We start from the raw sequence: 72089 nt of genomic DNA on the forward strand, positions 1-72089 counted from the left end.
AATGAGGCCATACAACAATGTCACCAAAGAAAACTTCACATTATAAAAAATTTGATATATTTCATTTACATTTAAAATTCTTACAACAACAGTAAATACACATACATAATCTTTGGTAGAGAGCAATTTATGCTGCTTATTTTGAAATAGTCCCGCCTTGTTGAAATGTGTTATTGAAACCTAAGATAACTCAAAAAGCAAACAAAATGCTAAACTTATTTGTATGTATGTTTTAAAGATTGTTGAAGTTATTCTTATTAATAAAAAAATGCATTTTTCTAATCTTAATTATTGTTTATACATACCTATAATAATAAATCATATTTGTTCAGATAAACAAGAATAAAAAAAATAATCATGTGAGTAGACACTGAGCCTGAAACTGACCCACCCTTGTTATGTCGATACACAAGTAGGTATACCTAACCTATTTACAAGATAAAATAATACTTAAACTAAAACTTTACTCCATACGTTTTTTCACTTAACTGTAAGACCACTTCGTGGCATTTTTTTCTCTTGTTTTCAATTTTTCTTACTACAAAGCTTGAGTTAATTAATATCATTTCCACAACAGAGTATTGTCGCATTTGGCATTCTACATTTGCCTTGTGGTTCTGAAAATAAATATTAGGGTAATTCCCAATTGGGTTCGTCGTTGTACTTCTCTTCTTCCTTTAGGGATCCAAACATCGGCAGTTTCACGATGAGACCTGAAAATATAATTAAGACTCATAAATAATTGGTTTCTTTAAAATCTTATAAAACCATTGACGTCGTTAAAGATGATATGCGTGCCAATGGTCCGAAGACTGAAGACGCCGAGATCGGAGAAAGTGGAAAGATAAATGTATGAAAGCAGACCCAGAAAGGGTGCAAATGGGAATGCGCAAAGATGAGAGAGAGATTGCTTTAAAATTCTGCTATTGGTGCACCTCTTTATATAAATATAAATATATAGGTACGGGACAAATTACACTGATTGAGTTAGCCTCGAAGTAAGTTCGGGACTTGTGTTACGAGATACTAACTCAACGATACTATATTTTATAATAAATACTTATATTGATAAACATCCAAGACCCAGGCCAATCGGAGAAAGTTTTCGTTTCTCATCATACCCTGGCCGGGATTTGAACCCGGAATCCCCGGTGTCACAGACAAGCGCACTACCGCTGCGCCACAGAGGCCGTCGTCTTTTAATTGATACCATTATTGAGGATCGAGTCATGACGAAATATGTAAGTAATCCGAAATATTTTGTCCATAGCCGTCTTGGACTGATTCGATTTCAAACAAAAATGTAAACAAAATCATTATTTATTCGGAAGTTATGACGACACATACAGACATAATCGTCTTATCCGACGGTTTGGGTTGTATGTCTGTCTATTATCAAAGTCAGTCAATCCATATTATACAAATAGACTAGATAGAAACGATTTTAAACTTTCTCATTGCATTATATCTACTATTTACAATACAGGTAATTAAAGCGAGCGACTCGCTGACCAAGGATCGTTGTAACATGATTCTAAACGTCTGAGATAAAATAAAGGTACGTTACTTGCGCATTTAATGCCTGTATTATTTATAAGTAAATAGAAACGTAAGTAATCTCTAAAGCATACAAACGACGTCGAAATAGCAAATCAGTGCAATATTATTGCATGTAATCCCTTGAATGCAGTGAAGCATGCACGCTAAGATGCCAGTAGAGTGCCTTGCATTGCAGGTCTGTGTGAATTCAAGCTTAATGAGGTTTTTATCAATGCAGTTTACAAAGACATTCACGATTTCTCTCATGATATATTCTGGGTTGCAAATATTATGTATTGCTTATGTATATATTTTATTGTATAATAATGAATACGGCTTATTTCTTTTCATGGAATTTATTCTATAGTTTATATATAGTAAACTATTTTTAAACGAGCAATATTTGTACACGCGTTCTCGAAAACGGCTCTAATGATTTCGGTGAAATTTGAAATATGGTATGCGCGGATAAAAAATCGATAGGTCCATTGTCTGAGAACATATATTTTTACTTTACTGGTTTTTTTCTACTATTGGTTTTGCTGACGTCCACCAAGCACAGCTCGGTCACTCAGGTGCTACTTACTATAATCGCCATACATTACATAAAAGACAAATTGAATTGTTGGTTTTTCTAATACGGCGTACCTTTCAACTATCCCTTAGAAAAATTCCGAGTACACACATTGACACTGAAAGCAGTTAACTCTAAGGTTATTCTCGTGGTCTAAGGGGACCGCCTTCTCACTAGAAGATGATGTTATTACCTCTTCTCTCCGTAATTGACTAAGTTTTTTTTAATTATAGGTAGGTATTTCCAATTACATACATACATACATAAAATCACGCTTCTTTCCCGGAGGGGTAGGCAGAGACTTGTTTCCACTTGCCACGATCTCTGCATACTTCCTTCGCTTCATCCACATTCATAACTCTCTTGATGCAAGCTCGGCGGTTTCGGTTTCGGGTATTTACAATTACCTGTAACAAATCCGCTAACAGAAGCTATCGCCACGGTTGCTATTAACGCATAGAACTGGTACAGCGCTTGACTGCTGGCGGTTCTTCCATCTTTCTGTTATTAAAAAAAAATATATAAATACTTTATAGTAATAGTTGTAAGCCGTGTGGCTCCCGGCACCAATACAAAAAATAATAGGACCCCTCCATCTCCTTCCCATGGATGTCGTAAAAGGCGACTAAGGGATAGGCATACAAACTTGGGATTCTTTTTTAGGCGATGGACTAGCAACCAAAGTCACTAGTTGAATCTCGTGGCCATTCGGTCTTTTCAAGTCTGTTGGCTCTGTCTACCCCGCAAGAGATATAGACGTGACCATATGTAATAGTTTGTAATAACCTTAGTTTCACGTTATTTTTGTTTCATTTCTAACTCGTTTTGGATAATGATTACGCATCTAGTGATGTTTTGGCACAGATAAAAGGAACCGAAATATACTTTGAGCATACTTTGAGTGCTAGTTTGCTACGAGTAATACCTTTTTAATTCAGATTTTTTTTGATGTACTTAGACAATTTGCATTCGTCCATGATTTAGATTTAAGACATTTATATTTGTAAATTGACGTCCGGTGGAAATGCTGCAGTGTAGTTTGATCCGTCGCTTCTTTTACACATGCTCTTCTTAAGCATTAGTATTAATTAGACTTAAGTTACGTTGACAAAAAGTATGTCAATAAGTGATACTTGTATATTTCAAACTGAATCGATACTTTTCTAGACATCTTTTAAAAATCCAGGGCTTCTATAATGGTCCTCAAACGTACACATGATAGAAATTAAAGAAATCATCATCATATATTGTATTGGTGCCGTGTGGTCCCCGGCACCAATACAAAAAAGAATTAGATAATGGACCACTCCATCTCTTTCCCATGGATGTCGTAAAAGGCGACTAAGGGATATGCTAACAAACTTGGGATTCTTTTTTAGGCGACGTGCTAGCAACCTGTCACTATTTGAATCTCAATTCTATCATTAAGCCATATAGCTGAACGTGGCCATTCAGTCTTTTCGAGACTGTTGGCTCTGTCTACCCCTCAAGGGATATAGACGTGACCATATGTATGTAGGTATGTATGTATCATCATATACGTACCATTGCTTCAAAAACGCTATGCAACTCAGTCTCTCCATAATCGTCTTTCGTAGCCAGGGATGCGAAGAGAATTGACAAGAGTCCAGAATATACTGCGGGCATGCCGTGAAGGTTGTTGACCCCGCATGTGTCCAGGATGCCGAAGCTGTTGAGTTTGGGCTGTAAATGAGAGAAATTACATCTTACAAACTCGGGATTCTTTTTTCAGGCGATGGGCTGTCACTATTTGAATATCAATTCTATCATTAAGCCAAATAGCTGAGCGAGGCGTATCAATCATTTTAAGATTGTTGGCTCTGTCTACCCCACAAGGGATATAGACGTGACCATATGTATGTAAGAATAAAATTCATCATTCAACTAAGTGTAATTGTCAACACTGTGAAGAATAAAGACATGATAAAATTAATGTATACGTGTGGTTCTCGGCACCAATAGAAAAAAGAATAGGACTACTCTATCTCTTCCCCATGGATGTCGTAAAAGGCGACTAAGGGATTGGTTTACAAACTTGGGATTCTTCTTTTAGATGATGGGCTAGCAACCTGTCACTATTTGAATATCAATTCTATCAAAAAGCCAAACAGCTGAACGTGGCCTTTCAGTCTTTTCAAGACTGTTGGCTCAATCTACCCCGTAAGGGATATAGACGTGATGATATGTATGTACACGAATGTATAATCATTTTTAAATTTTTTACTACTTACCGTCAAATACCTGTAACCGAAAACGCTTATAACGGCAGCGCCTATCCCCACAGCTATAGCACCTCCTGGGTTCACCATCATGTTGCAGACTGACCCAATGGCAACTCCTCCAGCCAGGGTGGAGTTCTGGATGTGGACCATGTCGAATTTCCCCCTTTGGTGGCTCACAGCAGCTGATAAAATGAACGTTACAACCTGTAAAAAAATATAAATTTTTTTTTTGCAACAAATGGGAAAGTGAGTATTACCTTAGTGATGAAAATGTAAAATTAGTTATCAATTATTTCATCACCTTTTGAGATAATAGCGAGGCTAATGATAAGTTTAAATATTTTACGTTTTGTACGTTTGGAAGTTTATCCTTCAATCCCCTTTTGGGGTGAAGAAAAAATTTTGATTATCAGAGTCATTCAAGAAAAGAGTTTTATTGTCTTAGAATACTTATTTTAATTTTATAGCCCAGTAGTTTAGAAAGAATTTAGGCAAATTACAGCCATCTTTGAATCACAAATCCATTATTTTATACCATCGAAAGTAGCTTCGTGTCTTTCGATTACTGGATCTGTCTTCCTCATACCAGGTAAATACCCCTGAAAGGCCACGTTCAGCTATTTGGCTTAATGATAGAATTGAGATTCAAATAGTGACAGGTTTCTAGCCCATCGCCTGAATAAAGAATCCCAAGTTTATAAGCCTATCCCTTAGTCGCTTTTTACGACATCCACGGGAAAGAAATGGAGTCATTCTATTCTTTTTATATTTGTGCCGGGAACCACACGGAAACTGAAACTTTTCAACCGATCGTGACATTCGTAACTATGTAGATATCAGAGATAAATAAATTAATAACGTTTATTTGCTCTTCACAAAAATGTTCTTATTAACAATATCAATTAAAGATCAATTAATAACGTGGACTAGGAAAAACTAACCGTTGCGGAGGCCAGTGACAGGTAGGTGTTGATGACAGCCCTCTGATTCTCCACGTCAGTGCCGGTCAAACCGGAGTTGAAGCTCGGCCAGTATATCCAGAGGAAAATAGAACCTGACAACAATTTGTACAAAAAAATATTATTCACTAGAGGCCGCCCGCGACTTCGTCCGCATGGAAACCCTATCAATCCCGCGGGAACTCTGGGATAAAAAGTAGCCTATGTGTTATTCTGGGTCTTCAGCTACCTACATACCAAATTTCATGGTAATCGGTTCAGTAGTTTTTGCGTGAAAGAGTAACAAACATCCATACAAACTTTCGCCTTTATAATAGTAGTAGGATTATTCTTTTGATATTTCTCCCAGTTCCCTCTCTTCTTAAGTTTCCTACCACCTTAAGGTTGACTGGAAGAGATTGCTTTAGCGATAAGTCCGCCTTTGTACCTCGTACCCTTTTTTGCCGTGTGGTTCCCGGCACCAATACAAAAAAGAATAGGACCACTCCATCTCTTTCCCATGGATGTCGTAAAAGCTGACTAAGGGGTAGGCTTATAAACTTGGGATTTTTCTTTTAGGCGATGGGCTAGCAACCTGTCACTATTTGAATCTCAATCGTATCTTAAAGCCAAATAGCTGAAAGTGGCTATAACTATCAGTATTTACAAGACTTGTAGGCTCTGTCTACCCCGCAAGGGATATAGAAGTGATTATTATGTATGTATGTACCCTTTTTTGTACTGATTTATTTTTCTTTTGGTGCAATAAAGAGTTTATCTATCTTTATATCTGGTTGCTTTCTTCGTGGTGCATGTTCCAAGTTCAAAGCCAAAACCAGGAATTAAAATCGTAGTACCAAAATGAAATCATGAAGTTAGTAATAGCAGAGCATCGGACAGATAAGGGTAATAGTGACTTTCTTCGATTTACGTACATTAGTTTGATTGATAACCGATGCTCTTAAAACATGGGTCAATTCATTCAGCCATAAACCATGGTCCGATAAAGGTTAGACTTCTACTGCAAAGGTTACGACGGTCGCTTAGTGAGAAACTTGTTTTATCAAATCCAGAATCGTAATTGTGATCATTGTAAAAACAGTATCAGTTGATAGACCAAGATAAAATAGGCATATGTCCACATAAAGATAAACAAATCTTTAATCTTATTTATAAAATTCTCGTATCACAATGTTCGTTCCCGTACTCCGCCTTAGCAGTTTGACTGATTCTCATGAAATTTTTTGAGCATATTGAGTAGGTCTGAGAATCGGCCAACATCTCATTTTCATACACCTTATTGATAAAGCTTGACATTTTTTTCAACTATAAATAACTTAAAAATTATTTATATGGCAAAGCAACGTTTGCCGTGACAGCTAGTAATCGCTATGAAAATCAAACAAGCATACGGCCCACACTCACCAATCATAGCCGTTACGTCAGACACGTAACTTGGCCCGTTCAGGTCGACCTGCCCAGCCGGCGCCACCTCCTGTTTCTTCCCAAGCTTCAAAGCTGAACTCACTCCAAGTCCAAAGTATGCACCATACGCGTGGATAGCTATCGAGCCGCCGACGTCAGCTGCCTGCAATATAATTTTTAATACATACATACATATGGTCACGTCTATATCCCTAGCGGGGTAGACAGAGCCACCAGTCTGAAAAGACTGAGAGGCCACGTTCAGCTGTTTGGCTTAGTGATAGAATTGAGATTCAAATAGTGACAGGTTGCTAGCCTATCGCCTACAAGAGGAATCCCAATTTTATAAGCCTATCCCTTAGTCGCCTATTACGACATCCATGGGAAAGAGGTGGAGTGGTCCTTTTCTTTTTTAATACTAAAATATTAAAACTTGAATAGAAACCGCCGAGCTTGCATGAAGCGAGTTATGAATGTGGATGAAGCGAAGGAAGTATGCAGAGATCGTGGCAAGTAAAAAGATGTAGTCTCTGCCTATCCATCCGGGAAAACGGCGTGATTTAATGTTATGTTATGTTTTACTAAAATAATGAATAAAAAAAAGGTTAAAAAAAATATACAGAGGACCACTCCACCTCGTTCCCATGGATGTCGTAAATGGCTTCTAAGGGATATGCTTATAAACTCGGGATTCTACTTTTAGGCGATGGGCTAGCGACCTGTCACTATTTGATTCTGAATTCTATCATCAGGCCAAAAATTTGCGCGTGGCCAATCAGTTTTTTCAATACTGTTGGCTCTGTCTACCCCGCAAGGGATATAGACATGAGTATATGTATGTATGTAAAATTATCAATGTGAAAGTGTTGTTAAAAAACATACATATAGTCACGTTTATATCCTTTGCGGTGTATACAGAGCCAACAGTTTTGAAAAGGCTGAAAGGCCTCGTTCAACTGCATGGCTAAATGATGGGATTGAGATAAAAATAATGAAAGGTCACTAGCCCATCGCCTGCAAGAAGATTTCGAATTTTATAAACCTTTCCCTTAGCCGCCTTGCACGACACTGATGGGAAATATATGCTCAAAATACTTATTAACCAGAAACTATGAGTTGTCTAAACATTAAGGCTTCATTTAAAATAGCACCCAAAAAGAATGAACTACCGATTCCGATCGCCTTGCCAATATTGCGACAACAACAATCACGTCTTTATGTCTTATTGGGTAGACAGAGCCAACAGTCTCTCAAATAATGAAAGGCCATATTCATCTGAAACGGATTTATAACTATACATACATACATACATATAATCACGTCTATATCCCTTACGGGTTAGACAGAGCCAACAGTCTTAAAAAGACTGAAAGGCCTCGTTCAGCTATTTGGCTAAATGATAGAATTGAGATTAAAATAGTGACAGGTTGTTAGCCCATCGTCTAAAATAAATAATCTCAAGTTTGCAAGCCTATCCCTTAGTCGCCTTTTACGACATCCATGGGAAAGAGATGGAGTGGTCCTATTTTTTTTTGTATTGGTGCCGGGAACCACACGGCAAACTATAACTATTACGACAATTTAAAAATATCTGTTCAGTATTAACTGTTATATTGTATTTTTGTTTTGTAATTTTATTGTAACAACAATGAAGTTGTTGTTAACTAAGTAGTTAGTTTACGAAATAATTCGTATATAAGTACCTACTTAAGAGCTGAAAATTTTAAGTGAAAATGAAATAGAGTCCCAGACTTAAATGTGTTCAGCTGACGGTCAGTAAACCTCAGTATAAGTTCAACATTCATAATGTCAATAACACTGTTAGTTCACATTTTTCTTGGAAATTTGTAACAGTAATTATATTGAAAGGTAAACAAGGTCTGTAGGACATTCCTGCAGGAATTTAATGTGGAAAGTCTGTATTTTTTTTATTGTTGCCGTGTGGTTACAGACACTAATAAAAAAAAGAATAGGACCACTCCATCTCTTTACCGTGTCGTAAAAGGCGATTAAGGGATAGGATTTTAAACTTGGGATTCTTCTTTTAGGCGATGGGCTAGAAACCTGTGACTATTTGAATCTCAATTTTATCATCAAGCCAAACAGCTGAGCGTGGCCTATAAGCCTTTTCTAGACTGTTGGCTCTGTCTACCCCTCTAGGGATATAGACGTGATTATATGCATGTATGTTAAAAATGTGCCTTACTTCGATTGTAGCCTATAAACGTGAACTACTTAAAAGTAAAATTCTTATCAAAATTAAAAATATTTGTCACCTTTATAGTCTTTCTTTCATACCTTAAACACATCTCCGACCAGATATATGTTGGCACACCCGATGGCTGTCTCTATGACAGCTATGACGAGGAGTTGGAAACCAGACGTGATGCCGAGGAGTGCACCGAACGTGATGAGTACAGTCGCGGCCATGATGTCAGCCTCTGTTGGGAAATGTGCCTACATAAAATCAAGTGTTATTTCTGTAAGGGTAGACAGAGACTGTTTTATTAAAATCTCGCCTTTTACTCGGAAGTGTAGGCAGAGACCACGTATTTCCTCTTGCCTTGATCCCAGAATACTTCTTCCGCTTCATCATCATCCATAACTCTCTTCATTGAAACTTGTCGGTTTAGGAAAATGTGAATAAGAGCAAAACATACATACATAAAATCACGTCTATAAGCTTTGCGGGGTAGACAGAGCCAACAGTCTTGAAAAGCCTGTAAGGCCACGTTCAGCTTTATGGCTTAATGATGGAATTGAGATGCAAAGTGACAGGTAGCTAGAGTAAAAATTGAGTCTAAAACTGTTCGCTTATAGTCGTTGGGTGTGTGAACGGTTTGGGGATATACAGGTTTGCTGAACACCAAAAACGAAAATAGCCGCCTAACTGTTTATAGTTTTAGACTCACATTTCAAAAGTAGTTTGAGGATAAGATAATAAATCGAGAGGTCACGCTCAGCAGTTTGGCTTAGTGATAGAATTGAGATTCAAATAGTGACAGGTTACTAGCCCATCGCCTAAAAGAGGAATCCCAAGTTTATAAGCCCACCCCTTAGTCGCTTTTTACGACATGCCGTGGGAAAAAGATGGAGTGGTCCTTCTTTTTTGTACTGATGCTGGGAAACACATGTGACACAAGGTTTGGCGTCCGGAATTTTAAACCATTATCGTTAAAGAGTGTACGTAAATTGAAACGTAAATCAGATAAATATCATTTTTAAGCAACATACCATACATACTGGTAGGCAGAGACTACATCCTCCATCCTACATTACTTGCCACGATCTCTGCATACTTCCTTCGCTTCATCCACATTCATAACTCTCTTCACGCAAGCTCTGCGGTTTCGGGTACTCTTGACCTGACCCTTTGCCATTGTCTTTTAAGCAACACATAGTAATAATAATAAGACCAATTTCCTTTTGCAACAAACAGTCGCTCGTGAGAAACGAATCTCCTTATTAAATTAGTGGCTTTTTGTTAGAAATACGCAGAAGATTGATATAGAGCCTAAGCTATATAAGAACAAGAGTTTTGTGAAATGGTGAATGAGTCTATATGGAATCACTCTTCACAAATTTCAAGGATTTTTTACATACAAACTTATAATCACGTCTTTATTCCCTACGGGGCAGACAGAGCCAACAGTCTTCCAAACCAATAAAAAACTTCTCTTCCCTCTCTTTTCCATGGATGTCGTAAAAGGCGACAAAGGGAAAGGCTAATAAACTTGGGATTATTACAATTTTATTTTAGGCGATGGACTAGCAACCTGTCACATATAACATACACAATTCCATCATTAGGCAAAAAGGTGAAAGTGGCCTATCAATATTTTCAAGACTGATGGCTCTGTCTATCCCGCAAGGGATATAGACGCGTCTATATGTATGTATGTATTGACATTCGCGTCACGTCTTAGTCTCCACTATTTATCTACTCTACTGTTAACAATATATTTTTAGCTATTAAGGATAGCCTTGTATTCTTTGAAGAAATCTTAATTAAATTTTCTTAATATTGAGATACATTATCCTCCATTAGTACGTCTTTATGTTCAGCAAAGTTATATTAGATTTCGCCGAGGAATCACTTGGGTAGTAGGTATCACAAAAGACTGTTAGTATGTATGTTACTGTGAATTTTCTTTTGTGTTTTCTAACTGAATTTGGTTCCATATTGAATATTGAAATTGAAATGAAATATTTTCTATTAATATACTAATTATTATCAACCGATAAGCGCAAAACTCTTGGAACCGCATACAAATATATATGATAACTATAGCCATTAGGACTCCTAAGATGAGAATGACATAAGGTTGCGATTGGTTTACGACAAACAACAATGTGCGTGAGTGAAGTCGCGGGCAATAGCTAGTATATGACAACTCCTTTTCGGAGGGATTAGCAAAGACTACATCTTTCCATTTGCTACGATTCCTGCATACTACTTTTTCTTCAGTCACGTACATCAATTTTTGCCATAAGGTAATACCAATTTTAGATTAGGTTAGATTTAGGTTCTTCTTCTTCGTCGCTACCTTTTCCCACTTTCTACGTGGGGTCGGCACAGTATGTTAGTTTTTTCCAATTACTTCTGTCAATTGCCATCTCACTGGTTACTCCCTTTCTCCTCATACTATCCTTTACGCCATCCATCTATCTCTTTTTCGGTCTTCCCCTATTTCTTAAACCTTTCACTTCTATATTTAAGGCTCTTTTAGTAACATGACCTTAGGTTAGATTTAGGTTATTCTGTGTAAATCGAGATTGGGCAGCTTAGCCGCACCCAAATACTGACTAAAAATCTGTATGTATAGTTATGAAATTAAAAGTCCAAAGGTCTATCAACGTGTCACTATTTTAAGATTAAAATAGTGACACGACTATTGGCTCAGTCTATCCCGCAAGCAAGGGATATAGCCGTGATTATATATATGTAAAAGTCCCATTCCTTAATTATTCCCAAATTTGATCTTACACTATCCTACTAACTATTTAATTTTAAGAAGAAAGTATAAATTGATGAAGAAACCTTACCTAGTAATACAGTTTTAGTTATAACAATTTTGCCTTCGTGCATGTGGAAGAAGTTCTGACACAGTAAAGCCCATTGTACGACTAGGGCAGCCAGGAACCAGTTGAAGCCCAGGGCGCTGTAGCAGTACTTCTTGAGGAAGGTCATGAGGAACCCAAAACCGATGAAGATCATGACGTGGGTGCCTTCGAAACCACCTGAAACAAATAATACAGTTACGGTTTGAGAATACTTACAAAAATAAAACCAAACCTTTTTCGTGTAGCGGTAAGCAGAGATTACAACTTTAAACTTGCCATTATGGATTGTTATTAGTGCCGTGTGGTTCCCGGCACCAACATAAAAAAGAATGGGACCACTCCATCTCATTAACCATGGATGTTGTAAGAGGCGACTGAGGGATGGGCTTGTGAACCTGGGATTCTCGTTCTAGGCGATGGGCTAGCAACCTGTCATTATTTGAATCTCAATTCTATCATAAAGCCAAACAGCTGAACGTGGCCTACCAGTCTCTTCAAGACTTTTGGCTCTGTCTACCCCGCAAGGGATATAGACATGACTATATGAATGAATGAATGAATGGATTATTATATCTGAAATACAAAAGTTTTTTCTTTAAAGTTTGACAACATTATCTTAATGGGCACTGCAAGTAATTCTTTCGCTTCATCTACATTCATTACTCTTTTCATGTCAACTTGCCGGTTTAGGTTACCTTCTTTTGACATGACCTTTTGCCTCGATATGATCTAGGTATGTACGTCTCGATCTTTCCGTTCCAAAGTTTCCATTAACACTCTCCTTAAATATTTGCTACGTCAACCTACTTTCATTATTCTCTTTTCTTTACCAACCAGTTTCAAAGTGTTGCCAATAAAACGACGCTGTAGACTTAGTGGAAAGATAGTTGTCGGAAAGCCGACCTCAAGTTCTGTGGCATAGTGGATAACAAAACACGCAAAGATGAGAGAGAGAAAGAGATTCACAGTGTCAATGAACGAGTGTTGAAGAAATTTTAATCGCACTAGATAGATCTCTATCAGGTGCCGGAAACCACACGGTAATTTTTAGGTACCAAAGGAGCTAATGGGTTGAAAAAACCCTTTGAACCACCGACAGAATAAGGAAACGTAAATGATTTTTGAGTCTAAAAATTCATCCTTTGAATAAACTTAATAATTTTTAACTTTTAATTTATTTTCGGTAGGCTATATCTGTATTATAAACTTTTCCCTTAATAAGTCCGAAACATTTATTGCAAAATAACATCAAGACTTAGTTAAAAAACTTTACATTTTCAGTCTTAGAGCTTATCTGAGAACTTTACCGCTGTTTAATGAAAAGAAAACTTTAGTAACAATTTGTTCAAGAACCGGTCAATTAGAAAACTTTCAAGTACTAAATACGTAACCCAATTAATTAATCTTCTTTTTCGTTAGATTTTTGATTATTTTATCTTATATAAATTGACTACTAAGAAGGGGTAGGTAGGTATTTTTGCAATAATAAAAAAAAAACACAAAATGAATGCCTTACCAATTTTAATGGAAGTCGGCATAGAGATACAATTAACCTGCAGGAGTTTAACATTTTAAAAATTGTTTAAAGACAGCATATGTTGTGAAAAATCTTAAAACTGAAGATGGGATAAATTGAAAGAATAAAGCTAACTCTAAATAAAACGAGTCTGCAACTGGGAATGCACAAAGATAAAGGGAGAGATGTGTGCTGTGAAAAGATTTGAAAATTTTATTTGAAACCTTTGCGTCTGGAGTCTTAAAGAAGAAACAGCAAAGGTGTCAGTTAATATAGAATATAGAAAATCCATAACCCCTTCTCAGAATCGTCGAGTATCAATCTACCCATTAATAATATTCGGTTGTGTTCTCAAAAGGGTTTCCAATAATATTTACGCTCGCTCCGAAAGCATTCTCCATTCCGCCTGTTTGTTATTTTAGGATGTCAAATGAAAAATTGCAAATGAAATTGCGCAATTCATTGCCTCCTAGCGAAAAGCGGTCCCTCGTGCGTAATTGAAATAAACATCGATGTACGTTAAATTTCGTTTCTACGCTTATTGTGTTTTCGTACGTTTTTTATTCGATTCCATGAGATTACCCTTTGTGAGCTGGCCAGCTCGGTGTGTGATTTTTGGTGCAAATTTTATTTTGCCGCAACATATTTTTTTTATTTCACTGTTTGTTCACTTAAAATAAATATACAAAACATGTTGGCTTCAAAGTGATGCTCGGATTTTGTGAAAATTCGACAGAAATATGTTTCAATTTTTAGTGAATAATATTCTAAACTGTTCTTATTTTTTGTCATATAATTGCGTCCTTGTATAGATCGCCTATGGCATGCCTATCACCACGATGTAGGAATGAATCAGATTTACATCCATATCCCGTCTGATCTTTGACACTTAAATGGCAATTAATCACGAATAATGTAATGTGCACTTAGTTAAAGTATCCTAGACGATATTTTTCTATCGGAATTTGATATAGAAAAACTAGTTTTAAAATTGCTAGGGCCAAACTCTATTTTATACCATTTCTTAAAATGTCGCCAAAATACACGATGTTAGTATAACGAAATATAGATTTATGTGTGTTCATAATATGAGCACATCAGGAAAGGGATAATCCCCAATAAGCTGCCTGTCGTCGCCTCACGATCCTCACCGAAGTTATGTGTTAATGTAGAAATATATTTTGTAAGCCTTCCCTGAAAATTATCCACAAAAGGGCGATATGGACTCTTGTATAAATTCCTTCCAATAACTGTATTTATATATGTTTGGAATAAGTGAAAATGGCGGCGATGTTCGAAGATTCGGTAGCCATTCCCAAGGCCCAGAAGTAGTATGCCTGCCTTTAAATCGAAGGTTCTAAGTTCAAACCTCGGTATGTCCTGATGCCTGAGCCAAGGCGACCATTCGGTGGTGGAAATCCTAACCCTGTCGTGGGTTAGGTAAGGAATAAGAAATCTTAACGTGCAAGGTCTCCCTGGAACAAGAGACGAGAGTATTTTGTAGGTAGTCAAGAAAGAGGGTGCTGTTAAAGATATTAAACGCGAAAGCAGCAAATCTTTGCCATGATTTATCAAAAATAACTGGATGGTTTGTAGACCACGGGTCATGTATAATAATCTAATGGTTTTTAAAAAGCATAGTTGGTTTCTCATAAAAAAGTCTAAAAGTTGTTATGAAACTAAGGAAATCTCCACTGCAATGCACGCTTAACAAAATCAAAATATATAATAAGGGCTAAACAAAACTTGTAAGTAACAATGATTTTGCTGATAAAGATTTATTATTATTAAAAAACGCACAAGAAATTCCTGTCGATCCCTAGTTACCGCGCTAGCAACAACTAACTCCAAATTTTATCACTCCCAAACCATTTGTTCGGATTTAGATTACCCTGACGTATAATCTCACATTTAATATGATTCTACTATCACGTCTAAAAATCACCATTGTGAACCTAACTGCCATACAAATTAAGATGGAAGATCTATAAATATTTTTAGACACGGACAGACATTCAGCAATTTATTTCGTTCCCTTTAATAACGTCTCGGCTGATGAAATTACTTTGTGCGCCTATCAGAAGAGATAGATCCATGTAATAAGGGATGATTGTTCTGAGTAAGCTCGGATATACTGACATCGATAAGAATCGAAATCACAATGAGGATATATTTGTTTGGAAATGGCAAAGGTCATGGAATTATTTTACACACTCATATACAGAATTAACTAGGTACTACTTGTATAAGTAATGTCGGCAACATTCGACGGCGCAGAATAGCGCCGAATGAAACTAAATAAAAGCTCAATAAAATAACGTACTTATTACAAATACATTAAACTTAAAATACAAAAACAAAATACATAATTCAGTTCACGGATTGAAATGGCTCTGATAGTTTTTGCAACAGTTCATCGGTGTAACATATAAAAATGTTTAAAATGTACATAGATCTGCGTCTGCGCCTTTTCGACCATTATCCTGGATTGGGTGAGTCAGGGTTTTCCACGAAGCGACTCCCGTCTCACCTCCGCAATCTTTACAGGGGAACATAACACATTGGTCACACATTCAGTTGCCTGAATGTGCCGATTTTCTCGCAACATCTTCCCTCAAACATCGGTGAGCACTCAAACTAATGTGCAAAACTCAGGAAAAGTTATGGCGACATGTCTACGCTACAAGTCACAAAAATAAACATAAAATCACGAGACGCTATCAGTCAAAAACAGCGAAAAACCTAAATCGCGCAAGCAAAGATTTCACGGATTGGAGCATATATACAACCTCCAACACAACATCGTCATAGCCGCGGTTCCTCTAACACCTAGCCTGGCGGAAGATCTTCCCTTTGGTGGCGGTCGAGCCGAAACATCTCTCCCGCTATAGAGTCATTGATACATGGCCGAGGTAGGATTATGGACATGTGTCCAACCCCATACGCATTTCTTGCGCATTTTAGCCGCACCGCCAACGCTCTTTCGCCTTCGTGGTTTTTCATACACTCTCATGCCTCAATACGAGTATAACTATAACAAGTAGCTTTTATTCCTAATTACATACGTATGTTGTCATGTTCGTGGGCTTGTGATATTTTTGGGGAAGTAGGTAATACAATATTCCTTTTGTATTCTTCAATAATAATTTTTGCTTCGCTTTGTGTATTCCAGACATCATATGCTAAAAGGAAATTTATTTTTGGAACACTCAATAAGGTATAAACAAATTAAGTACTTACTAACAGCGGAACAGCATTCAATAGCCATACAGCTGAACTTCTGAAAGTCTTTTTAAGTCTGTTGGAGGGATATAGACGTGAGTATATGTATGTATGTAGTAATATTTTGTGGATTTTTTTAGTTAAAATTATCATCCCGATATTTGTTTTATGTCAAGGTTTAATATGGCTCTACTCTATACCTATATTTTATTTGACTAACTAGCCTTTGTCCGCGTTTATGCTCGCGTTTTTGTAAGTAGTTTGTCGCAAGTCCAACGGAAAACATACTTTTGCATTTAAGTAGGTATGTATGGGATTTATAAACGATTTGTTAGTATCTAATTGATGCCAACAAAAATTATGATTAACGATATTATCTTTGAAAAGAGATGCGCCAGTAATTTTTCAAAGAGTTTGGTTTTGAAGGTGTATCGATTAGTTAGCAATTAATTGAACTGCGTTAAGTATCTCCGACATTGATTGATGAATACCCGAGTCCCGGGCTTATGTAAAAAATACGTAGTTGGTAATGTTTTATTGATTAGTTACTTAGAGAAATATGAAGATTCGAATCTGGCTATTAATAGAAAGATACATCTTCATATATTAGCTTTTCATCAGGGTTTCACTTTAGTGGGAATTTCAAGGAAAAGTAGCCAACTTTTACCAAATAATTGACCTTATCTAACGAATTTTTCAGAAATACAGAAGAATTAACAAACAGGACAACTAAGCGAATATTGTTTTTAGAGGTTTAATTAAATTACACAACCAAACATTTTTTCATTTTGGTGGCGGTAAAGATACGCACCAATTAGCAAAGTGAAAAGATGTAGCCTCTACCCGTCCTTCTGGGAAAGAGGCGCGATAATAAATATGTTACAAGAATATTTTAAATTATTTCGTAGTATTTCATAAAAAACAGGAAACCATTAGGTATACTTACTAAAACACTTCTTTTAAAGGATTACCACAATATTCTTAGCAAAGGTATTTCATCCTGTCAATTCCCGATAATCCACATGAAATACAATGAATCCCAGACACCACAACATCAAGCAAGCGGGGATCCCGGGTTCAGAAACACTTCTGTGGAGGGTGAATGAATGAATAACTCTTCATTGCACACAAAAAAGAACAATATTATGAAAATAGCAAATACACAGAAGTAGTGCAATAAGTCTTATCGCTTATAGCGATTTCTTCAAGGCAAACAGTGGATGTACCGATAGGAAAATAAACATAGTATGTGAGACATGTCAGTTCAAGCTTGCTCATAACTACCTAATGATAGCATATGATAGGAACTGGCGATGACAATAGCCAATCGGCATATTCTGTTTGAATACAAGACACAGCTTTGCTCATCATGGTTCTATGAGAACTAAACAGGACCATTACCCCAATGACTGGGTGAAAGGTGGCGTAACTAAACGGAAATTTGGATCGGGCAAGCTTAGGGGCGCGAGGTTATCGAGAGGCGTTTGTTCTGAGATTTTTATGCGCAATTTTGCTATTCAATTCATTTTGTGTTTAATACACACATACATATAAACACGTCTTTTCCCCTTGCAGGCTAGACAGAGCCAACAATCTTGAAAAGACTGATAGGCCACGTTCAGCTGTTAGGCTTAATGATAAAATTGAGATTCAAATAGTGAAAGGTTGCTAGCCCGTCGCCTAAAATATGAATCCCAAGTTTATAAACCTATCTCGTAGTCGCCTTTTACGACATCAATGGGAAAGAGATTTTTTTTTTTTCTTTTTTTTTCTTTAATTGACAAATTATACTGATTGAGTTAGCCTTGAAGTAAGTTCTTTGAGACTTGTGTTACGAGATACTAACTCAACGATACTATATTTTATAATAAATACTTAATATAGATAAACATCCAAGACCCAGGCCAATCAGAAAAAGTTCTGTTCTCGTTATGCCCTGGCCGGGATTCGAACCCGGGACCTCCGATGTCACAGACAAGCGTATTACCGCTGCGCCACAGAGGCCGTCTAAGTCTAAGATGGAGTGGTCCTATTCTTTTTTCTATTGATGCCGGGAACCACACGTCACTTTTAATCCTGGAAATTTATAAGGAAGCGAAACCCTGGGAAATAATATAGTCATATAACAATGTTATTAACCCTTTCCACGCCAAGAGTTTTCGTCAAAAACGTTCACCACACGCCACGGCAATAAACGTGGTTGTTTTACTAGTGTTGTTGTTATTAAGTATCGATTTTATTAATTTTTATTAAATAAATCATTATAAAAATATATCTATTGTATTTTTTTAGTTTCATGGAGTTTATTTAATTATTTTGTACTCCTTGAAACAGTTTAAACAAAATAATTAGAACAAAATGTATTGAAATCTTAGTGGCGTACAGTGAAAAAACGCACAAGTAATGATGATATTAATTCCATCACTACGTGTCTGATATATCAGACAGTGGCGTATGCTTATTATGAGTTTCTAACAAGTGTTAGTGATGTGCCAACTTCCGGTCATAAACTTCGATACCTTACAAAAGATTTACTTTTAACTTATTGATTTATTACTAAATTAATAAAATGATGGAGACAATATTCATTTTACTAGATCTGATGATCGTATTAATATCTAACAATCCTTAAATCAAGTTATATTTATTTTAAAGACAAAAAACGATTCCTTGTGTAAAAATTTACCCTACCCTACACTACATGACTTGCTTACCTACCTACATGACATGACTAACTTGAATCATCTGAAAGTGTAATTTTTCTTTTCGTCGTCTCAAGTTTTTTTACTTTCAATTGCCATGGCTAAAGGTAAGCTTTTACTGTATTTCAAAGAGTTATGATTTTCAATTACTTTTTGTAGTAAAATAATGTAAAGTACCGGTAACGGCAGAGAAATATTGTTTTCATGCAGCAATACAATCACTTTCTTTAATGATGACCTCGCTTAAAACATTATTTACACGAAATTAAAATCTCTGAAGGAAAGCATGCTAAATAAATAATAAGTAATTTCTTAATTCATGTAAAATTTTCCAGATAACAAACGAGTTAGGAAGGAGTTTTCAGACAGCGATGAAGATGCAACTCAAACTGTTTTCCTCAAATCTGTTTTACAAGAAAGGGTTAAAAAAAATTTGCCAAAAATGCTTCCTGAGCAAGTAAAAGAGGACCCACCGCAAGTGACTGTGAAATCATGTCCAGAATGTGCATCACTTAGTGCAACCGATAACAGGAATGAACATTTTTGTCGTTTACTCAACGAGGAATTAAAATATATCCAACCTTGTATGCGTACACGTTGTTACGTCAAAATTTTAAATTTTTTACGGACGCTTTTACATGAACATACTCACAACATAGAAGTATCCGAGACTGAAAAACAATAATTCAGTTTGATAAACGACTATACTCATAATAATAAGTAGCTCTACTTTTAGCTGTATATTTTATTATTGATTATTTTAATGTTTCTTTTGATATGTTTTTTTTTTTATTTGGCCTACTTACTCATATGGCGGTTTTGTATTAAAAACAGCAAAAGTCAAACTGACAACGATTTGACTTTTGCCCGCTTTATTTCAGGACAAATATACCTGCGCGCACGCACATTGAACACGGTGGGACGCGGTTTCAGTGTGTTGATAAGATAAATCTTTATTGTACAACAATGTTATTTGGCATCTGGCAGGTGACAATAAGTTATTCTAACTTATCATTGCAGTCAGTACAAATCTTAATATTCTATTTTTGATAAATAGGTATAAGGTTTGTTTAAAAATGATGATTTGGAATACATAATCTATTTACTTGAAATGTAAGTAATTATGATACTATTTTTTGATAAAATAGGAAACAGAATTACTTTTATTTTATTAAAGTTCAAGGGAATTTGATTTGTCGTGATAAAATAAAAAATATTATGAATCAAAAAACTTATTTTTATTTCTTCCGGTACTTAGGTATGTATAACAAAAAATGATAACATAATTAGGTGAGTAGGTATACATTATACGGAGTGTAAAAGTTTAGCTGATTAAATTTTAAGGGAATTAGCCATCAAATTTTTATACCCTTCAAGTAGGTATTTTCCAATTCCTGATAAGTATTACAAATCCTTCTTTTCATGATACACTCTACAACAGGGATCTACACATAAATAAACGTTGCATTCTGCACAGTAATACCGAGTCTGGGATCTGATTTTGTTTTTAGTGCAAACTTTGCACCGTTGACATTTCCTATCCGGAATGAGTTTTGGCATATGCTTTACAGCCGCGGCTGTAAGTAAACGTAAAGGGTTACTATCAAGACTTTGTCTTTGTGAAGTTCGCGGTATAATGGTCAATACATCAGCTGCCGGTTTGTGTTTGCTTATGAGTTGCCGTATCACATTCAACTGAAATTGCGCTAAATCAAGCTTTGTCATGCTCATGGCGTTGTAAATAAAAAAGGAATTTAATAAATGCATGTCGAAAATGTGGAAACCCAGCTTTTTGTGCCATTTTACAGTCTTTCTCATGATCGTTAATGAGCTTATCATCATATCTGTTCTATCAACTGATCCCATATTTTTACTGTAATCAATCACACACTCAGGCTTCATTTTCGGTAGACGGGTAACGCGATCGATTTTTTCAGATGGCACAAGTTTACTGTCGTGAACTGTACTTAACATTATAACATCTTTTTTGTCTTTCCATTTTAATGCCATTAGCGAGCCACAGTAATGGGAATCCACTTCGCCTTTCTTAATTTTTTTAAATTTTGGCATCCCACGCCTAGATACTTTAGCCGTGCCACATGCGTAAGTTTTCTTATTTTTTAAATACTTAAACAGCGAAGGACTACTGTACCAGTTGTCAACATATAAGCACCTGTTACAATCAAAATAGTCTTCAAGGAGTTTAACTACGACAGACCCACTTTTGCCCAAATCCGGAATATCTGCAACATCAGTGGTTGCACCACAATATACTATGAAGTCCACTATGCATCCAGTTTCAATATCACATAGTACAAAAAGCTTTATCCCAAATCTATTTCGTTTTCTAGGCATATATTGCTTGAAAACAAGGCGCCCTTTAAAAGGGACGATGCTTTCATCGATACACAAATTCTTGTAAGGAACCAATGATTCTTTATACAATCTACGTGCGTGTTGTATAATAAATTCTAGCTTAGTTAGTCTTAAATCAGACGTTGATGCTGGTGCTGCTGTCAGATCATGGAAACAGAGCATACCTAAAATCATACAATATCTGTTGCGAGTCATTAACTTCCCAAATATAGGAGCACATAATAGGGGATCCGTCGACCAATGTTCTTCAATAGACAAATGTGAATTTCTTGTCATTAACATGGTGACACTTAAAAATATATACATGTCTTGTACTGTGACGTCACTCCATCGGTGTAATCTTGAGTACGTTTTCAATGGAAGAGTTCTCACTAGACGTTGATGGTATTGATTAGTGCATTTAACCATATGTTCGATAAGTTCTAAATTAATAAAATGTTCAAAGATTTCCAGTTCAGACGAAGCCTTTGATATTAAACTTGGTGATATTCCTGACGTAAAATGATCGAACTCGTCGATAACTGGAGGCGGCGGTGCTCCTGCCAACCAATTAAATTCGTCATCTTGTCCCTGAAACAATCGTTGTAAATTACTCACAAAATTCTAATATTTTTAGTAACACGAAATAAAAAATATGAAAATAAATTTGATAGGAAGTTTTTTTTCTAAAGGTAACATCTTTATAGGTATTAATTTCAATATTCCTTTATAAAAAAAGAAAATTACAAACACTATATTGTATCAGAGCAGAGTAACTACACTAGATTGAGAACACTTTATTTTATTGTATTATAATTTTTAATAACTTACCTGTTGATTATGTAAGAACACTTCATCACTTTCAAATTCACCATCACTAGTTCCTTCTAAAATCCTAATCAACTCCTCTGTAGTGGTTATATTTCAATAAATATTAATTTACAATGATAATACATCAACACAGCAACGCAAACATGATAACCCAATAAATAACATGATTTTGCAGGGTACTTCCATAATTTATCGATATCTCCTACCCTCATTGTACAGCACAAAATAAATAGTTCTAGAAACATCTATCGCCTCTGACGTCACTTCCGTGTCTGATTTATCAGACGTTGGCGCACGAGACTGATGCATGATCGTGTCGCTATAGTGTTGTGACATACCATGAAATTTACTGGATTCGATTCAAAACATAATTTGAAAATAATTCCATTTTCTGTGGTAAAACTTGTAAAATAACATCACACTTAAAAATGTTTATGCCCAAAACAAAAATCTGTATAATTCTGACTTTTTTAGAAGTTTCTTTTTAGAGTACCTGATTTATTTTATTTATTTAGGCTTTGGTAGTTGCATTGTAATGTAACATCACTAATGTCTTATATATCAGACATTGGCGCTGAGGGTTCAAATAAAAAAAGAGTCGGATTTAATCAATAAACACGGTTTCTTTTTTAATAATTTATTATTAAAATAACGTTATAATACATTGTGAAATTGTTATTTTTGATTAACTAAAGTATAAACTGTCTGAAAATTTTATGCATATGTGATCAGGTACTATAACGATTAGAAAAAATAGAGTTAAATTGGTAAGATTTATTTGTCTGATATATCAGACTTTGGCGGCGAGGGCACGAAACTTTAACGTCTTATATATCAGACTTTGGCGCTGAAAAGGTTAATGGGGAGATGGCGAGCCGGCATCGACATCTTTCTTAGTAGATGACAATATGTTATGTTTCAAGTAGTAATGGAAGGAAAAAGGGGACCCTTTACCCAGCAGTGGGACACAAATATATGATTGAATGAATGATGATGATCGTATTGAAATACACTGAAGTGTACGTATCTGATTGTATAAGACATTTGATACAGTTTATTTATTCCAAATATGCTAGTTTGCGTAAACTCACATATATCTTCAATTGCTCCAATGTCTTATCAATAAAATATCTACAAATCAATTCTTTTATAACAAAATGGAAATTAACATATTTATTTCAATATTGTCACTTCAAAGCCCTTTTAAGTTAATCGAGCAATGAATAACATATAACAATTAAGTGCAATAATATGATCAAATGTCTCTTGAAGGGGCGCCGATGCGGCATTTACCCAGGGAGCCCTATGCGTTAGATACGCTCTGTGATCGCTGAATATTGTATCGCATGTCAGTGTATGTATCTGCTTTGCCGCTGTTTGCGCGTTGACGGACAAAGCGATGTCAACAGATGACGTCACGAGCCCATGTTGATTTACTGTTGTTTGAGTAATGAATTACATCGGGTTCTAAATGGGTGGTAGATTTAATTGAAATATATTTGTAGGCCGTGTAGTGTAATATGTTGCTATACTTCGTTTACTTTAAATTGATAATTTCAGACGGCAGAGATGAAGACAGAGAATTCTTTTAGCCTTAAGTTCATCTTCATCGTAATTATCCAATCAATAGTTTAACAATTCAACTTGTACAAAAAAAATTGTTATTTAAACCTTAAAACTACAACAGGTGAATTTTATGCTTAAAGAATTATCTTCAAGTTGACCTTTAGAAGTCTTGCCTGAACCTCGTGAAAGATATAAGTGCCGGAAAGCGAACCCCAGGCCCGGAAGCATTGTTGCGGAGGTTGTAACTGGGAACACGCAAAGATGAGAGAAAATGGGAAGCATACAAAATTATTACTATGTCAAAAAAAAAAAAATTTTTTTTTGTTTTTTTTTTTATATCCATCTGGGACTACGGCATTCCAGAGTAACATTACCCATGCATAAGGCTCGACTGGCAGAGAATGCTTTGTGGCATTAAGTCCACGTGTTGTACATTTTACTTGCATAATGTTTGAATAAGTGCCGTGTTGTTCCCGGCACCAATAAAAAAAAAAGAATAGGACCACTCCAACTCGTTCCCATGGATGTTATAAAAGGCGACTAAGGGAAAGGCTTATAAACTTGGGATTCTTCTTTTAGGCGACGGGCTAGCAACCAGTCACTATTTGAATCTCAATTCTATCATTAAGCCAAATAGCTCAATGTGGCCTATCAGTCTCTTTAAGACTGTTGGCTCTGTCTACCCCGCAAGGGATATAGACGTGATTATATGTATGTATGTTTGAATAATGAAATAAATTAGGTCCAAACATGACCCTACATAATATTTCGTATGTATATTTAGCTTGAAGGAGCCCAGCAATCATAGTAATCGGTGTCTGAGAGTTACATAGGATGTTTAGTCAGCTATTCACTCGGGAAATTGATTTGAGCACGGCATTCACCTGACCTCAATTGAAAGCAGATCCGATATCACCTTTGACTGGCGTCCGATGTGTATTGATCACTTTAATCCGGACAAATTAATACATACATAAAAACACGCCTCTTTCCCGGAGGGGTAGGCAGAGACTACCTCTTTCCACTTGCAACGATCTTTGCATACTTCCAAATATACAAATTAATAAATGTGGACAATGCGGAGGTAGAAATAATAGATTTATTGCTAAGAATACGGGTATCGTAAGCTGTTATGTTTAGGATATTTTTGTAAACCGTAATTGGACTTTGAATCGTAAGATTATAAAGCGTTTCCTAAAAGAGAATTAACTGGCCCAGACAATTATTTTTTTTGCTATCAGATCTATTTCCATTCATTTTCTCCACATAACCAAACCACATAAGCATTCGTGTCATCTTCTTTAACATCACTGGATACCCTTATCACGTTGTTAAGGTTAAATCTCTACCATATCTAGACACCAAAGTGTGCACTTACCTTAAGGAGCTTAGCGATCGTAGCATTAATCGGCGTGTGGGTACATAGCATGTTTAGTCAGCTATTCACTCGGGAAATTGATTTGAGCACGGCATTCACCTGACCTCAATTGAAAGCAGATCCGATATCACCTTTGACTGGCGTCCGATGTGTGTTGATCACTTTAATCCGGACAAATTAATACATACATAAAAACACGCCTCTTTCCCGGAGGGGTAGGCAGAGACTACCTCTTTCCACTTGCAACGATCTTTGCATACTTCCAAATATACAAATTAATAAATGTGGACAATGCGGAGGTAGAAATAATAGATAAAATGCTAAGAATACGGGTATTGTAAGCTGTTATGTTTAGGATTCCTTTGTAAACCATAAACGGCCTTTGAATCGTAAGATTATAAAGCGTTTCCTAAAAGAGAATTAACTGGCCCGGACCATTATTTTTTTGATTTCAGATCTATTTCCATTCATTCTCTTTACATAACCAAACCACATAAGCATTCGTGTCATCTTCTTTCACATCACTGGATACCTTTATCACGTTGTTAAGGCTAAATCTCTACCATACCTAGACACCAAAGTGTGCACTTACCTTAAGGAGCTTAGTGATCGTAGCATTAATCGGCGTGTGGGTACATAGCATGTTTAGTCAGCTATTCACTCGGGAAATTGATTTGAGCACGGCATTCACCTGACCTCAATTGAAAGCAGATCCGATATCACCTTTGACTGGCGTCCGATGTGTATTGATCACTTTAATCCGGACAAATTAATAAATGTGAATAATGTGGGAATAGAAATTACAGGTATATGAATTGTTTGCAAAATTAAGAATTGAATAAACTGAAATAGATACGAAAGAAGGGAGTCTACTGGTACAACTATATAACTTAAAAGTAGGCTTCAATACTACCTTAACTTTCTAATGGATTTCGTAAAAGGCGACAAAGGGATAAGCTTATAAACTTGGGATTAGCGTAGTAGGAAATTAGCGTGAATTTTCGTGCCACGCGGGCAGAGCTTGGACATAATCAAGCAAAAGATGAGCTTTATTAAAAAAAAGTTGCTAAATTTAAAATTTTCCATTTGCAACTGTTTACGTAAAAAGGAACGTTTAATTGGTTCAAACCCGCGATTTTTTTCTAGGGAAAACAACTTCGCTCCCGGGAGATTAATAGGCGTGATTGATAAAAAAAGTTATTTACATGTTACCTCAAAGGGTTCGGCCTTGGGCGAGCAATCCCTAAGGAAGACCAGGGATATATATCAAGCGAGATGTGGCATTCGTACTGACATACATATATTTATAGGGAAAACTATATTTCGGCTGCGACTTTATACACCTAATCTCTGTCTTTTCAATACTTCACACTGACTCACTCTCACTTTAAATATAACTCTGTTAAAAATGCGATAGTTCGTAAGCATTTACGTATGTTTGTACCTTTTTCACGCAAACACTTCTGAACGGGTTAATATGAAACTTATACATCAGAATAACGCATATTACAACTTACTCGAGACAAAGCCAAGAGAGGTCATAAGATTCGGCATATTTGTTTGAAGTATCGAGAAATTATTTACATACACATATAATCACTATATCCCTTGCGGGGTAGACGGAGCCAACAGTCTTGTAAAGACTAATAGGCCATGTTCAGCTGTTTGGCTTTAAGATGGAATTGAGATTCAAATAGTGACAGGTTGCTAGCCCATCGCCTAAAATAAGAATCCCAAGTTTATAAGCCTACCCCTTAGTCGCCTTTTACGACATCTATGGGAAAGAGATGGAGTGGTCCTATTCTTTTTTCTATTGGTGCCGGGAACCACACGGCATTTGCGGTATCTAGTAAAATATATGTCTGTGGTGCTAACCTTCCCACTGACCTCTTTGGCTCAGTGATTTTTCAACGGTTCACCTATCTTTAATGAGTAACCCATCCGGGATTCTATGTTTAGCAATACCTCGAGATTTGTGGTTAGAAATTGCAAGGAAGGCTGTCCCAACCCCAACTCTCCAATTTATATTTATCTCCATACATAACATACATACATATAATCACGTCTATATCCCTTGCGGGGTAGGCAGAGCCAGCAGTTTTGAAAGACTGAGAGGCCACGGTCAACGACTAAGGGATAGGCTTATAAACTTGGTATTCTTTTTTTTAGGCGATGTGCTAGTAACCTGTCACTATTTGAATGTCAATTCTATCAGTAAGTCTTTTATTTGTTTTCGAAGGGGAAATCCTTCGGACTGCTAGCCTAGCGGCTGAACGTGGCCTATCAGTCATTCAAGACTGCTGGCTCTGTTTACTCCGCAAGGGATAAAGACGTGATTACATATGATATGAGGTTTTTACTTACACACGAAGCGACTCCTATCTGACATCCATAACTATTGCAGGGGTAACCTTAAATATTTGGATCATGGTTGCACATTCAGTCGCATGAATATGTAAGTTTCCTCACCATGATCACCGTTAAGCATCAAACTACTTATTTTTTTTTTTTTTGTATTCATTGTTCATTATTATAGGATACTTCATATCGCTTAATAATTGTCATAACTTTTTGTTTCACAACAATGGTTGACGTCAAATAAATTATTTAAAACTAAGTTTACTGCCGCTTCCAAGACGTCATTGCAGAAGAAGCGGTAACAAACTGCACTGCAGCATTTTCTTCAACAACGTCAACTTCACGTAATTTAAACTGTAAGACGTAATTATCACTGTAATTTTGATAAGAGTGATTGGTACATTTCCGAAGTAGGATTTAAAGCTGTGCCTTCATGAACTAGACTTAAGATTACAAATCATTTGTTTGAATTGTGTCCACGACAGGATATCTAATATCAACGAAATAAAGACAATATCGCGTTACAACTCTTGCCAATTGCCGTAATCGGTGGCAATTAATTAAACGTCACTTGAAATGCTTGCAAGATGTTAATTTACTTGAGATTCTTCATTAATCCAGATATGTGTGGCAAGGTCGGAATATTTAGCTATGTTTTGCAATAATAAACTGCCTTTTGCTTATTTAATTGCCAGTTAGCATTCAAGCTTTTGTACCTATTAGCATACATACAATAGTCACGTTTATATCCCTTGCGGGGTAGGCATAACCAACAGTCTTGCAAAGACTAAATGTCACGATCAGTTGTGTGACCTAATGACAGCATTGAGATTTAAATTGTGACAGGTTGCTCAGCCTTTCCCTTAGTCGCCTTAACGCAATCTATGGGAACGAGATGGAGTGGTCTTATTTTAAAGTTCCCGAAACCACGGCATGTAATAGTAATAAAGATAGATATAAAGACTCTTATTTGCACCATAAGAAAAAGAAAAAACAAAGGTAATGAGGTACAAAGGCGGACTTATTGCTAAAGCAATCTCTTCCAGTCAATATATACCACACATTTCCATTAAAAAGTTGCCAAGACCAGGCCCTTATAACTCGCACTGACAAAAAATAATCACATCTCATGTAATATCAACTTTCTAACGCTACGTATCAAGCCTAATCCTTCATATCAGTAAAATATTAGCGAATTGGTTTGAATTGTATCAAATGGCAAACAAACTAGAAGGCTAAAGAAAAACTTAAAACATAAGTGACAGAATAAATCAAAAGCTAAAATAAATAAAAATCATAAAAAAATCCTACATATCCAGTCTTTAAGCTCTAAAAGGTGCCCACGGCACGGATATTGTTATAAATTTAACATAATATTTCGTTGACATATTATTTCGAAGCTCCCGAACCACAACAGACTAGAAGGATGATCATGACTTTGATAAACTTAATCATTAGATAATAATAATAAATTCATTTATTTCAGACCAGGTCTATAAAACAGATCACAAAGGAAATTACATTAAATTATAAGTTAAATTAAATAAATAAAAATAAAATTCAAAACATACAAAAAAATACAGGAATTGCTACAAACGTGCTTCTTATAGTAGCTCCCTTTTGGAACAAAAATCGTATGAAAATATCATGAAATACGTGATAATTTTTTGCAAACACCTATGAAATGACACCGTTAGTCGCGAAAAACTTGGCAATTTCGTTTGGAAACTGATAAGATAATATGAAGTCTGTGATAGTCTTGAGGAAATTTGTAATAAAGCAGCGTATAGAATGTCGTATGGTTTCCTATTAAAAAGAAAAGGGCAACTTTTCAGATAAATTAAGGAGGTAACTAAAGGTCTTTATAGATGAGTGCATGAACTGCTCAATATTAAAACCATGACAGATCTGTTTACATTATCGTGTTGAATGATATCCTACTACTATTATAAAGGCGAAAGTTTGTATGGATGTATGTTTGTTACTCTTTCACGCAAAAACTAGTTCCCGCGGGAACTCTGGGATAAAAAGTAGCCTATGTGTTATTCTGGGTCTTCAGCTACCTACATACCAAATTTCATGGTAATCGGTTCAGTAGTTTTTGCGTGAAAGAGTAACAAACATCCATACATCCATACAAACTTTCGCCTTTATAATAGTAGTAGGATGGAACCAGCGTTTTTAAAGCTAACAGCTTACTTAACAAATAACCTAAGAGAGAGATTAACTTGGCGTTAGTTGAGGCTTCTCTCTGGAGAGGAGCCCGTGGTGCGCATTTGACTACGATTCTGACCCAGTAAGTCAGGTTTTTACACGAAGCGATGACATGTTACATCCGAAACCTTTGCAGAGGAATCTAGCTCGCATCGGATCCATTATTACGCCTCCAAATGCCTAGATATTTTTCCTCACTATCAGAGAAACGTTGTTACATACATACATACCAATCACGTCTATACCTATCCCTTGCGGGGTAGACAGACCGAACAGTCTTGAAAATACTGTTAGGCCACATTCAGCTTGGCTTAATGATAGAATTGAGATAGTGATTCGCCTAAAAGAACAATCCCAAGTTTAAAAGCATATCCCTTAGTCGCCTTTTACGACATCCATGGGAATGAGACGGAGTGGTCCTATTGGTACCAGGAATCACACGACACGTTGTTTACTTATTATAATTTCATTGTTATTGCTATCCTATAACTATATCTGACAAACGCGCCGTTTCTTATAGTTCATCATCATACCTCCAGTCCATAAACATTACTCCAGATTAGCCAAGTAATGCGTTCGTCAATACATACCCTAAGATCGGATTCCGTACACGCCTCAGGTTGGCACGTGAGCTGATAAATCCCAAAGGTGCCTGATAACTGTTCAGTATGAATTACGAGGTTAACGGCGATTGTACATGACTTTGGTATATGAATTCTGATGTAGGTAGGTTCTTTTTACATACATACATATAATCACGTCTATATTCCTTGCGGGGTAGACAGAGCCAGCAGTCTTAAAAAGACTGATAGGCCACGTTCAGCTGGTTGGTTTAATGATAGATTGAGATTCAAATAGTGACAGGTTGCTAGCCCATCGCCTCAAGTTCATCCCAAGTTTATAAGCCTATCTCTTAGTCGCTTTTTGCGACATCAAGAGATGGAGTGGTCCTATTCTTTTTTGTTTTAGTGCTGGGAACCACACGGCACATAGAGTATAATAATAATTCCAATAATTGGCTTAACATTCTTAAATTAAAAATAAAAACGGATGACTCAGATTGAGTTAGCCTGAGCTGCCCTCGCTCACATTCTCAATGACACTATATAAGAAGGAGAAATTTACCTCGATCCTCGGAACCCTTGGTGCCGTAGGTGGTGAAGATGAAGAACAAAGCCATGAGTACCAGCTGGAACCCCAGCAGCGGCAGGTACTTCATCGCTGACCCTTTGAGCACCATCTGACGAATCAGAAAATGTCATTTTAGTAAGATGTACATAAGAAATGATAGCATAAATGGATAGAAGTAGTCTCTGCCTACCCTTCTTCTTCGGAATTCTTTTTTAAGGTAATGGTCGTGCAACCTGTAACTTTTTGAATCTCAATTCCATCATAAAGCTATACAGCTGAACGTGGCCTTTCATTTCAAGACTGTTGGCTCTGTCAATTCCGTAAGGGATAAAGACGTAATAATATATATGCATGATTTGTGGGTGTGTCCTACTTACAGGATATATACTTATAAACATGGGATTATTTTTAGGCGATGAACTAGCAACCTGTTTCTATTTGAATCTCAATTCTTTCATAGCTGAACGTGGCTTATCAGTCTTTTCAAGACTGTTGGCTCTGTCTACCCCGCAAGGGATATGTAGTGGTTCTATTCTACTATATGTATATATGTTTTTTACCTACGTTTAGGCTCATGTATCATGGGCGAAGTCGTAAAATTATTTAAAGAGAAATAAAATTCTTTTGCCGAAAAACGTTGTCAATATAAGTGATAGTTCCCACGCTAATGTCTAAACAAGGTCAACTGCACACATATCCCACAGGATACTTTCATTGTTCATAATTAGTGATGCGCGTAGCCCAATTAGTTGGGCGTTTGAAGATTTTAATTGTCTCACTGTTTCAGTACCAGCTAAACATTTGACTAGTATTATAATATAGATACTTGCTAGTTATAATAAAAATGATAGAAAATAAAAATTAAGATTGTATTTTTTTTGTACGAGTAACATTGTAGAGGAAATATGAAATTCAGAATTATGCATAGGATTTTTTCAGCAACATTTTTTTAGTTGTCCGGGTCAGTAGTTATTTAACAAATAATAATAGACACATCAAACCATTTAAGCGTACAAATAAAATCAATACTTTCTACAAGTTTTATAAATTCCTAGTTTGTGCCCATTTAGCATGGAGATTGCATTGGTTTTTTTATATAGTAGCTGTTATTTTATGGAGTAAAAGGTGACTGAGGGAAAGGCTGAGCAACCTGTCACTATTAGAATACATCATAAGGCCATACAGCTGAACGTGCCCTTCGTCTTCGCGAGACTGTTGTCTCTGTCTACCCCGCAAGCGATGTAAATGTGATGATATTTATTTGTAATATATGTGTTTGTATGTACCAAAAATCTAAGATTAATAGAAATATATTTCTCGGATTGCCAGTAAGAGTAATTTACTCAAACAAAACTCTGATAAGAGATAGTAGTAGTAATGGTCTTCTAAAGAACAATAGAACAACTGGAATGCGATAAAGAAGTAATTTGAACTCCCAATAACGGAATAATTAGTCCTATTAGGTAGGTTTACATTGCGCGAGTATAATGGCAAGTAACAAAAGAGTTTTAACAGTTAACATAAATGCAGTTCAGAAGCAACTCAATGTGAAAGTACCGCACCGAATTGTAATATAAAAAAAAATATTCAGAGTAATCAAACTGGGTATTCTATTTCAAAAAGAGATTATCTTTTTATTATTTTTCGTAGGTGAATACAAAAAGGCGTACGACAGTTCTGATGGTAAGCGGTAACCAACCAACAAATAAATGTGGCAATACGAATTTTGAGGTGAAGTATAAAAAGTAGAAATTATTAAAAAAAACAGTGTGGTGTGTGCATTTAAAATGTATATTACGAAATACTATTACTATAAATAACAGGAAAGTATTTTTTTTTAGATATTGAATGGGACGAGGGTCTAGTGGGTCAGTCAGAATAAAAAAAAAAAAAAATCCGGATGTTCAAGGCGTTTTGTCTCGTCGTCGTCTTAGTCAAAATTCGAATGTCATTTTTTTCATTTATATGGAAGTCAGTTTTGTTCATCTAAAAATCAAGTCAAAGTGTCTGTCCGTCCATAGAGGATGAACGGCCGCTTTAGATATTTTGTATAATCTTGTATGAACTTGAAGTTAGATAATGTGTTGTTGTTAAAATAGGTCTGCGTTATCAACTTTACGTAATCTTAAGTCATAGTATGGCAGATCTTGTTAAGAGTGTCTTTAAATATATTACAGATACTATCAAACTCTTTTTTGAGTTACAAACGGAAAAATAAATACCTACTCGTATAATAAATTTCGAAGAATTCCTTGAAGTAATTTCGCACCTTGTGTTACGAGATCTCAACGATACTATATTTTATAAAAAATACTTATATATAGATAAACATACAATACTCAGGCCAATCAGACAAAGTTCTTTTCCTATCATACCCTGGCCGGGATTCGAACCCGAGCCCTCCGGTATCACAGTCGATCGTACTACCGCTGCGCCACAGAAGCCGTCTCTAAAAAAACGTAACCCTTTAGGATTTCTCCATATATACGTAGGTACTGCAAGAGTTTTACATTTGAAAGAATAGTTTTATCTTTTTTTAATTAGTTACTACGTAGAACGCATAGTAACCTCAACGTCTGAATATTATTTGCCACAACATATAAATGAAATCGTGATAAAACCGCACCTGTACGCAATAAAAGTCTAGGAACATTAAACTTTTTTTTGTAAAATCAATAGGTCTCTCGCTAATATTTTCGTGTTCCATCATAACTTATATCAGAAACTAAATTATGCAGTAAAATGATTCTCCATCATCGGCCAATTTCTAAACCAAATTTTTAAAATAGTTTGAGTAAATTCCAAGATGTAAGATTTGCAAAGGTCCCTTTAGCCACATAGAGCATAATATGTGCGAAGACGATAATTATAATGATAAGAGAATAATATCCTATTATGGCGATTTTTCATATATTACATGGTCTGGTATTTGGCATCTATAATTTTCTGCCGTGTGGTTCCCGGCAACTAAAGAAAAAAGAATAGGGCCTCTATTTCTTTAACATAAATGTCGTAAAAGGCGACTAAGGGCAATGCTTATAAACTAAGGATCTTTTAGGCGATGGACTAGCAACCTGTCACTATTTAATCTCAATTCTGTCATAAAGCTGAATGTGGCCTATCAGTCTTTCCAAGACTGTTGGTTCCTTCTACCCCGCAAGAAATATAAACGTGATTATATGTCTATTGGATGGCAAATAATCATATTGATAACACTATACGATGGACTGATATATATTTTATTCAAGATAATCTATCACCTTCCTAGACTATACGCGTTGCATCCTTTGCAAAATATTTCGTTACATTTACAAATGTTATCCTTAAATTTACACCTTTTGCGTGATGTAAATGTGTTTTATGTATGGGATTAAGGAGATATAGGGTAACAGGCGCGGATGAGGCGGGTTTCTTGCGAGGAACGTGATCCTCATGTTTAGGGTTACAGTGTGGCGGGGTGAATGTGCTGGGAAATGAGGTGTATAATCAATTTGATTTTGTAGAGCATCAGCGGTCTAGCGGTTAAGTTATCAGACTTAAAAAGCGTAATGCACAGGTTCGAATCCGACGCATATCCGTCTCTATGTAAGTTCTGTATATAGGTTTGATTGTCTAATTTTGCATTTACGACTCAAAACGGCGTTTCAAAACGGGATAACGCCATCTATTATTATAAAAGTAAACTAAACTTATACACATATTTAAAACAAAATTAGACATATAGTACGAAGCAAGCACGCGGTTTGAGAAACTCAATGCTCTGGTAAATTATACACTTTGTTGTCTAAACATTGTCTTTGTTTGGCTGAAATGCTCCGGCATAGGTTTCTAGGAAACATTTCAGCTGAGTGGAAGTGGAGCTCTGAAGGAAACAATTCCTTTTTCACTGAATATCCTTTTAGTTTTCACTCACTAAGGAATAGAAATTTTAAATAATTCAACAACCATAAAGTCGGATAAAAGCCTGCCTTAAAACTATATTTGTCTCGTTTCACGTCATTAAAAAAAAGCGAAACAGCGATAGTTATATGTATATATATATATATATATGCTGAACGAAATGATAGGCTTATTTAGTTGGCTAGCAACCTGTCACTATTTAAATCTCAATTCTATCATTAAACCGAACAGCTGAACGTGGCCTATCTGTCTTTTCATGATTGTTGACTCTGTCTACCCCGTATGGGATATAGACGTGATTATATGTTATGTCAAAATTATGAAATGACAGAATCATAAATACCAGTTCACTAACGTCAACACATATAGACAGTCGAATTGAAAATTTCCTATTTTTTTTTTTCGCCAATTAAAAACGCTGTCCCGTAACGAATTGAGAAAATTCCCTCCGGAAAAGTCTCATGAAATTCTCATAGTGGCGTGCAGTGAATGGCGTAATGACCGTTCGGTAACACGCAAATTGTCCGATTCCAAATTAAATTTGCTACCAAAAGGCTAATTCTCGTTTCGTTCAACTTATTGGAGGTTTTTCATCCATTCTTTTTATGTGAATGGAATTTAACGTCACTTTTTATTAAAACACGGATTTAAAAATCAGAAATAAATTTTGTAAGTTAAAAAAAAGATTCGAATTTGAATCGCTTGGGTGAGCAATATGAATTTAGGCGATGCAATTTTTGGCGAATGATTATATTTATGCGAAAAGACGTGGTTAAAATATATTTTAAGTTGTATAAGTACTTTAATATTGCTAAATGATTACAAGTTTCATGTTTTAATAAAAATAATTGTATATATATATGAAGAAATTTCAAATTATTTTAAACAACTTATCTATACTTTTCAAGTATTATTATTAATTCTTTGCTATCACGAAAACATGTTTAAAATTTAAACCAAAGCAATAAAGCACTAAATTTAATTTCACAAATTATAATTCGCTAGTTCCTCTGTTGATCATATCTCCTCCTCTCAAACTTTCGAACGACATCGTGAAAGCTTTTAAATTAATTAATTAATTTAATACCGACATATTGTGACATCAAACAGTTGCTCATAATAAAGCTGAAAGGTTTGCCTTTGAACATTCACAAAGTAAACTGTGTTGTTCCTTTTCAGTCTCCATTTTAGGAGAACAAATATAGTAATCGGAATAAATTAATAAATAGAATAGAACAGATTTATTTTCAAAATTGAATACAAGGTATCACTTATTGACGTCACATCACTTAAATCTAATTATAACTACTACCGCTTCCAAAGCGCATGTGTAGAAGAAGCGGCAGGACAAATTACATTGTAGTGAATAAATCTGTACGGGTCAAATTAGGTAGTAAGTTCGAGACTTTTATTACGGAGAACCAACGTTACTTTAAATACTTAATTAGTAACAAATTTTACGTATCAAACTTTGTAAAAACATAATTACTACAGTTTGATACGTTACCAAATAGAGCGTCATCATCTTTGATGAGATTAAAAAATCTATTAAAATTAATATCACATCAGAACAGATAATATAGTAGTCAAGCTCGCTCATTACGGGTTCGACACTGCTGCCGTTGAACTAATTAAATCATATCTTAGTGATAGATTACAGACGGTAGATTTAAATAACACAAAATCGAAAGGAGCGACGGTAAAAATTGGGGTACCGCAAGTTTCCATTTTGGGACCTTTTCTCTTTCTGGTATATATCAACGACCTGCCTTGCATGATTGAGAAACAGACTGGCATCGTGTTGTTTGCAGATGATACGTCACTAATTTTTAAAATGAACCGCCCGCCGTAGCGAAATATGTGATGATGTGAATAGCACTTTAGCCGCCATTTCTAACTGGTTTACAATCAACAACTTACTGTTAAATGCAAATAAGACCCAATGCAATAAGTTTACACTTCCCAATGTGCGGCAGGCAAATGTAGATATTAGTATAAGTAATAAAAGATTAGATTTTGTTGATAGTACTACTTTCTTAGGAATAACATTAGATTCAAATTTAAAATGGAATGCTCACTTTTTAAAACTTTCTAAAAGGCTTAGTTCTGCAGCCTACGCTATTCGTCGTATTAGGCATTTGACAGATGTGGCAACTGCTAAGTTAGTATATTTTAGTTATTTTCATAGTTTAATGTCATATGGTCTACTGCTTTGGGGAGCAGCAGCAGACATACAAACTATTTTCATTCTACAAAAAAGGGCAATTCGAGCCATCTATGGCTTAAAACAAAGAGATTCACTTAGAGATTTTTTCAAAACCCTTAATATTTTAACATTGCCCTCACAATACATTTTCGATAACATTATGCATGTTAGGAAAAACTTAGACGCTTTCAAAAAAGTAGGTGAATGTACTAGTAGATCACTGCGGAACAATTACAAGTTGTCGATCCCAGCGCATCGGCTGGCTAAGGTAGGGAAATCATTTCTGATTAATTGTATAAGATTTTATAATAAATTACCAAAAAGTGTTCTTGAAATGAATGATGGAAAATTAAAAAAGTACATTAAAGATGAGCTTTGTAGGAAAGCCTATTACAGCACGGAGGATTATATTAATGATAAACATGTGTGGCCCGAGCTTGACATAATGGCCTCTTAAATGCTTGTGCATTTTTGACATGATGTTGACATAATTTGTACAGTGTGTACATATTTTATTTTATCTTTATTTATTTGACGAAATATCGAATTCGTATTGAAATAACTAGTTCTACATTCATTCATGTTTTTTAATGTAGACAATGTGTATTTGTCCATGATTTAGATTTAAGAGATCTATATTTGTACATTGACGTCCGATGAAAATGCTGCAGTGTAGTTTGTTCCGCCGCTTCTTCTACACATGCGCTTTGGAAGCGGTAGTAGTTATAATTAGATTTAAGTGATGTGACGTCAATAAGTGATACCTTGTATCCAATTTTGAAAATAAATCTATTCTATTCTATTCTATTCTAGTGAGTAGAGGTTATCATCGTATAAATATACTACGTAGGTAAATTTGGTGTTTAATTTTTTTTTATTTTTTTTGTATCGACTTGCTTTGAAACGATTTAATATATTTAGGTATTAAAATATCGATTATAAATGTTGTAAGTCTTTCCCGCTTTCATTCATTATTTTTGTAATGTATTCCACACTAATACTATAAACGTGAACGTGTGTTTGTTTGTTCGTCTTTCACGTTAAAACCACTAAATCGTTCATCAATCAAAATGAAATTTAGCACACATAACATATAGAGAAAACGGTGAAAAACCCTAATAGTCTTTTGAATTTAGTTAATTTGCTAGCAATATTTTACTAAAATTCTCAATATTATGAACCTAAACATTGTTTTATTATAAATATCAATTTAAATAATACGTAACTTTTAATATATTAATTTTTTCGATATTATTTTAATTACAAAATAAAAATAAGATTAGAAAATTTAATACTCAAATGTCAAGAGAATCCTCAATCAAGACATCTTAAAAAAAAAACAGCAGTCCCATAAATAACAAATATAAACAAAACAATACCTCGTTCAGTTTTGTCCCACGCACAACAGACTCAGCTCTCACGGTGTCACTGAGAGCTGACGAGCCCCTACTACCCGAGTGATGCATGTCACAGCTCATATTTAGAAGCTGACATCCTGGGTAATGTCTCTTTTAGGGTTCCCCACCCAAAGGGTATAAATGGGACCCTTTAACTGAGACTGTCACTATGTCTGTTATTAGACAGTTGAAATTTTTACGTATGATTTCTGTTGCCGCTACAAATTTTGCATCATTCTTCCAATGTTATGCTTTATGCATTTGTAGATATATAAACTGTGTCTCATATTAATAAAAATATCGTTCATTTTAAAAGTTAAAATATTTAATGAAATCCACCCGTCTTTGTTTCGTTTGAAAGCGCTTTGTTGTTTGATAATAAAGTTATCTTTTGTTAAAAAATATTACAATTTTGTATAGCACGATCCAGCATTTTTACGTCGGTTACAAAGTGGACTATCAAAATTTTAATCAAGTCTTATTAGCCTTTACCATTTAATTCGAAGCTATACTCATGGGATAAGTAACATTTTTCATATTTTTAATAGGATTTTATAAAACTGTGCGGGTTTTACTGTTTTCATTGAAATATTAATTCGCATTCGCAGCATTATTTCGCTGAATCTGCCAATTGCCGTGGGGCAGAAATATTAAAATATTCATGTAAAAAGCTAATTGATGTATTTTCAACCACATTGTCAAAAGAAGGGTTATGTTATGTCTGTTCTGTGTATTCATAAAAATCTTGATAATTTTCTGTTTGTATTTATGTTGTAGTTGTCTTATACTCGTATTACCTGCTCCAGTAATTTGATGGATTCCAAATGTAAATAATTATATCTAAGTTTATATTTTTAAGTTAGTTACAGTTATCTAAATTAACTTTTTGGAGAACGAAAAGTAACTCCTGTAAGATACAGTCCTTTCAGTCTTCATGAAACTCTTTACACAGTCTTCCTCGCCGAGATATATACGTCATTATATATATAATGTATATAAAATAAAGTTACTTTCATACATTCTTAAAATTACGCTTCTTCCCCGTAGAAGTGCGTACTACAAGACTACATCAGTTAACTAACCACGATCCTTACATACTTCTTTATTCACATTTATCGTATGTTTTATCTACCGTATTAACCGGCACAGTTAATTAACAGACTTTATTCATTCATTCGGAATTGTCACAACAGACATAACCCGGCTAATTTAAAATGCTCCTGGAATTGAACAAGTTGCTGCGACACGAGTAAATGATGTTTACGGACGTCACCGTGGGGACTGACTCCACTTATCGGTCAGTTAGCAAATCGTATGCCCTTGCACTTGTAATTGTCATTATTTATGTAAGAGAACGACGAAAGTGGTTCGTTCTTGAAACACGTGAATCTGCATATCGAATGCACTGATGAGGATTGGGTTTTTGCGCCTTTACTATATATGAGACTAGAAAGTGCACGCGGCTTCGACCGCGTAATAAGGATAATCCCGATCTACTGTTTCGGTGTAAAATTTCCAAAAATCCTTTCTTACCGAATGTCGCCCAGTTGCAATCGATCTTCTTTTTCATCCTTATTGATTCCATCCAAATTTCATCCTTATTGGCTCAGTAGTTTTGAGATTTCGTGATCAGTAAGTGAGTGAATGAATGAGTGAGTGTTTTTCGTTTTTATAAATATAGATAGCGCCCGCTCCCGCTTAAAACTAACAATGCTGCTAATTTCAGTTCCTGCACAACTTTCGGGAAATCTATATTGTAACGGATTAGGCCAGGGAACCCATTTGCCAAATTATCAAATCTCATGACCCAGCTTGGTTTGGCTATACGTTGTTAAGTCAGTCAGTCCATCAGTTTCCTCTTTTATAATGTATAAGCTTTTACCCGCAGCTTCGCCCGCGTGAAATAAGCACCAACTACAAAAACCGTAGAATTTAGCGTCACCTACAAAAATGTACAGCATTTTCGTTAATCCCACTGATATAGTTTTTACAGGCATGAAAGGTACCCTATGTCCTTCTCCAGACTCTATTAAAAACAAACTTGATATTTCAAGAAGATGAATTCAGTAGATAACCCGTGAAAAGGTAACTAACAAACAATACATACATACATAAAATCACGCCTCTTTCCCGGAGGGGTAGGCAGAGACTACCTCTTTCCACTTGCCGCGATCTCTGCATACTTTCTTCGCTTCATCCACATTCATAACTCTCTTCATGCAAGCTCAGCGGTTTCGGGTACTTTTGACCTGACCCTTTACAAACAAACAAATAAACTCACTTTCGTATTTTTAATGTTAGTCGGGATAGTGAGAGTATGTGTAACCACAGATTGTAAAAGTTCTCTGTTGTTTTTTCAACTGTATTATTTGTTTTTGGTTTTTGTTCACGGAAATACGCATCAGGAAATTGGGAGAGTTGGCCGTCCTCTGACCCAGATATCTCCCCTATTTAGAGACCATGAGGTCAAGTCTGTTGGATAGTGTGATTTAACGTATGTGACAGGAACTAAGGTTCTGGGTCCATAGGATCTGGGTTGTATGCACTCTGGTTTTAAACTGTAATTTTATTTGTAACTAGCGGCCCGCCCCGGCTTCGCACGGGTGGACATATTTTTGTGTTTTTTTTTTTAAATTAACAAAGAGTAAAAACAAATTTATGCCTATGTCACTTTTGAAGGTCTATTCTATATCTGTGCCAAATTTTATCAAAATCGGACCAGTAGTTTTTGAGTTAATTCCACACAAACATACAAAAATACAAATCTTTCCTCTTTATTATTAGTGTGGATGTAATTTTATAATTTAAATCGTCTTTAAATTTAATAGTTTAAAAGTTTATTATACATACCTTGGGCGACTCGATCGCTAATATCTTCATTTTCTGTAAAGAAAATTACTATTGTAAATACATATACCATACATACATATCAATATGTATATCTAGTGCCGTGTGGTTCCCGGCACCAATACAAAAAAGAATAGGACCATCTCTTTCCCATGGATGTTGTAAAAGCGACTAAGGGATATGCTTACAAACTTGGGATTCTATTTTTAGGCGATGGGCTAGCAACCTGCCAATATTTGAATCTCAATTCTATCATTAAGCCAAATAGCTGAACGTGGCCATTCAGTCTATTCAAGACTATTGGCTTTGCCTACCCCGCAAGGGATGTAGACGTGACCATATGTATGTAATGTATGTATGTATATCTACATATAGACAGAGAAATCAGCCTTGAAAAACTGAACTAATGGCGGTTCAACTGAATGGCTTAGGAATTGAGATTCAAATAGACAGGTCTTAAGCCCATCGCCTTACAAAAGAATCCCAAGCTTATTAGACTTTTCTCTTGTGGCCTTATACGACATCCATTTTGCGTATTAATATATATAAAAAAAAGATTGATTGCGAAACCCGTTTTCTTATAAAAAAAAAGCTTAATTGAGTATAAGTTTGAGCCATGCGATTTCCAACCGATCAGAATACGAGTAGTATCATTATCTTAGAAAATACGAACAACAACAGTTCTGCTAAAGCCTTTTAGCGATGTGTATGGTATAACTGTATAGCTCTTTGATTAAGTAAAGGAGCCTGGGCTCTGAAGTAACACAGATAAATTATTATGAAAAAAGGATTACACACAGATAAATATTATTTGACTCAGAAATGAAAAACAAAATGCTGTGCAAATACTTGATATAAAACATTTCACAGCTACTCGTACTAAGTCATCGAAAACAAGTGCTCATAATAGTAAAACTAAATCACATTTAAATTCAGTTTTGTCGTAAACTTTATTAATTTATTAGCTCGCAAACGTTATGATGATCCACACAGATAAAACATCGGTTGTAAACATAGAAATTATTATGTTTACATACCGTCCACATTTCTATTCTAAGTTTGGATAATTGTGAAGTTGAAGTTCAAGAATCAATACTCGTTACAGATAGAGGATACATTAAGAGGCCGTCGGTGGTCGATTAAGTAGGTGCCAGAGAGACACAGGTTCAAATCCCAATTAGGCCATGAACCTATGACTATTTTCGAAGTTATGCACAAAATGGTGAGGGTAAACATCGTGAGTAAACCTGCACATTCAGGCAACTGGATGCGTAACCATGATCGACCCAATACGGGTTAGTAGGTTCCCTGCAAATGTTGCAGAGGTCAGATGGGAGTCGCTTCGTGTAAAAACTTGACTCACCCAATGCAAGATCCGTGGTCAAAGGCATACCCCGAGCTCCTCTCCAGAGTGGTGAGGATGCAACCAGGATTAAAGCCAGGAGGAAAAAGATGATTAAAAGTACATATATACATACATAAAATCACGCCTCTTTCCCGGAGGGGTAGGCAGAGACTACCTCTTTCCACTTGCCACTATCTCTGCATACTGCCTAAAGTATTAAGCGAAAACTCATCTACCTTTAAGAATATTTCCTTCTCACTTGCACTATTCTTATAGTTTATGAGAGACTGTCTATCTCAAGCGTATATGTATAACTGATGTCTAATTATGCAATGGTGTGACTTTTAATATATATTTTGTCACAATATTTACATATGTTTTAGCATATGACGAGCCCCCTGTAAGAGGAATCGTGATCTTGCGTTCAATATTCTATTAGCAAAAGTATTAATAAATGTATTTACGACATTCACAGTTTGATCGGAGCTTCGTTCCCGTGGGAATTCCCTATAAAATCTTAGCGGATGGCGTTCGTTATGTTAATCTATAAGAATAATACTAATTAGGTAAAGATATAATTTATCTTTACATACATACATAATAATCAAGTCTATATCCCTTTCAGGGTAGTCAGAGCCAACAGTCTTGTAAAGAAGTTCAAATAGTGACAGGTTGTTAGCCCATCGTCTGAAAGAAGAATCCCAAGTTTATAAGCCTATTCCTTATTAGCCTATCCCTGTTATTTATCTTTACCGAGACAAAAAGCGTCATGCACATTTTAAAATCCGGCCATGTATCGACGAGTCTTTTCTGAGTAATGTACATTAGGTAATATAGGTATTCAGGGAACTGGATGGGTTACCATATTCCATAATGTATGGGTAATGTGGTTTACCTGTAAAAGTTACGGAGGTCAGACGGGAACCGTTTCGTGAATTATTTTTATACATGCGTATAATATAATCACGTATTTATCCATTACAGGGTAGACAGAGCTAACAGTCCTGAAGACTGAAGGGCAACGTTCCACTGCATGATGATTGATGGAATTGAGATTCAGATAATGCCTCTGCCGTGTGGTTCCCGGCATCAGAACAAAAAAGAATAGGACCACCCCATGGATGTCGTAAAAGGCGACTAAGGGATAGGCTTCCAAACTTAGAATTTTTTTTAGGCGGTGGGCTAGCAACCTATCACTATTTGAATCTCAATTCTATCATTAAACCAAATAGCTGAGCGTGGCCTATCAGTCTTTTCAAGACTGTTGGCTCTGTCTACCCCGCAAGGGATATAGACGTGTCCATATGTATGTATGTATATTGCCTGGTTGTTAGGCGGTCACCTAAAAAGACTAATAATAAAATAAATATTTTGTTTATTAGCCTCTATTATTTAAATTAGCGATTAGGTACCGACCACAGAGCAAAGTATATCGCGCCTTGACAATGGTACCGCAGTGCTCTGTGGTATTAACTAAATCCAAAGGCGTCACTCGCGCCCAACTTGCGAACTAGAATTATGAACAAGCTGAAATACAAGGGATTAATGTAATTTATGTATTTGTAAGGGCAAGTAAGTTAATTTGTCAAAGTTTGGTCCATGTTCTCCTCTAAGGTTAGAAGTTCACAAGTTCGCTCAACAAATTTGGTGCACATATAGTTAACTTACTTAAGCCGGCGGCATCGCCCGCTTGAGGTACCATTATAATACATGTACATATAATCACGTCCATATCCCTTGCGGGGTAGACAGAGCCAACAGTCTTAAAAAGACTGATAGGCCACGTTCAGCTGTATGGCTTAATGATAGGAATTGAGATTCAAATAGTGACAGGTTGCTAGCCTGTGCGAGGTAGCAACCTGTCACTATTTGGATCTCAATCTCTCATTAAGCCATACAGCTGAACGTGGCCTTTGAGTCTTTTCGAGAATGTTGTTTAAGATGAGACGTGATTAAGTTTGAATCTATCGTACTTATATACACGAGATTTTATATTTTACACTGGCTTCATCTATATGTAACTACATAATAGTTATTCTGAAATATATAGAAAATATAAATGTCATAATATAAATGTGTAGAAAATAAAAAAAAAACTAAAAAAACTGTTGTTATTAACATGGTTTGACATACATATGTATTTGTCGGATAGGTCAAACGCTGGCTCAGTTGCGGTCATAATCTTTATATTATTTATTTTAATTAATTTATTTGCCGTGTAGTTCCCGGCACCAATTGAAAAAAGAATAGGACCACTCCATTTCTTTCCCATGGATGTCGTAAAAGGAGAGTAAGGGATAGGTTTACTTACTTGGGATTCCTCTTTTAGGCGATTGGCTAGCAACCTGTCACTATTTGAATCTGAATTCTCTCATTAAACCAAACAGATGAACGTGGCCTTTCAGTCTTGATGACTGTTAGCTCTGCTTACCCCGCAAGGGATATAGACGTGATTATATGTTATGTAATTTATTTATGTACAAAAACATATAGAAATTGTATTAAAAGAAATCACTTCCAGTATAACCGAGTTATATAATTCAATTCATCAAGGAAAAATAAATACAAATAACATTAAAAATTTACACCAATACCTCCCTGGGCTTATAATTGACTCATGCAAGTGAAATCTGGAAGTTTCCCGAAGGTTCCCGACCCTAAAATCAGCGTAAAAAGACGTAAAAAATTAAACTTGTGGAGCGGCGTGGCCGTGAATAATGATTAAGGGAAAGGTCGAGCAAACAGTGAATACTGATCCGCGAACAATTCTCTCTTATATTTGTTAGTGTTTTTTATTTATTTATTTGTGCGTTTTTTAAATATTTATATCGGCACAAATATAAAAAAAGGCTATGACCATTCCATCTCTATCTTACATACATACTTACATATGGTCATATAGTCACGTCTATATCCTTTGCGGGGTAGACAGAGGAAACAGTCTTGAATAGACTGAATGGCCACGTTCAGCTATTTGGCTTAATGATAGAATTGAGATTCAAATAGTGACAGGTTGCTAGCCCATCGCTTAGAAAATAATCCCAAGTTTGTAAGCCTATCCCTTAGTCGCCTTTTACGACATCCATGGGAAAGAGATGGAGTCTGTCTTCCAACGGAAAAAAATATAATATAAACGTACACACAAATATCATGGCTTTATCTCTTACGGGGTAGACAGACTCAACAGTCTTTACAAAACTGTAACTTTCAGCTGTAAGATTTGATGCATATTAGATTCAAATAGTGGCAGGTAGCTAACTCATCTTAGAGTTTCGGTGGTCGAATCGGTTGTCGTGTTCCCTTAGTCGCCTTCACAATATCCATGGGAAACAGATGGAGTGGTCCGATTCTAAAGAGACAGAAAACAGAGATAGATTTCATTTTTTTTTATTTAATACATACATAAAATCACGCCTCTTTCGCGGAAGGGTAGGCAGAGACTACCTCTTTCCACTTGCCACGATCTCTGCATACTTCCTTCGCTTCAGTGGTCAACTTGATCAAGATACGTTCGCCTAGCTCTTCCCATTCCGACCTTTGACTCCACACTATCCTTGTTTTATTTAATCAACTTGGAATTTTCTCCGTATTTTCTTGTATCGTGTATTTTTTTCAAAGTAATTAAACGTGCCGTGTGGTTCCCGGCACCAACACAAAAAAGAATAGGACCACTCCATCTCTTTCCCATGGATGTCGTAAAAGGCGACTAAAGGATAGGCTAATAAAATTGCGATCCTGTTTTTTAGGCGATGGGCTAGCAACCTGTCACTATTTGGATCTCAATACCATCATCAAGCCGAGCAGCTGAACGTGGTCATTCAGTCTTTTCAGGACTGTTTGCTCTGTCTACCCCGTGAGGGATATAGACGTGACTATATGTATGTATGTGTGTAATTAAACGTGATGGTTGAATTTATTAAACACACAAAATGACGGACACACCTACGTTGTCACAAGACCAGCCTCTAATTATTATTTCATGTCTACTGTTCACGAATACAACGCTAGTTTGTGCCCGCTAGTTCGTTCGCGTGGCCTGTTAATTTTCTACAAGAATACTTCTTTTTAGAACCAAGATATATTAGAAATAATTTTTTATTGATAATGTATAAATTGAAATATAATAATTATATTTCTGATAGCCGAGTGGTTTCCAGCACTATAGAATAGAACCACTCCATATATAATTGTAATCTCTCTTTAAGGCTAGCAGTTATGGGCTAGCAGGCTGTCACCATTTGGATCTCAATTACAAACTAAACACATCTGAACGTGTGGCCTTTCAGTCATTGCAAGAATGTTGGCTCTGTCTACCCCGTAAGGGTTAAAGACATGACTACATGTATGTTAGATAGATAGATAGATAGATAATTCATTTATTTGATTTGCTACACACAATTTACAATGAACATACGGAATACAAATTAATTAGGGTGTGAGTTGCAGCAATACAAAAAGGTCACAACTCAACGAATTTATTGCTATAGAGCAATACGCTGATTTTCAGTTATGACCTAGGTGCTAGTGCAGGTCAATCTGAGTACGTAATAAAAAATAAACAAAGACTCGTGTCGTGATCGTGACTTAAAAGTTTCATTTGTATAAGTGTGATAAATGTAGCGACATAATAACCAAAAGAGTATCCAAAATATTTGAAAATTCAACACATGCCCCGGCATCGCTTGTGTAACGTTATAAACCTTTTTCTTGAAACATTTATTTAAATATATAATGGGAATGGAATAAAAGAGTACATGAGATATGAGATATGTTATATGTATGCTTTTCAGTCTTTTCGGCTCTGATCATGTCGGTAGAGATAAAGGAGCGATATATTTAAGCATTTTTGTTTTGTAAAATCTTTAGGGATTTAAAAAGTGGCACTTCATTTTTTTTTATATAATCAAAAACAAAACACATAAATATTAAAGAAAAATAATTTATTTTCATCACTAAATTAATACGAAGATATTTTTTCTTTAATTATTTACTTTTTAAAATTACTTACAATTATAATTATAATTTCTACTCATTATTTTGGTAAACGGAGTTCATTAGAGAAAAATATGACCAAGTCGTACTCATTACCTGAAAGAAAATAAATATTTTAATTATATATACCTACCTATAATTACATAATAAGAATATTTTATAAAATTACTTATTTATTTATTTGTCTATTCACTTAATTCAATAGGGAAATTACTTATTATAAATGTAAGTACCTAACTATAACACAATTCGAACTTCATTGCCCCCGTTATTTCAATCAATATACAGCAAAATAAGTCTTAAATTATAAGCTTAGTCTATATAAAAATTTTATTAAAATAAATGTGCCGTGTGGTTCTCGGCACCAATACAAAAAAAGAATAGAATGTTGGAGAATTTAAGGAAGCCTATTGTAAGCCTATCCCTTAGTCGCTACTTAAGGACAGGCTTATAAATTTGGTTCTTCTGTTACGCGACGGGCTATCAATCTCAATTCTATTATTAATCCAAACAGCTAAACGTGACCTATCGCTCTTTCCAAGACTGTTTGTTGGCTCTGTCCACCACGCAAGGGATATAAACGTTTTAATATGTAGGTATGTATGTACATACCAAGAAAATCATATTCATTTCAAAAAAAATTCTCATGCATCATGACAACATCAAACATCATCCGTGTGGTTCCAGGGACCAGTACAAAAAAGAACAGGATCACTCCATCTCTTTCCCATGGACGTCGTAAAAGGCGACTAAGGGATAGGCTTACAAACTTGGGATTCTTTTTTTGGGCGATGGGCTAGCAACCTGTCACTATTTGAATGAGCGTGGCCTATAATTTTTTCAAGACTGTTGGCTCTGTCTACCCCACAAGGAATATTGACGTGACCATATGTATGTATGTAAGTATTTAAGTTTAACGCGGTCTGAGCTGCGGGAAAAAATCTCCAGGGTGACCAAAATAATAATTTGACATTTAAACATTAAACCTACATATTAGTTACCTTTGTGAACGTTTGCAGAGTGATTGGAACGTGTAAAAACTTTATATAGCACGGCTTCTGCGATCTGAAATCGATGTACATACATCAAAATAAATTGTTTTGTTAACACATTTATTAAGTTTATTTTTATATATTTGGTGTTAAAGGAATGTTTTTATTAATACTTTCTTAGTGATAGTTTATTTTCTAACTTTTAGTTGACTATGTTGAAATAGGTTTTTCTAAGGATATTAAACACTAATGTGTAAAACTTGTAGTTACCTTCCGGCCATATCATATGACCATCCATCACTAGACATCTTGTTATTATCTTCTTTATATAATCAATATATTTTTTATTAATTTTACAAATCATTTATTAAAACTAGTACAAAGATGTATGTGAAAACACATATTTTTAAAATTTTTATAAATTATTTTTACTTTCCTTTTTTGGATTAAGTCTAATTATTATTAGGATTAGGTTATTTAAATTAATTTTTATTGTTTGTTTATATTGTTAGTATAAAAAATATATGCACATATCAGTTTCAACTTTGAAAACGTTATTGTCAGTTAAATTAATGAGTGTTTATACATACATACATACATTAAAACACGCCTCTTTCCCGGAGGGGTAGGCAGAGACTACCTCTTTCCACTTGCCACGATCCCAATGAGGGTTTATATAGGAAACTAAGAGTTTTTAATCAGTTCTACTTACCTCACCATGATCAGATGTATAATTCTTTGATATTCTACATTTCCTTCATACCACTGGTTCTCACACGATGCACGGAATACTTCTTCACTCTGAAAAAAATGTTTAACATATAAATTAAAAAAAAATACCAGTATTTTTAAAGATCTTAATTTTTTTTAAAGCAACTGTGTTTTTTCTTCCGATCCGCAATTGGTTCATAAAGTTTAAAATGTTATTGACAAGTATTTCAATATCAATTCCATCATTCAGCTATACAGCTGAACGTGGCCTCTCAGTCGTTCTGTGTCTATCGACTCTGTCTTCCCCGTAAGGAATAATGAAATATTTGTCATTATCAGAAAATATCTTCGATTCACTTTTAACTTGAAAGACCTATAACTGAATCTAGCTGTGACTATGTTCCGAAGTCACGTAAATACGAGTATTAATTAAAACGCAAAAAATGCATCAAATGAGAAAAGAACTCATTGGTCCAAAACTTTTTTTATTAAAACAATTATTATTTATTAAGGACAACTTTGCATGGTCCAACATTGTTAGTAATACTCGTATGGCAGTCCGTCCAGCAGTACGAATAACGTGACATTTCCTACTAATATTATAAATGCGAAAGTTTGTAAGTATGTCAGGTAGTTTGTTACTCTTTCAAGCAGAAGCTACTGAACCGATTACGATGAAATTTAGTGTGTAGGTAGCTGAATACCCAGAATAACATATAGGCTGCTTTTTATTCCGGAGTTCCCGCGGGATTATCAATCGGGGTTTCCATGCGGACAAAGTCGCGGGCGGCCTCTAGTGTAAAATAATTAGGCAAAGTTATACCTAGTTAGTCGGCTAGTTAAACGTTTTTACGCTTGCCACACACCAAACTTTCACGGTATTTTTATGCATATTTTGACATATTAGTAATTTCTTTGATCCTCTTTCAAATTTAAAACGAGGAGGAAAATATTCGTGTCACGCAATTCACTCCTTGTGATACGAGAGATTCCAGCATCTAAAGAAATTCTTGTCGCATGCCTCCGCCGAATTACCTCGGTTTTAAAATCACCAGCCGTGTCTAAACGAGACGTTTATCTATATTTTTCATCTTCAAAGAAGAAAATTACAGAGCCCAGTTATGTGTCTCTATACTGGTATTTTATAGAAAAAATGTTTTTTTTTTTTAATATGTTGCGGTAGCTTCTTTTATCATTAACAACATAAGAGTACTTATACTTATCATACGCCATCATTAGGTGACGCCATTGTATAATTATAGGTGTTACAAAGCATATCCATTTCGCGCATTTAACCAGTCATGGCATGCAAAAATACAGAAAATTTAAATTAAATGAAATTTAAAATGTCATTAAATGTTCTTGTCAAAATTTATTTTTTATCGAAATATTCGTCAACAGTATTTCACTATTGTACAATAATTATAGCTAAAATTAGTCAAATTTCCGATAAAAAATGGATTATTTACATTTTGCGTACTACTAATTTTGTGGTGACAAAACACAGGTAATAGCTGATGCTAGTCCTTTTGGGCTAGGAGCTGTTTTGGTGCAAACAGACAAAAATGGTCCAAGAATTATTGCGTATGGAAACAGGACCCTCAATGAATGTGAGCGGAAATATAGCCAAACGGAAAAAGAAGCCTTAGGTTTGGTTTGGGCGGTAGAACATTTCAGTACGTATTTATTTGGCAAAACATTTGAAGTAATAATCGACCACAAACCCCTGGAGTTTTTATTTGGACCAAAATCAAAACCTTGCGCTCGCGTAGAAAGATGGGTTCTCAGATTGCAAGCGTACCATTACGTAATAAAGTACAGGCCGGGTCACACTAATATTGCAGATCCGCTTTCGCGATTATGTCACATCACGCCTAGTCATCAGGATAAGTATGACTATGTCCACCATATTGTGGAAATGGCAAGACCTCGTGCTATTTCTCTGAAGGAAATAATAAATGAAGTGGAAAAGGACTTAGAAATTATTAAAGTCAAAGAAGGAATTTCCAATAGTAAGTGGGATGAAACGGTTAAAAACTATAAACTTTTTGAAGACGAATTATGTTTTTATGAAGACATACTCCTAAGAGGAAATAGAATAGTTATCCCTAGTAGCCTCAGGAAACGTGTATTAAATGCAGCTCACGAGGGCCACCCTGGAGTCGTAGCTATGAAAGGAAGGCTCAGGAGCAAGGTCTGGTGGCCGCGAATTGATAAAGACGTGGAAAAGTTAGTAAAAAGTTGCAAAGGATGTACCCTAGTGAGTTTGCCAAATAATCCAGTCGGTATGAAACGCCGTGACCTACCTGAAGAGCCATGGGTGGATGTTGCAATGGATCTATTAGGACCATCACCTAGTAACGATTATTTATTGGTAAATATTGATTACTATAGCCGTTACAAAGAAATTAAAATTATTCGTACAATTACGGGCACACAAATTATTAACCAGTTAAAGGAAATTTTTAGCCGTTTAGGATTTCCGCTCTCCATAACCGCAGATAATGGGCGGCAGTTTACTAGTCAAGAATTTAAGGAATATTGCGAAGAATCGGGCATTAAACTCTTTAATACTATCCCCTACTGGCTTCAAATGAACGGAGAAGTAGAACGACAAAACAGAGACATCTTAAAGCGGTTGAGAATTGTCTATACGGAAAAGAAAGATATCAAAGAGACTCTGTATGAATATTTGATGATGTATAACTCAACCCCTCATGCTGTAACTGGTAAATCTCCATCAGAGTTGTTTTTCAAACGCCAAAATAGAGACAAAATTCCAATGTTGAAAGATATTAATGGAAGAGGGGATGACTCTGAAGTTAGGGATAGAGAGAAACTACAAAAAGAAAGAGGGAAAGAGTATGCTGATCGGAAACGAAGAGCTACAGATAATGTGATAGAAGAAGGTGATAAAGTTTTCATTAAAGAAATTGAAAAGGCAAACAAATTATCGACTAACTTTAATCCTACACCACATGTAGTAGAAGAGACCTGTGGTGGAGATATTATTGTTAGAAACGAAGTAACTGGTCAGAAATTACGTAGGAACGTAGTTCATTTAAAGAAAATAGAGGGGGTTTGGAAACCAGTCCAAAAACCTGCAGTTACAGGTGAATTGAATATGAATAAAGATGATTGTGAAAGTGATACGAGTGGTTATAATAATTGATTGCTGATTTATGTCTATGAATTGAAACTTATTCTTGTATGTTGATTTTATTAGTAAAAATGTAGAACAATATATTTGTCTTATATTTATTGAAAAAAATATTAATAAGGAAGGGATGTAGTGTTTGTATCGAGTAATGGATACAAGACGCTGTCTCACACACACAAGTCGGTATTATAAATGTCAAGTTGACAGTTGCGTGCGAACGGCAATCGCAGACAGACGTGTACTGGTACTTGGTGTGGTAGTGAGCCGGTGACTACGTAGTATAAATATCACGTATTTTACACATATGATCCTTGTCACAACGTTTATAAATAGTACAATGCTACGCGATAACAAACAAATTAGTAATTAATGTTATGGATGAGATCGGGAACCTCAATATAGTTGCGCACATGATCATCATGATTTTTTTATTATCTTTCAGGTGATAATCTTCAGTTCAGTCTAAAGGCCCGACTGGCAGAGAATGCTTTAAGGCACAAGACCACAGAACATTATTCTTGGTGCAATAAAGTTTAAATAAATTAAAAAATCTTTTTCTACCTGTGCTTTTGACCATTTTTCGGGAAAGGCAAGATCAAGACATCAACATGCTGGAGTTACTCCCAATAACGCTCTCACCTTCCTGGAGAGGAACCAGGGATCCTTTAACCATGATCCTAGATTTGGTCAGGATTTTATATGAAGTGATACCTGTTTCACGTCCGCAAACTTTACAATGGAACCTTACTTATTGTTGCAAGAGTTTGTAGGATCCAAAATGATTTACCTCACTGCAAGAGCATTTGTTAATAAACTGATCTAGATAGAAGATCAAGGACTGTAAAGCAATTGAAATGTGATATCCATGATCAACCAGACTAAAGTTAAACCGTTAACATTGTTACTATGCGGTGTTATAACTGAAATTTATCGTACTAACAAACCTTGTTTCACTGATAGAATAATTTACCGTACAACCGACATCGGTTTCGATGTTCTAATTTGCCCTTTGAAGGTTCCCTGTTGGTCGAAATGGTCAGCAGTACTAACGATTTGTCAACTGCGAAGTCTGTAACCAGTATCCCATAAATATTCAATTGGCCACGGAACTAAACCGTTCCGTTATTCACAAAGAGACTTATACGTTTCGTAGTACATAAATAATGTATAAATTATAGTATTATATACCGAGATTAAAGGCCCTCGACGGTTTTCGGTTGTTATTTCACTCGATCATTTTAAGGGTTCGGTTCAGTGTGATTTTTATAGATTTTAAACTTTTAAAATTTGACGGCCTCTATGGCGCAGCGGTAGAACGCTTGTCTGTGAACCCGGAGGTCCCAAGTTCGAATCCCGGCCAGAGCGTGATGAGAAAAGAACTTTTTCTGATTGGCCTGGGTCTTGGATGTTTATCTATATAAGTATTTATTATAAACTATATTATCGTTGAGAACTTATTGAGAACTTACTTCGAGGCTAACTCAATTTGTTTAATTTGTTCCGTATATATTTTATTGTTATTATCAATTTTTATGCATGCAATGCATAAAAAAGGTCTCTATCTATGTGTCCTACATTGAATGAAAATGATGACTTTCAGATGAATGTGAAATATTTTTTAAGTTAAAAAAAAATACAAGTAATATATAATGAATATAATAAATATATAATTAAATTTATAAGAATGTTAACAAAAAATCGTAAAAAAGAAAACACATGGAAATTAAAGAATAATAATTTTATATATTTATTTTCCTATATTAAATTATTTTTAACTAGTTGTGCCCGCGACTCCGTCCGCGTGGAATAGTTATTTTGGGCATCATTGAAGCCCTCAACGGTGAATAATTTTTCCTGTTTTTTTTCACATTTTCCATTATTCCTTCGCTTCTAATAGTTACAGCATAATGTAATATAGCCTAAAGCCTTCCTCGATAAATGGTATTATTCAACACAAAAATTTTTTTTCAATTCGAACCGCTCTTGAAATTCGCGCATTCAAACAAAAAAACTCTTCAGCTTTATAATATTAGTATAGATAAGCAACTACCACTATATAACATTACTAGAATAATTTCTACTCATTATTTTGGTAAACGGTGTTCATTAGAGAAAAATATGACCAAGTTGTGCTCATTACCTGAAAACAACGAAATATGTTTGTTTTAGATAAATGAGTGGGTTATTTTAAACATCATTTATATTATTATATACATATAGTCACGTCTTTATCCCTTGCGTTGTAGACAGAGCCAGCAGTCTTGGAAAGACTGACAGGCTACGTTCAGTTTTTTGGCTCGAGCCCGCCGCCCTAAAGAAGAATCCGCAACAACATGACTGGCTCTGACTACCCTGCAAGGGATATAGACGTGGCTATACATACATATAAACACGTCTATATCCCTTGTGTTGTAGACAGAGCCAACAGTTTTGCAATGATTGATAGGCCACGTTCAGCTGTTTGGCTTAATGAAATAATTGAGATTCAAATAGGGATAGGTCGCTAGCCCATCGCTTAAAAGAAGAATCCAAAGTTTATAAGCCTATCCATTAGTTGCCTTTTACGACATCCATCGGAATGAGACGGAGTGGTCCTATTCTTTTTTATTGGGGCCGAGAAACACACGGCACGTGGCTATACATTGGTATATTTTACTTTATTTATACAGGATGACATTTAAACAACTGCATCCTTTTAAACATAGACTATACCTACTATATTCTGAGCCGTTTGAGCCTTTTTTTATTTAAATTAAACGTCATCATTTTCACATTTAAAAAACCCTCAAAAACTACGTCACACGCTTTAATACAGACCAATGGTACAAAAATAAATTAAAACTAAACATGTAAATAAATGTCTGAAAAATAATTTTTTTTTCTAGTATCAAGATCAAGTAAAGTACAGAGTTGTCGAGATCGCTCAGCTAAATGAATTGTGTCGTTGACCTCTGAATCTTACGCGTCGCTTTTGGTATTTGTCGATGGGTGATATGACGTATTTAGGATCGTGGATTTTGATATTTTATTTTTTTTCGTACTTTCTGAAATATGAACCGATAATTTTCTTTTAACGTTTTTAAATATCCTATAGATGAGTACACTTAACAGTTAAATTTATGCAGTTGAATTAAAAGTCACCCTGTATATGTACGTATATAAGTATATAATTGTCTGTCTTAAGCATCATATATCGTAAATGAACTGTTGCTCACCCTTGCTTCAATTTGTTGTTGGCTGGAAGTGATTCCACTTAGGGATAAGCCCGCCTTAGTACTGTGCTACTGTATTATATTTGTTATGTACTATTTTAATGAACAAGAAAACTTATAAGTTTATTTATTACTTACTTTTGTAAACGTGCGAAGAGTTATTGGAGAATGTAGAGACTTTATGTAGCACGGCTTCTGTGATCTGTAAAAATATAAGTTACCTATATATTCTTTCCATTAGTGCCGTGTGGTTCCCGGTACTAATAGAAGTAAGAATAGGGACACTTCATCTCTTTCCTATAGATGCCGTAAAAGGCGACTAAAGGATAGGCTCGTAAACTTAGTATTTCTCTTGTAGGCGATGGGCTAGCAACCTGTCACTATTTAAATCTCAATACCATCATCATTCAGCTGAACTTGGCCTCTTAGTCTTTTAAAGGCTGTTGGCTCTGACTACTTCGCAAGGGATATAGACGTGATTATATATATGTATGGACAAAAAATATGGGAATAAACTAAATTACCAAATTGTGCAGTCCTTGCATAGCATCAGTCTGCGGGAGTGTGTCCAGAAAGCCGGCAGCATTTACCATGTTGGAAAAGCTGATAAGTAGAAGGGCCACATGGTCTTAGGTTTTCGAATTACCATTATCCACATTGGATCATGGTAAAAGTTGCGATTTTCAGGGCACCAATGAGTCCCGTTTAAAAATGTCGGGTACCAAACTACTAATAAATATTAACTTTTGTCTATAAGCTGTTAAGGAATTTAATTAATAAATAATCACTCTACCTCACCATAATCAGATGTATAATATTTTGATATTCCAAATTTCCTTCATACCACGGGTTCTCGCACGCCGCGCAAAATATTTCTTCACTCTGGAAAATTTATGTGTATATTATTATCAGAGATCGGAATAGGTAGATTGATTTTATGTCCTTGCATCATGAATAACCATAGAAAGCATAACATGGATAAGCCTCTTTTCCGGGATTCCATTTCAGTAGGTACTTACACTTACAGTAAACTACATTGTCCGCGGGTAACATAGGACTACAATTTACGTTCGTTCACGTAACGTCACGTCGCCGGGGCAAAACAGCTACCACTAATATATTCTTCATCACACTTGTAAAAATTCCGGAAATAATCTTAATAATTTACCAATCCCGCAATCCCGGACGGAGGCATGTCCATATTAATATATACGTTTCAGTTCATTGACCCCAATTCAATCTACCTATTCCGATCTTTAATTATTATACAGAGTCATGTCGGACCCAAGGAGCTCCCCTGAAGGACACACTGCCTTGGGGTATTATTCAGACTTCAAATCTTTACATACATACATATGGTCACGTCTATATCCCTTGCGGGGTAGACAGAGCCAATAGTCTTGAAAAGACCGAATGGCCACGTTCAGCTATTTGGCTTAACGATAGAATTGTGATTCAACTAGTGACAGGTTGCTAGCCCATCGCCTAAAAAAGAATCCCAAGTTTGTAAGCCTATCCCTTAGTTGCCTTTTACGACATCCACGGGAAAGAGATGGAATGGTCCTATTCTTTTTTGTATTGGTGTCGGGAACCACACGGCACACACAGAAACAAATATTACGAGTATTTACCGCTGTCTTTAGTTTTTCGCAGTAGTAACACTGAATGAGTGTGAGCAACATGACTGTCACAACAACAACCAAATTGACGAGTTTGTCCATCATGTTGCTTGTAGCCTTGGAACAAAAAGATGACAGTTTATACAACAACAACTAGCCACCCGCCCCGGCTTCGCACAAGTATTGATTTTCATAATAACTTTCACCACACATTAAAATTCTTTACGAAGTTGATTAACGAAATTTTTATGTATCCTAGGTTAGAACGCGGGTTTTTAATAATACAAACATGCATATAATCATGTCTATATCCCTTCGGGGTAGACAGAGCCAACAGACTTGAAAATACTGATAGGCCATGTTCAGTTCAACTATTTGGCTTACTGATCGAATTTAGATTCATATAAGTGACAGGTTGCTAGCCCATCGCATAAAAGAAGAATCTGAAGTTTATAATTTATCCCTTAGTCGCCTTTTACGACATCCATGGGAAAGAGATGGAGTGGTGGTCCTTTTCTTTTTTCTGTGCTAGGAATTACACGGCACAAAATTTTTATTATACTGATGCAATTATCAACATAGATTACAAATAGAAATTCATTTAAACCAATCTAATACAATAAATGATTAGAACCTTTTTAATTCAGTAAAAAATTCCACCCCGAATCGAATCCGGTACTGAATGGTACCCATAACACTAGTTGTGTAGACAACCATTAAATCTACAACTACGTGCACACCAAAATTTATTCGAATCGGTCTAGCGGTATATATAGATTAGGCCACGTTAGAATATCAACTTGTACATTACTTTTAGTCTGGTATATCAACCAGCTCCCGACGTCTATCAAAATATATCCTAATAATACTACTGAGAAACCTGTTCCATCAACCTTTGCTTGGTATATAAGAAGTGGCCCATTTATCTCTAGAGCTGAATGTACTTACTAAAACTGCCAACCCAAAAAAACTCAGTGTAATTGTCGCACACAGCAAATTGACAAACATTATATTATTTGTAGCATCGTTCATGTCTGAGGCTAATCTGAAATTAAAAATTAAAAAATTTAATGACTTAGACTACTCTGAAATTAAAAATTAAAAAATTTAAATGCCTGCAAAAAGGTCCTGAATGTAGTCCAGTTCAAGGTGTTTCTTTAGGCTAGACTTTTGTCTATTAATGACTTTTGCATTAAAACATGTCTTATTCCTGTCTGGTTTCCTGTACCAATAAAAAAAGGAATAGGACCACTCCATCTCTTTCCCATGGATGTCGTAAAAGGCAACTTAGGGATAAGCTTACAAACTTGTAATTCTTCTTTTAGGCTATGGGCTAGAAACTTGTCACTATTTAAATCTCAATTCAATCATTAAGCCAAACAGCTCTATGAGACCTTTCAGTCTTTTCAAGACTGTTGGTTCTGTCTACCCCGCAAGGGAAATAGACGTGATTATATGAATACCTATATGTACGTTAGACAGAGCAAATATTCATCTTGGTGGTTTTAATGCGTGATTTTAAACTTTTGCATTGCGTTGCATTATGCTATTTATAAATAACTAGCGACCCGCCCCGGCTTCGCACGGGTGCAAAATTCGGAAAAAATTATACATAAAAACCTTCCTCTTGAATCACTCTACCTGTTACAAAAAACCGCATCAAAATCCGTTGCGTAATTTTAAAGATTTAAGCATACAGACAAACAGACTAAAATAGCGACTTTGTTTTATACTATGTAGTGATACAGGTATTAAAGGCGCACGTAATATACCTTTATTTTATCTCAAACTCTTTGAAGTGCCGCGTGGTTCCCGGGTGCCGTGTGGGAACCACACGGCACCCGGGAACCACTAGGCACTAGTACAAAAAAGAATAGTACCACTCTAGGCTATGGGCTAGCAACGTGTCACTATTTGAATCTCAACTCTATCATTAAGCCAAATAGCTGAGCGTGACCTATCAGTCTTTTCAACACTGTTGGCTCTGTCTACCCCACAAGGGATATAGACGTGACCATATGTATGTTTGTATGTACTTTTTTAATCATGCTACAATGATCCGTGGTCACCAAGCGGCTGTCTTGGCGATGGATCGTTACTAAAGTACGTTATGTGCGCGTTAATACCTGTATTATATGTATATGCTTTAATAGGATTGAGATTAAATAGTAATAGGTTGCTGGCCCATCACCAAAGTGAATAATCCCAAGTTTATAAGTCTTCTCCTTGATTACTTCCGAAGAAAATGCTGCAGTGTATTTTGTTCCGCCGCTTCTTCTACACGTCATGCGCTTTGGAAGCGGTAGTGGTTATAATTAGATTTAAGTGATGTGACGTCAATAACTGATACTTTGTGTCCAATTTTGAATATAAATCTATTCTATTATATTCTATTTATTTAAACAATCTCCGTGTGATGTTATGTTTCTGGCATACTCAATGTCAGTATTAGACCAACATAGAAAATAACATAAAATAAAATCACGCCTCTTTCCCAGAGGGGTAGGCTGAGTACTACATCTTTCCACTTGCCACGATCTCTGCATACTTCCTTCGCTTCAGACACATTCATACTCTATTCATGCAATCTCGGCGGTTTCGGGTACTCTTGACCTGACCAACATAGAAAATACCAAAAATTTTATACCTTATATATACTTGATGCATCTTAACAAAGTTGCGTATAGGCCGATTGTCGTATACAATGCATGTGGCGCCATAATCCGCCATTTTAGTAGGTTTTATAAGAATTAAATCTTTGGTAAGCATCTTGAACTCCGTGCTGAGATGCGCGCATAAAATTATGAAGAGGTAGTCTACGCCCAAAAAAGCATACGATACGCCTAACACTGAAAAGCAAATGAAGATAATTACGGCCATACACACATACATAAAATCACGCTTGTGTGTGGAGGGGTGGCAGAGACTACATCTTTCCACTTGCCACGATCTTTGCATACTTCTTTAGCTTCATCTAACTCTCTTTCTTCAAGATGAAGTTTTTCCAATACGAGTACTGTTAATTCTGTCTACCCCGTAATGATATTTGTGTGTACGTTTAAATGCAAGCTCGGCAGTTTTGGGTTCTTTTGACCTGACCTTTTGCCAGCACGTCCTTAATTTGATCAAGGTACGTTCCTCAAGACCTTTCTACTCCTACCTTGCTATCCATATTCTTTTTTTTATATTTGCATCGTCAACCTGCTTTCATTCATCCTCTCCTCTCTCCTCTCACCAAATGACCGATGTGGGGTCGGTATATTATGTAAGTTACTCCCAATTTCTTCTGCCACTTGCCATTTTTCTACTATTTCTTTACAGATTAAGAAAATTTATTTACTTTATTCATGACCTCTTCTTGGTCTTCTCCTCTAAACCCTTCACTGTGATCTTTGTCTTCAGACTGTCAAAATAAATTAAAAAAAATACTTACTGCAATAACTTTGATAAATATAAATGACCCCGTATATGAAGATATTGCTGGTTGGATCAAACGTATATGAACATCTGAAAGGCAACCGCAGTTCATCGTCTTCTCCCAATATATAGTTCAGTACCAGGGTCTGTGCGAATGGCAGAAACACGTAGATGTGCGCCACGACTTGGGGAACCCTCATGAATACTAGAATTATAATAAAAAATAAAAAATAAAAATTGTTTATGAGGTACTAAGTTGGTGTACAAAGCAGTTGTTGGACCTTCTTTATAGGCAAATACATACTTTTTTTTACTTTTACTATATTCCTTGCGAGGAAGACAGAGCCAACAGTCTTAAAAAGATAGAAAGGCCACGTTCAGTTTTAAGGCTTAATGATGAAATTAAGATTCAAACTCCTTCATGACGAGTCCTCTTCTTAGCCATTCCCTTAGTCGCTTTTACGATATCAATAGGAAAAATATGGAATGGTTCTTCGGTTAAGTGCTGGGAACCACACGGAATTTTAATAAATATTTAATAATATATAAGAAACAAATCATTCAGATTGAGCTGGCCTCAAAGTAAGTTCGAGACTTATGTTATGGGATATTAACTCAACGATACTTTATTTTATAATACTTTAACAGGTACAGAGAATAGCCAAGGCCCATTAGATAAAATCTTTTTCATCGTTATCTGACCGGGGATCGAATCTGAGACCTTTTCAGTTCAGAAGCGAGAATCCGATAACAGCGCCATACAGGCCGCCATTTTGGATATTTATTTTCTTTAGAGACGTAGTCAGTCAGTACAACACAGTAATTAGTTTCATTAAAGAAGCGTCATCTTAGAAAAAAGGTTATAAGACAATACCAAATTTGGCCATTCGTAGCTCTTTTGCATCTCTCTTCTTTATAGACTTCTGTATATCATTAATATTATTGATTCTCCAGAGTTCTCCTAAATTTTGGATGAGTTTCTCAAATGTATGCTTATTTTGAATCAGTAGAAATATTTTAATTAGAGCTGAAACAAATAAACTATTTAATATGGTCGTAAACCGAATATTTTAAAGGTCGTGAAAAATAAATGCTTAAAAAAATCCATATGGTCAGTTATCTAATTGAGAATCTCAATATGACAAGGACCAAGATTTAAACCCTCAACAGTCCAACTGAGCTAATTTTGCCCAGCTGGACAGTTGGCCACTGAACATGCACAGAATAACTTAAATAAATGCCTATACGTTCAACAGATAAATTATTTTTCATCAGAAAAGATCGGATTGTTGACAAGGAAGAGTCAGATGAAACCACTGTTAAACTAAACTGCAATTGAGATACCTCTGTGACTATCACAAAATTAACGTCACAGGCAAAAGTACAATCAAAATTTATTGATTTTGTATGCCAGAACTCTACAAATTGCTAAACAGAGCAGGCAGTGAGACATATAATTACGTCTTTATTCTTATGGGGTAGACAGAGCCAACAGTCTCACAAAGACTATTAGGCCATGTTTAGCTGTATATCTTGAACATGGAATTAGTGACAGGTTGACTAAAAGATGAATGCCAAGTTTGGAGTATATTTTGATTATGATTATAGTTTACCACTTGGGTTGGGAGGGGCATTAAAATTTTCTTTTGAGCTACTTGAAGTTAAATATTTTAATGTTGATTTAACAAAAGTGGAAATACATAGTCTCTGTCTTCCCCAATGAGAAACAGGCATGATGGTATGTATGTCTTAAATAAAAGTCACTGTCAAATTGAAACATACTCTGGATGTTAATGAAATAAATAGGAATCATGAAAGCATCATCAAACACATTCTTTCCTTGGATGACTCCTACGACAATATTGACAGACATGGCCAAGCAATGTCCAATCAACAGTGGGATTATGTAGAAAAATCGCCAATTCCGTTGTAACCATGATTTGTCCTGATCATATAATTTAACATTGGACCAGTCCAAAAAAGTCATGACAGAAACAAGCGGATATTTATAATCTTCATGATATTTGTCCAAAGGGTTCATTTTGCATTTGGTCGCCAAAAAGATGGTGACAATTTGTTATAGGTCACTTTCCTTATATTGTTTTTTCTTTTTATTTCAAGACAATGGAACGAAGTTTGAGAAGAGATCGAGTGATATTTTTCTATTTAAAATCAAATATTTTGTTTCGGACAATGCAGATAATCACTCAACACTGCTCAGAAATTGTCCAAAGGACATGATCAAACCGAGTGTAATGATGATCAGACTTTTTTCATAATATGTAATGAAAAACGGTAAGGTCGAAAGGGATTTACACAAGTCTGCAACTGGTATAACTCTTAGACTTAAAAAAACTGTAACTGTAAATTTTTCTTTTGTCTACTGAAATTCACTATTCTGATATTTATAAAGAAACGTTTTCATTTCCTAGTACATAAATAATGATAAAATTAGAGTATAATATTCCGAGATTAAAGGCCCTTACTGGTTTTGGTTTATTATGAGTTAGATGGATATGTAAATTGTTGTATCGATTATTTTCAGTTTAAACTGAAACCGTAAACAAACGAATAAGGACACTCTTGAATCGTATTAAATCCTACGGATTATTCAACTTCGTGTCTACAATACAATACAGTGGTCTGAATGTGCAGATTTCTTTAAGATGTTTTTCCTCACTGCGACAAAATCGGTTGGTATTCAGACTTATCTTTGCGATACTGAAAAAAGTCATGGGGTCGCAGTGAGCTTCAGACCCTTGTACCTTTCACTTACGAGTTGGGATATATTAACCACTCAACCACTGACACTCAAAGCCGAGTAATATTACAGCACGTAATACCCCATGTTTTATAAAATTATGGCCTAAGTTCACGTTTGTATACTGCATTGAAGGCAAAATTACTGGGCAGAAATAATACTTACTTCAATATTATTTTTCCTTTTGTGAATATATTATCAAATGTATCGAAACTTATCAAGTTTTTATTTTCGGATTTGCCTGAAACCAACATAAATACATACATATGGTTACGCCTATATCGCTTGCGGAGAAGACAGAGCCAACTGTCTCGAAAAGGCTGTAAAGCCATGTTCAGCTGAATAGATTCTTGATGGAATTGAGATTTAAATAGTGACTGGTTGCTAGCCCATCGCCTACAAGAGGAATCCAGAGTTTATAAGAAAGATATGGTGGTTTTATTCTAAAGCACCGGAAACTACACGACATTAGTAAGAGTTAGAGACGTGAATATATGTGTGTTCATATGTTAAAGTGGAGGAATAAAATAAAAGCCAGACCCAGGATTCCTCCTTAAATCATATAACTGTAAAAAGGAGAAATAAGTATTTATAATGCGCTTTCTACGGATTTCCTACCGGACCATCTTATTTAATTGCGTTTCAGCTAGTATTCAAAGGCTGTTTTAATCCGATTTAGTAGTTTGGCGCATCCAAAATCTTGATTCGTTTATGTAGCACGCTATTCGGTAAGTGTACAGAAGATACTTAAGGATTATAGGGATTAAACAGTGGATAATTTATCTTATATTACATAATTACTCATAATCGCGGAGACAAAGAGCCAATATTTTAGAGAAGGCTGAAATGCCACATTCAACTATAAGGCTTAATTATGTAATATTTTCACATATATTTAACTCTCAATTTTATTGTTTATTTAATATAATCATGTCTAAATCCCTTGCGGGGTAGACAGAGCGAAGGGTCATCAAAAAACTGAAAGGCCACGTTCAGCTATTTGGCTTAATGCTGGAATTGAGATTCAAATTGTGACAGGTTGCTAGCCCATCGCCTAAAGAGGAATACCAATAAATAAGCATCTCCTATAGTTTAATTCAAGACAATTCAAGAAATAGAAGTTGCACCCTGGTCTCCTCTCCAGATAGGTGAGGATGTTACCGAAAAAGAGAAAAAAGAAGAAGACAGTCGGAATTACATTGTAATTGTGATTTATAGGTACGAAATAAGAACAGGTTCACACCGGAGATATTAATCACAACCATAGATGGAGTAATCTTTGTGTTCTGTGGTCTCAACTGAGCTTAATACTTATATACAATTCCTTACGAGCTTTTAAGTTTCGTAACTACTGGCTCTATCTGCCCCGTAAAGACGTGGCGTGTGTGAATTCTCAGTGAAAGTATGTATGTAGGCAACATTAAAACATTGACACAACAATAAAGTTTCCATAAGAACATTTTCAATATTTTTATATTGATAAAATTTTTATGATTTGAGATGCATTTGATGAACAAATTAGCAACGGTCAAATTCATTTTTGAAATGTAATTCCATATTGGTTTGTAGTGAAATTAATTTATATTCAATTGTGGAACATTTGATTTTAAACGTGCAATCAAATTAAATTGTATTCGCATGAGTTATTTGATAATGCGAATGATAGTGTAGGTATTTATTAATTTAATTTACTGCGTTTCATTCTTCAAAGCTCGGAAATTCTATTTTAAAAGTGTTTTTTTACAACTTTTTCCTTCGGCCGTCGTCGTCCGGTAAAGAGTATGAAGAGGTGCTTAGCTCCATTTTTAGGGTTCCGTACGTGAAACGTAAAAACGGGACCCTATTACTAAGCCTCCGCTGTCTATCCGTCTCTCTGTCACTAGGCTTTATCTCATAAACTGTGATTGCTAGAAAACTGAAACTTTCACAAATTATGAACTTCCGTTGCCGCTATAACAAAAAATATTAAAAATTAAAAAGATACAATAAATGTGTTAGGTACCTATTATCTGTTTTTAGGTAGGAACTTGTTCTTGGCGTGTCAACGTTTTTCCAACGATAAACAAATTTTCGCACTATATTTTTACGGTTTCATCGATGATGAATGATCGATCATCTTTATCTCTTCAATACAAAGAATCATGCCATTTTCTCGGAGTGGGCATTTTTACACTTTAGAGACACTTTACAAGATTTTTTTAGATTCTTATATGTTTTCCGGTGGGGGTATGTACCAACAACATATTTTTATAGTGTAAAGATGCCTACTACTCCGAGAAAATGGCATGATTCTTTGTATTGAAGAGATAAAGAACTCAAGTCATGAATTTTCCCAGAAGCTCTCGTGAGAGGAAATGGCAAGAAAGTAAATAATTACTTCCACACAAGTTCACGGAAACCGCAAAGTGGTATATTAGTAACAATATACCTTCTACCGCACTTCGGCCACATTACAGCTTAGCTGGCCATTCTGCTAATAATGAATGAATGAATGAATAAAAATTTATTCATTTATGAATGTATGTTACATATAAAAACTTTAATTGGTTTTGAATAGTGACCAAACTCAGCATAATATGTTACAACATATTATGTTGGCGTGTGTACGTAAAGGCGGCTTCATCTATTGAGAAGAATTATTAAAAGAGATATATTATAAGATCAAAAGCTAGCAACCTGACACTATTTGAATCTCAATTCTATCATTAAGCCAAATAGCTGAACGTGGCCATTCGGTTTTATTAAGACTGTTGGCTCTGTCTACCCCGCAAGGGGTAGACGTGATCATATGTATGTATGTATGTATGTATGTATAAGCTCCAAGCAATAAAAATACTACATATATGCAATAATCTCTTACGGGATAGACAGAGTCCACAGTTTCCAATAGATTGAAAAGCCAGCTGACTTAATGATGAAATTGAGATTCTTGCAGAAATTACCACGAATTGTAGTTCTACGCTTACGGGCGCGCAGGCGTATCAAGTTGAAGGTATGAACATACATACATACATACATAAAATCACGCCTCTTTCCCGGAGAGGTAGGCAGAGACTACCTCTTTCCACTTGCCACGATCTCTGCATACTTCCTTCGCTTCATCCACATTCATAACTCTCTTCATGCAAGCTCGGCGGTTTCGGGTACTTTTGACCTGACCCTTTACCAGGACGTCCTGAATTTGATCAAGATACGTTCGTCTGTCTAGGTCTTCCCACTTCCCACGTTGAAGGTATGAAATCGCGGGATATCTCTCCTTATATAAGACGTAGCAAACTACTGGCAAATAAGGTAATAAAATTTCCTTATTGTATTCTTCAGGACTCGAGTTTATCATCTAGTCTCGGCAAATGCTCGTTTCTTTTGTTAAGATGGTTTGTAAACTTAAATTAGAGCTTCAATATTAGTCAGAAGAGTATAAATAGAACGTCAGTTGAGGGAGGTTTCTTGGATATACATATACTCCCCTACGAGTACATATATATAGTGGCTATATTCAAAATGAGTGCAAAGACACATTGGAAGAAAATCCATCCATCTATTAAATACTACATACATACATATAGTCACGTAAAGATAAGTCTTGGAAAGACTGAATGGCCACGTTCAGCTATTTAGCTTAATGATAGAATTGAGATTCAAATAGTGACAGGTTGCTAGCCCATCGCCTAAAAGAAGAAACTCAAGTTTCTAAGCCTATCCCTTGGTCGCCTTTTACGAAATCCATGGGGGCAAGATGGAGTAGTACTATTCTTTTTTTATATTGGTGCCGGGAACCACACGGCAAATAAGGTAAATATTGTAAGTTTTAAAACTCTGCACTCCATGCGATCCCATGACGTCCTTAAAATGGCAAGCCCGGGGCATCGGAAGGGTTTTAGTAAGGAGATTGGCACAATAGTGCCGTGTGGTTTCGCCAAAAAAGAATATTCCTTTTTCTATTTTAAACTCTTATTCAAATGGCACAAAACAGTGTGTGTCTGCTTCCCGGTACGAAGAAAAATAGAATAAGACCACTCCATCTCTTTCCCATGGATTTCGAAATATGAGAGTAAGGAATAGGGTTGTAAACTTGGGATTCCTTTTGACGATGAGGCAAGACGATGAGACGATGGGCTAGCAATCTGTCACTCTTTGAATCTCAATTCTATCATTAAGGCAAACAGCTGAACATTGTCTTAGTCTTTTCCTCTTGGCTGTGTCTACCTGGCAAGGGATATAGACGTGACTATATGTATGTATATAGACTGGCACACTAGGTATATGGAGTTTCTCGCTCCTCTGGGTGAACATAAAAAGGCTCCTCTGTTCATACATATATACATATAATCATGTCTATATGCCTTGCGAGGTAGACAGAGCCAACAGTCTTGAAAAAACTGATAGGCCACGTTCAGCTGTTTGGCTTACTGATAGAATTGAGATTCATATAAAGTGACAGGTTATTAGCCCGTCGCCTAAGAGAAGAATCTCAAGTTTATAAGCCTTAGTCGCCTTTTACGACATCCATGGGAAAGAGTTGGAGTGGTCCTATTCTTTTTTCTATTGGTGCCGGGAACCACACGTCACCCGGGAACCATACGGCACTGAAAATTATGCATGTTCCACACACACATAATTCTCGTCTCAATTATTTTTTGTAGTACTAAGTAGAAAATTCTTTGCTTAGTTCCATCAAATGTTCACGAAAATAACTTTCCACAACATCGACACCTAACGTCTGACCTCGCTGAAATATGTACCCATCAACTTGGCCACCTCTGGCTAGGCATTTACATAATATGAGCTTAGACGAGCTTAAACACAACTTTCTGGCGAAATTCACGTCAAGACTTCACTAAGGCTATAGAGTTACCTATGTTATAGGTATTTGAATTTCAAGGTATTGAGAAGCACATGGAATCCTACTAATATTATAAATGCGAAAGTATGGATGTTTGTTCCTCTTTCACGCAAAAACTACTGAACCGATTACGATGAAATTTGGTATGTAGGTAGCTGAAGACTCAGAAAAACATTTAGGCTTTTATCCCGGAGTTCCCGCGGGATTGATTGTAACGTTATGATTGGGTTTCCACACGGACGAAGTCGCGGGCGGCCTCTAGTCATTTATAATGTGGCGACGTCACTAATGTCACACCCGAACTGTCAATCATCGCGAAGAAAATGACACGCTCAGCCAATAGCAGCGAAGAATCTAAATCGCGCAAACAAAGATTTCATGGATTGGAGCATACTCGCAAATACAACCTCCGACTCAACATCGTCTGTCGCGCGGTTCCCCAGGCATCACACCTAGCCTGGCTTAAGATCTTCCCTTTGGTGACGGTCGAGCCGAATCATCGCTCCCACTACAATAGTTTGTAATAACTTTCAAATGCCTATCTGGAAAAAAAATACTATGTTTTGTCTGAAACTTTGCTTATTTGGGAATAGGCATGATTCGTTTTCTAGCGATTATGTAGGTACTGTTTGAAACTATAGAAATTTTATATACTAAGGTAATATATAATTTTTGTGAGTAAATCCTTATTGATTTCAAATATGGCTCCCGGCTTTTTAGAATAGGACCTCTCCTTCCCCATGAGTGTCGTAAAATGCGACTAAGATATGCTAACAAACTTAGGACACTTCTTTTAGGCGATGGTCTAGCATCCCGTCACTATTTGAATCTCAATTTCATCATTAAGCCTTACAGCTAAACGGGGCCTTACAGTCTTTGCGAGACTGTTAACTCTGGCTTCCCTGTAGGGAATAAAGACGTGATTATATGTATGTATGATATAAATATTAATTGTTAATATCGAAAGTATACATATATTTATAAAGGTATAAGTAGTAAGTTAAAAAATTTGAATATTATAACAGTGGTCTAAGTAACATTTATAAATATAATTTATGTATCAGACTTTCCATTATGTATTTCTTAGACTTCTATTGTGTTAAACTCGAACCGACAACCAAAGTCTACAATAACTGAGAACTTTTTGTATAGACAAGTTTCAGTACGAAATGAAATGATTTTCTAATTTTAGCAGACTTTTGTTTAAGACAAATTAATATTAATTAATTTGAATTGCCTATACAATAGAATTGAAGTTTCATTCAATGAAAACATTTAAGTTTTTTTTAAAGAATGCCTGTTTGACACAGTTGTCGGATTCTTGGCTTTGAATCACCTAGTCCTGGGTTTGATCATCGGTCAATTCATATTGAAAGAAAGTCATTTTTGACAGTTAATTTCAAGTAAATACATCGTTCATATAAAATTTTATTATTTGTACGAGAAATTTAAGAAGTTCACTTACGTTATTATTTTATATTAAAAGTGCCCGCGACTGCGTCCGCGTGGAATAGTTACTTTTTGCATCATTAAAGCCATCAAGGATTTTCCCCGCTTTTCTTTCAAAATTTCCATTATTTCTTCGCTCCTTATAGTTATAGCGTGATGTTATATAGCCTAAAGCCTTCGTCGACAAATGGTCTATTCAACGCAAAAAGAATTAGTAGTTCATGAGATTAGCGCGTTCAAACAGACAAACTCTTCAGCTTTGTAATATAAGTATAGATATACATACATATAATCACGTCTATATCCCTTGCGGGGTAGATAGAGTCAACAGATTTGAAGAGAATAATGACAGATTGCTAGCCTATCGTATACTCAAAGAATCCCAAGTTTATCTGCCTTTTCCTTAGTCGTCTTTTACGATATCTTACGATTTAAATGAGACAGATATGCACCTGCTCTATTCTATAGTGCCGAGAACCACACGGCACACAAAATTTCGTAATATTTGGGACCCAACTGGTTATGCGTGTGTATTTTACGAGTTAATAGGTTGAACAATCTTATGTGTAGACCACATACGGTGAACGGTGAATGAAAAAAGCGGTGAACTAAGGGAGATTCTAAAAATTCCCGCGGGAAATTAGCGAGAATGTAAGCGGGCCGTGTGGTTTCCGGCACCAATACAAAAAGTACCACTCCATCTCTTTCCCGTGGATGTCGTAAGAGGCGACTAAGGGATATGCATAGGTACAAACTTTTTTTAGGCGATGGGCTAGCAAACTGTCACTATTTGAATCTTAATTTTATCATTAAGCTAAATAGCTGAATGTGGCCATTCAGTCTTTTCAAGACTGTTGGCTCTGTCTACCCCGCAAGGGATATGGACGTGACCATATGTATGTATGTATGTGTATGTAAGCAGGCCAAGCTGCGGGCGAACGCTTGTTATGTACAAAGTTTGTAGCACGAACAGAATGTGCAGTGAGGAAGTTAAATTTTCTGTAATACAGCTTAAAATAATCGGGCCTGAGTCATCGTTTTCGAGAAGATATTGACAAAATTACTAAGGAAATTAAACATGACTGCCAAATTCCTCAGTGGAAGTTAGGTGGAGCAACAAAGAAGGATTGCTTTTGTTCTTGTATGGTTTTGCGAGAAACTGTGTCAAAGCCATCAATTGAAACGATATTTTCCTTGCAAAAAGTAACATTAAGTACGGCCCACTACAGAATTCCAAGGCTTTTTTGTTCCCCGGCCAAAAAAGAGGGGTTATATGTTGCGTAATTTTACTTACTTTGCTATACTTATATATACTAGTACCGTGTGGTTCCCGGTACCAATTGAAAAATGAATAGGACCACTCCTTCTCTTTCTCATGGCTGTCGTAAAAGGCGACTAAGGGATAGGCTTACAAAATTTGACTTCTTTTTTTAAGCGATGGGCTAGCAACCTGTAACTATTTGAATCTTAATCATTAAGCCAAATAGCTGAACGTGGCCTATCAGTCTTTTTAAGACTGTTGGCTCTGTCTACCCCACGAGGGATATAGCCGTAACCATATGTATGTATGTATGTAGATTAAAGATTAGTTGTATATGACTGTACTAACTATACGTAGAAATGTAACATGAAAATAATACAATCACTCAACTGTAAGAACATCCCCCACATACATTCCGAATTGATATCGGATCTATTATATGAACGGTGTAAGGGTTTGATCATGGTGACAAGAGTGGGCGTTATGATTATAAAATAATCTATTGCTCCAGAGTTAAATAGTCTGCCAAACCCTTTCTTAGCTTTACTTTTAAACTATATCGTTAAAATAAAAACTTTAATCAAAAATTTGTTTGTGTAAATTTGATGTTAATGAGACAACGGGGCTTTTTTTCTCAGCTACGGAATTTAAAGCTAAAGCATCCTATGTAGGTAAAAAAAAATATATTACACGTTTTGATTTTGTTTTATAAATTGTTCAGGTGGCAATAATACTATATTAGTCGAATATCATTTGACACGTACTTACTTGATTTTCTTCACTCATTTCATTCATGTCATTAGCGGTTTTGATTTAGAGTATCAATCCATTTTAACCCGTAATAAATAAAGGGAAGTCCAATTTTTTATTCTTTTGAGGTTTTTACTTGACGTTTCGAGCGGGTTGCATCGACCTTGCTCA

The 72089-nt window shown here is 35.7% G+C and overlaps 2 protein-coding genes across 6 annotated transcripts; both read right to left on the reverse strand.

The window, feature by feature from the left end:
• Nucleotides 1-353: 353 nt before the first annotated feature.
• On the reverse strand, nucleotides 354-43070 carry LOC106139727 (ammonium transporter Rh type B). 5 transcript variants are annotated; one of them, XM_060948193.1, is made up of 11 exons: nucleotides 42988-43070; nucleotides 41410-41442; nucleotides 31051-31165; nucleotides 11766-11960; nucleotides 9018-9160; nucleotides 6720-6882; nucleotides 5298-5410; nucleotides 4366-4560; nucleotides 3659-3817; nucleotides 2521-2614; nucleotides 354-713 (listed from the first exon to the last, which is right to left on the reverse strand). In XM_060948193.1, exons 2-11 carry the CDS (start codon nucleotides 41437-41439, stop codon nucleotides 631-633), a joined length of 1290 nt encoding a protein of 429 aa, XP_060804176.1. In that variant the 5' UTR covers nucleotides 41440-41442; nucleotides 42988-43070; the 3' UTR covers nucleotides 354-630. The 5 variants fall into 5 exon arrangements, with proteins under 5 accessions (XP_060804176.1, XP_060804177.1, XP_060804178.1 ...); XM_060948194.1 differs by having other exon boundaries at nucleotides 42885-43005; XM_060948195.1 differs by lacking the exon at nucleotides 41410-41442 and having other exon boundaries at nucleotides 42988-43051.
• An 11613-nt stretch (nucleotides 43071-54683) lies between these two features.
• LOC132902583 (odorant receptor 4-like) lies at nucleotides 54684-61626 on the reverse strand. Its single transcript, XM_060948360.1, has 8 exons — nucleotides 61617-61626; nucleotides 60943-61059; nucleotides 60085-60286; nucleotides 58386-58482; nucleotides 57450-57554; nucleotides 56612-56700; nucleotides 55957-56020; nucleotides 54684-54746 (listed from the first exon to the last, which is right to left on the reverse strand). The coding sequence occupies exons 1-8, from the start codon at nucleotides 61624-61626 to the stop codon at nucleotides 54684-54686; spliced, it is 747 nt and encodes a 248-aa protein (XP_060804343.1).
• Nucleotides 61627-72089: the final 10463 nt, after the last annotated feature.

The sequence above is a fragment of the Amyelois transitella genome, chromosome 15, assembly GCF_032362555.1.
Source record: "Amyelois transitella isolate CPQ chromosome 15, ilAmyTran1.1, whole genome shotgun sequence".
NCBI lineage: Eukaryota > Metazoa > Arthropoda > Insecta > Lepidoptera > Pyralidae > Amyelois > Amyelois transitella.

Coding starts and splice junctions, on each gene's coding strand:
- LOC106139727 (XM_060948191.1), bottom strand. CDS start 38,640: ATGAGCTGTGACATGCATCACTCGGGTAGTAGGGGCTCGTCAGCTCTC. Junction 9,161..11,765: donor AACTAAAACTGTATTACTAG/GTAAGGTTTCTT, acceptor ATTTCCCAACAG/AGGCTGACATCATGGCCGCG. Junction 5,411..6,719: donor TGACGTAACGGCTATGATTG/GTGAGTGTGGGC, acceptor AATTGTTGTCAG/GTTCTATTTTCCTCTGGATA.
- LOC132902583 (XM_060948360.1), bottom strand. Junction 58,483..60,084: donor ATGCATCAAGTATATATAAG/GTATAAAATTTT, acceptor TTTTAATTTCAG/ATTAGCCTCAGACATGAACG. Junction 56,701..57,449: donor GCGAAAAACTAAAGACAGCG/GTAAATACTCGT, acceptor TAAATTTTCCAG/AGTGAAGAAATATTTTGCGC.